The sequence below is a fragment of the Pseudophryne corroboree genome, chromosome 12, assembly GCF_028390025.1.
Source record: "Pseudophryne corroboree isolate aPseCor3 chromosome 12, aPseCor3.hap2, whole genome shotgun sequence".
Lineage (NCBI taxonomy): Eukaryota > Metazoa > Chordata > Amphibia > Anura > Myobatrachidae > Pseudophryne > Pseudophryne corroboree.
This window is the reverse complement of record NC_086455.1, coordinates 41818220-41890308: the sequence shown is the minus strand read 5'-3', so window position 1 is coordinate 41890308 and position 72089 is coordinate 41818220. Positions and strand designations below refer to the sequence as shown.

General features: G+C 48.5%; 2 protein-coding genes across 4 annotated transcripts in view; both read right to left on the bottom strand.

Annotated features, from left to right (window-relative positions):
• Nucleotides 1-3233, bottom strand: part of CDCA4 (cell division cycle associated 4) — a 10907-nt gene extending 7674 nt beyond the window's left edge. Inside the window, exon 1 of one of the 2 annotated variants that reach the window (XM_063947399.1) lies at nt 2971-3233. The gene's annotated coding sequence lies outside the window, so the exon portion shown is untranslated. The remainder of the gene's footprint in view (nt 1-2970) is intronic. The other variant, XM_063947398.1, reaches the window with a different exon arrangement.
• Nucleotides 3234-26601: 23368 nt separating this feature from the next.
• On the bottom strand, nt 26602-57249 carry GPR132 (G protein-coupled receptor 132). 2 transcript variants are annotated; one of them, XM_063946525.1, is made up of 2 exons: nt 56985-57249; nt 26602-27834 (listed from the first exon to the last, which is right to left on the bottom strand). In XM_063946525.1, exon 2 carries the CDS (start codon nt 27823-27825, stop codon nt 26710-26712), a length of 1116 nt encoding a protein of 371 aa, XP_063802595.1. In that variant the 5' UTR covers nt 27826-27834; nt 56985-57249; the 3' UTR covers nt 26602-26709. The 2 variants fall into 2 exon arrangements, with proteins under 2 accessions (XP_063802595.1, XP_063802596.1); XM_063946526.1 differs by lacking the exon at nt 56985-57249 and adding an exon at nt 40868-40929.
• Nucleotides 57250-72089: the final 14840 nt, after the last annotated feature.

Here is a 72089-nt window from a genome sequence, read left to right as displayed (position 1 = left end):
GGGATTCTACACACAATTTCTCATAATAAAAAGTGGACTTGAAAATCTATTGTTTCTATGGTTTTTTCTCCCATATTGAATGAAGCTCAGTGTGTAGGAACGAGATGTAGACCAGCAAAGCATATCATTTTAAAAAACATAGAATACAGAAGAGTAACCATTTTCATTCCACACCACATGGGGTAGATCCAGGCATTAGAATCCCCCAACCCCTCAGCTCTGGAAAACATAATGGGGCAGATGTATTAAGCCTGGAGAAGATATAAGGAAGTGATAAACCAGTGATAAGTGCAAGGTGATAAAGGCAGCAGCCAGTCAGCTCCTGTTAATTTACATATTGGAGCTGATTGGCTGGTGCCTATATCACCTTGCACTTATCACTGGTTTATCACTTCCTTATGCCTTCTCCAGGTTAATACATCTGCCCCAATGTTTTCTGTAGAGTTGGATGTCATTATAGTGTGGCATACAGCCGCACGTAACATGGGTACACTAAGTAATATAGCGCCCATTCCAGCATACCGCTGATATATTGCAAGCCTGTCTGTGGTTGTGTACACCTGGCTGTCTCAATTACATAATTCCCAGACATATTGCATCGGCTGTGCAGCACAGCCAATGGCCGATATATCTAAAGCTATTTTGGCACATCTGCCAGTGTGTACGGCCGGTCTGCCAACCTCCGTACACTTGCTGCAGGAGCTGACGTCACAGCTGGGTGTCCTGACCGACACATCGAGCCGTCGACCAGGAAGCGTGTATACTTACCTGAATAGGCCATTCTGTCAGCGTGACGGCAGGCCCGCAAACATGTTTGTCTGGTGTGTACCCAGCCTTACTCGCACTGCGAGCTTACTCGTGGCTCTTTGAGCCCAATAACTACTAAGTGGGCACATAATTTGAAAGAGGGGAACCTGTCAAATGAATTCTCCCAAATTAATATATAAGCCAGGACGGGAGTGAGTTTTCTACAATGTAGAGCAGGCATGTCCAAACTGCTGCCCTCCAGCTGTTGTGAAACTACATATCCCAGCATGCCCTGACACAGTTTTGCTGTCAGAGAATGCGAAAGCTGTGTCAGGGCATGCTGGAATGTGTAGTTTCTGAACAGATGGAGGGCCGCAGTTTGGACACACCTGATGTAGAGAGTTACTATCTGGTGATCATACTGATCAGCAGACAATTACTATTAAGGAGACACAGTTTGGACGAGGGACACCACCTGTTCTGTAGGTGCCACGTTGGGGAATTTTCTATGTCCGCCCAAAATTTTTTTTTAAATAATCAGTGCATTCATACACTATAAGTAAGATAATCTAAGAGCTGTATTCAAGCAATAACCACATGTGGAATTTTCACCTCACATAGCGGTATCTGCCCTCATAGGCAGATGTGCATGCAATTTCATTTAGTGTATGTCAGACATCAATCTGGCACACGTGTGACGACTGCTGACCTGGGCGCATCCAACTGTGCACATAACGGTCTTATCAGACACATGTCACATGTGTATCACGTTAAATGCATCAATATCCACAGGCCACAAATACACTTAATAGAAAATTAATCAAAATGTCACATTCAATACTCTAAACAGTCTGCCTTATACAGAAATGTAAAAAGCAGTCAGTATAATACCCAGCTATATATTCCTAGTACTTCAGACCCAGAGTGCATCCGGGTACCCCCAGTTCAACCCCCAGACTGCCATTACACAAATCTGTTTGGCGTGTGCTGCTGGGTTCAATTCTACTCTCCAGATGTAAACTTCTGAAACGAATAATGAGCACTAGTGTAATATATGGAAAAGTAAAGATAGAAGAAAAAAAACGTAAAACACAAAATACCATTAAAAATCAATACCAGCACACAAGTGTTTATAGGTCTTTAGGAGGGCACTTAGTGGGTAGATCAGTGTTTTTCAACCACTGTGCCGTGGCACACTAGCGTGCCCTGAGCAGTCCCCAGGTGTGCCGCCATAGAAGCACAGCCAGGCCCGTCAGTGTTTTGCCGCTACTGAGGCCCTGGAACGATCAGTACTGGTGGGCTTAGTGGTTGCAGAGCCAGTTCTAATTTTGGGCCCGGCCATTGTTGGGCTCTTCTGTCTCAGATGTGGCTCAGGCGTTACATATGGAGAAGCTGCGACATGACATCCTAGGACACGCAACTGCACCATGCATCACCCTTATATTTGAGTGTGCCTTGGCAATATTTAAATCTTGTTCAGTGTGTCGCGAGTTGTAAAAGGTTGAAAATTTCTGGGGTAGATGGTTATACACAGTCCCAGAGCAAGTGACCCTAAGCTTACCCTCTGTCTTTCCTGGTGGTCGGGGAGGGTCCTCTGGTTATTCCCAGGCAGACGGTTGGTAAGGAACTCCTAGCCCACCAGGAAAGGGACAGGGTAAGCTTAAATACACACAGCACAGACAGCTCATCTTCTATATAATGCAAACTTCTCCTGTCCGCCCATCACAGCAGTGGGAAGTGTGTGTGGCAGTGCAGGGGTCTCATTGTGCATGGTTGTTAATAATAATAATACCCCTGACACTGTATCCTTGCTCTGGAACATATGTGTAGTCTGGAACATATGTGCATGTATGTTTCTCACTGGGCCCTGCTCTGCATGACAATACATAACCCCCACTCCCAATATCAGGCTGCCCCCTAGCACACATGCCATGTGCACTGGCCACAGATCAGATGAATGCAGCAAGCAGCAGCAGGGAGCTGAGTGGGCGGGGCCTCTCCAAGTGACGTCACCACATAGCTGCCCGATGACTAGAGAGAGGGACGGCGCCATTTTGTAGCCTATTGTTACAGTGTCCCGTGCGTCCCGTCAGCCAGCGGGTTACACACGGAATGACTTACACATAACGTCCGGTGTAGCTGCCAGCTACCGGGGCCTCCGCAACCCGACTGGAACGCCTCACGCTCGTCATACAGCCTACCTCCCTGTTCCGGATCACTTACCGAGTTGTGTCAGCCCGGCTCCGGGGAGAGCGGCATACACTCGGAGGGGTCACGGCGAGCTCGTAGAACCGGAATCAGGCGCTAGTTCTCCTCCAAACTAACGAGCAGGGACCCGGCGCCGCCTCTCTCTCCCTCACCTCCTCCCGCTCTCTCTGCTGCCGACACTGGGAAAGCGGCAGCGGCTAGCTCCGCCCTTCCTGTGGCAGGGGCCGGCGGCGTGTTGCCACGGAGACCCCTGTCCCGCCCCGCTCTGTGATTTGTCCTCAGGAGGAGGCACAAGGTTCGAACCTTAGCAGCAGGGACACTGCCATAGGGAGTAGGGACAGTACTGTCATTGTGCTGCTCCCTGTACACTGCTGCTGGGGCTCTGTGACTGACTGCCCCTCACAGTGCCCCCCTCATTCACCTCTGTGTCACACCTCTCACCCGCCACATAGCACAGGGAGGTGTAACTGGGTGACTGCCCCTCACAGTGCCCCCCCTCATTCACCTCTGTGTCACACCTCTCACCCGCCACATAGCACAGGGAGGTGTAACTGGGTGACTGTCACTCACAGTGCCCCCCTCATTCACCTCTGTGTCTGACCTCTCACTTGCCACATAGCACAGGGAGGTGTAACGGGGTGATTGCCCCTCACAGTGCCCCCCTCATTCACCTCTGTGTCACACCTCTCACCCGCCACATAGCACAGGGAGGTGTAACTGGGTGACTGTCACTCACAGTGCCCCCCTCATTCACCTCTGTGTCTGACCTCTCACTTGCCACATAGCACAGGGAGGTGTAACGGGGTGACTGCCCCTCACAGTGCCCCCCTCATTCACCTCTGTGTCACACCTCTCACCCGCCACATAGCACAGGGAGATGTAACTGGGTGACTGCCCCTCACCTCACAGTGCCCCCCTCATTCACCTCTGTGTCACACCTCTCACCCGCCACATAGCACAGGGAGGTGTAACTGGGTGACTGCCCCTCACAGTGCCCCCCCTCATTCACCTCTGTGTCACACCTCTCACCCGCCACATAGCACAGGGAGGTGTAACTGGGTGACTGTCACTCACAGTGCCCCCCTCATTCACCTCTGTGTCTGACCTCTCACTTGCCACATAGCACAGGGAGGTGTAACGGGGTGATTGCCCCTCACAGTGCCCCCCTCATTCACCTCTGTGTCACACCTCTCACCCGCCACATAGCACAGGGAGGTGTAACTGGGTGACTGTCACTCACAGTGCCCCCCTCATTCAGCTCTGTGTCTGACCTCTCACTTGCCACATAGCACAGGGAGGTGTAACGGGGTGACTGCCCCTCACAGTGCCCCCCTCATTCACCTCTGTGTCACACCTCTCACCCGCCACATAGCACAGGGAGATGTAACTGGGTGACTGCCCCTCACCTCACAGTGCCCCCCTCATTCACCTCTGTGTCACACCTCTCACCCGCCACATAGCACAGGGAGGTGTAACTGGGTGACTGCCCCTCACAGTGCCCCCCTCATTCACCTCTGTGTCACACCTCTCACCTGCCACATAGCACAGGGAGGTGTAACTGGGTGACTGCCCCTCACAGTGCCCCCCTCATTCACCTCTGTGTCACACCTCTCACCCGCCACATAACACAGGGAGGTGTAACTGGTGACTGCCCCTCACAGTGCCCCCCTCATTCAGCTGTGTCACACCTCTCACCTGCCACATAGCACGGGTGTCGTACGGTATGGCGGCGCTCGGGCTCCCGGCGCCCAGCATACCGGCGCCGGGAGCCCGACCGCCGGCATACCGACAGCGTAGCGAGCGCAAAGGAGCCCCTTGCGGGCACGGTGACGCGCTACGCGCGCCACACTATTTTATTCTCCCTCCAGGGGGGTCGTGGACCCCCACGAGGGAGAATAGTTGTCGGTATGCCGGGTGTCGGGATTCCGGCGCTGGTATACTGTGCACCGGGATCCCGACATTCGGCATACAGAAGACCACCCCAGAGCACAGGGAGGTGTAACTGGGTGACTGCCTCTCACAGTGCCCCCCTCATTCACCTCTGTGTCTGACCTCTCACTTGCCACATAGCACAGGGAGGTGTAACGGGGTGACTGCCCCTCACAGTGCCCCCCTCATTCACCTCTGTGTCACACCTCTCACCTGCCACATAGCACAGGGAGGTGTAACTGGGTGACTGCCCCTCACAGTGCCCCCCTCATTCACCTCTGTGTCACACCTCTCACCCGCCACATAGCACAGGGAGGTGTAACTGGGTGACTGCCCCTCACAGTGCCCCCCTCATTCACCTCTGTGTCACACCTCTTACCTGCCACATAGCACAGGGAGGTGTAACTGGGTGACTGCCCCTCACAGTGCCCCCCTCATTCACCTCTGTGTCACACCTCTCACCCGCCACATAGCACAGGGAGGTGTAACTGGGTGACTGCTCCTCACAGTGCCCCCCTCATTCACCTCTGTGTCACACCTCTCACCTGCCACATAGCACAGGGAGGTGTAACGGGGTGACTGCCCCTCACAGTGCCCCCCTCATTCAGCTCTGTGTCACACTTCTCACCCGCCACATAGCACAGGGAGGTGTAACTGGGTGACTGCCCCTCACAGTGCCCCCCTCATTCACCTCTGTGTCACACCTCTCACCTGCCACATAGCACAGGGAGGTGTAACTGGGTTACTGCCCCTCACAGTGCCCCCCTCATTCACCTCTGTGTCTGACCTCTCACTTGCCACATAGCACAGGGAGGTGTAACTGGGTGACTGCCCCTCACAGTGCCCCCCTCATTCACCTCTGTGTCCCACCTCTCACCCGCCACATAGCACAGGGAGGTGTAACGGGGTGACTGCCCCTCACAGTGCCCCCCTCATTCACCTCTGTGTCCCACCTCTCACCTGCCACATAGCACAGGGAGGTGTAACTGGGTGACTGCCCCTCACAGTGCCCCCCTCATTCACCTCTGTGTCTGACCTCTCACCCGCCACATAGCACAGGGAGGTGTAACTGGGTGACTGCCCCTCACAGCGCCCCCCTCATTCACCTCTGTGTCTGACCTCTCACTTGCCACATAGCACAGGGAGGTGTAACGGGGTGACTGCCCCTCACAGTGCCCCCCTCATTCAGCTCTGTGTCACACCTCTCATCCGCCACATAGCACAGGGAGGTGTAACTGGGTGACTGCCCCTCACAGTGCCCCCCTCATTCACCTCTGTGTCACACCTCTCACCTGCCACATAGCACAGGGAGGTGTAACTGGGTGACTGCCCCTCACAGTGCCCCCCTCATTCACCTCTGTGTCACACCTCTCACCTGCCACATAGCACAGGGAGGTGTAACTGGGTGACTGCCCCTCACAGTGCCCCCCTCATTCAGCTCTGTGTCACACTTCTCACCCGCCACATAGCACAGGGAGGTGTAACTGGGAGACTGCCCCTCACAGTGCCCCCCTCATTCACCTCTGTGTCCCACCTCTCACCCGCCACATAGCACAGGGAGGTGTAACTGGGTGACTGCCCCTCACAGTGCCCCCCTCATTCACCTCTCTGTCTGACCTCTCACCCGCCACATAGCACAGGGAGGTGTAACTGGGTGACTGCCCCTCACAGTGCCCCCCTCATTCACCTCTGTGTCTGACCTCTCACTTGCCACATAGCACAGGGAGGTGTAATGGGGTGACTGCCCCTCACAGTGCCCCCCTCATTCAGCTCTGTGTCACACCTCTCACCCGCCACATAGCACAGGGAGGTGTAACTGGGTGACTGCCCCTCACAGTGCCCCCCTCATTCACCTCTATGTCCCACCTCTCACCCGCCACATAGCACAGGGAGGTGTAACGGGGTGATTGCCCCTCACAGTGCCCCCCTCATTCACCTCTGTGTCTGACCTCTCACCCGCCACATAGCACAGGGAGGTGTAACTGGGTGACTGCCCCTCACAGTGCCCCCCTCATTCACCTCTGTGTCTGACCTCTCACTTGCCACATAGCACAGGGAGGTGTAACTGGGTGACTGCCCCTCACAGTGCCCCCCCCTAATTCACCTCTGTGTCTGACCTCTCACTTGCCACATAGCACAGGGAGGTATAACTGGGTGACTGCCCCTCACAGTGCCCCCCTCATTCACCTCTGTGTCCCACCTCTCACCTGCCACATAGCACAGGGAGGTGTAACTGGGAGACTGCCCCTCACAGTGCCCCCCTCATTCACCTCTGTGTCCCACCTCTCACCCGCCACATAGCACAGGGAGGTGTAACTGGGTGACTGCCCCTCACAGTGCCCCCCTCATTCACCTGTCTGTCTGACCTCTCACCCGCCACATAGCACAGGGAGGTGTAACTGGGTGACTGCCCCTCACAGTGCCCCCCTCATTCACCTCTGTGTCTGACCTCTCACTTGCCACATAGCACAGGGAGGTGTAATGGGGTGACTGCCCCTCACAGTGCCCCCCTCATTCAGCTCTGTGTCACACCTCTCACCCGCCACATAGCACAGGGAGGTGTAACTGGGTGTCTGCCCCTCACAGTGCCCCCCTCATTCACCTCTATGTCCCACCTCTCACCCGCCACATAGCACAGGGAGGTGTAACGGGGTGATTGCCCCTCACAGTGCCCCCCTCATTCACCTCTGTGTCTGACCTCTCACCCGCCACATAGCACAGGGAGGTGTAACTGGGTGACTGCCCCTCACAGTGCCCCCCTCATTCACCTCTGTGTCTGACCTCTCACTTGCCACATAGCACAGGGAGGTGTAACTGGGTGACTGCCCCTCACAGTGCCCCCCCTAATTCACCTCTGTGTCTGACCTCTCACTTGCCACATAGCACAGGGAGGTGTAACTGGGTGACTGCCCCTCACAGTGCCCCCCTCATTCAGCTCTGTGTCTGACCTCTCACTTGCCACATAGCACAGGGAGGTGTAACTGGGTGACTGTCCCTCACAGTGCCCCCCTCATTCAGCTCTGTGTCACACCTCTCACCCGCCACATAGCACAGGGAGGTGTAACTGGGTGACTGTCCCTCACAGTGCCCCCCTCATTCAGCTCTGTGTCTGACCTCTCACTTGCCACATAGCACAGGGAGGTGTAACGGGGTGACTGCCCCTCACAGTGCCCCCCTCATTCAGCTCTGTGTCACACCTCTCACCCGCCACATAGCACAGGGAGGTGTAACTGGGTGACTGTCCCTCACAGTGCCCCCCTCATTCACCTCTGTGTCACACCTCTCACCTGCCACATAGCACAGGGAGGTGTAACTGGGTGACTGCCCCTCACAGTGCCCCCCTCATTCACCTCTGTGTCTGACCTCTCACCCGCCACATAGCACAGGGAGGTGTAACTGGGTGACTGCCCCTCACAGTGCCCCCCTCATTCACCTCTGTGTCTGACCTCTCACTTGCCACATAGCACAGGGAGGTGTAACTGGGTGACTGCCCCTCACAGTGCCCCCCCTAATTCACCTCTGTGTCTGACCTCTCACTTGCCACATAGCACAGGGAGGTGTAACTGGGTGACTGCCCCTCACAGTGCCCCCCTCATTCAGCTCTGTGTCTGACCTCTCACTTGCCACATAGCACAGGGAGGTGTAACGGGGTGACTGCCACTCACAGTGCCCCCCTCATTCAGCTCTGTGTCACACCTCTCACCCGCCACATAGCACAGGGAGGTGTAACTGGGTGACTGCCCCTCACAGTGCCCCCCTCATTCAGCTCTGTGTCACACCTCTCACCCGCCACATAGCACAGGGAGGTGTAACTGGGTGACTGCCCCTCACAGTGTCCCCCTCATTCAGCTCTGTGTCACACGTCTAAGCCCGGACAGCCCGCAGGCTCCGATAACAGGAAGGCTGCTGGGACCAGAACCAGAGGTAAGACTCCGGATGCTGACAATTAACAGAGAGTGCACCTGTATACCTGTCTGTGGCTGACCTTGGCGAGATGCTGAGCTTCCTTTCGGTCTTGTACATTGGTATTGCATTGTCCAGTGCTGCCGACCTTATTTGACTATGATATTGGGGGTCATTCCGAGTTGATCGTAGCTGTGCTAAATTTAGCACAGCTACGATCAGGCACTCGGACATGCGGGGGGACGCCCAGCACAGGGCTAGTCTGCCCCGCATGTCAGTGCCGGCTTCCCCGTCCCCCCCCTTCCCCCGCAGAAATGCAAAAGCATCGCACAGCGGTGATGCTTTTGCATTTCAGGAGTTACTCCCGGCCAGTACAGCTCCTGCGGCTGGCCGGGAGAACCTCTTCGCTGCCCCAGGTCGCAGCGGCTGCGTGTGACATAACACAGCCGCCGCGACGCCCCCCAACGGTCCGGCCATGTCTGCTTTGGCTGGACCACACCCCCTAAACGGTGGCTTAACGCCGCTGTCCAGCCCCCTCCCGCCCAGCGACCGCCTCTGCCTCAGGGACGCTCGCTAGGCAACGACGGCCTTCGGGCGTCTGACATGTGCCGGAGCACTGCGGCGCCGGCGCATGCGCAGTTCCGACCCGATCGATGCGATAAACTGCAGTGAGCGGCGATCAGGTCAGAATGACCCCCTTTGTACACTGGCTTTGTATTCATTTCCTGTCCATTGTTGATTCTCTGCCTCTCACACCCAAAAAAAAACCTACAGTAGGGGCAAGTGCTTACAGCTAAGCCCACGGGGATTATGAAGATGTGGAAGTTAAGCAAAAAGCACCCCCCATTCCCCACCTCCTCCTGCATTTGCATTGCATTGCTAAGGACAGCAAATGCAAAGCTGCTACAAGCAATCCTTAATGAATCAGGCCCTCTGGGTTGTGGATAGCACAGATGGTGTAATGGTTAGCATTACTGCCTCACAGCGCTGAGGTTATGGGTTCGATTCCCACTATGGCCCTACCTGTGTGGAGTTTGTATATTCCTGTGCTTGCGTGGGTTTTCTCAAGATACTCCGGTTTCCTCCCAAAATATACTGGTAGGTTAATTGGCTCCAAACAAAGGGGCTAATTCAGACCTGATCGCTGCTGTGCGTTTTCGCCCAGCAGCGATCAGGTCTGAACTGCGCTGGCACATGCCAAACAGCTGACGTTTAGGGGGTGCGGCTGCAAACCTCACAGCGATGAGTAGCTCCTGCCAGCGCACAGGAGCTGCACTGGCAGGAAGTTACTCTTCCAGTACAAAAGCATCGCCGCTGTGCAATGCTTGTGTGGGAGGGGAAGATAGGGCCTGACATGCGGGGCGGACTAGCCCTGTGCTGGGCGCCCCCCCGCATGTCTGTGTGGCGGCCCCCCGCATGTCTGTGTGACTGATCGTAGATGTGCTAAATTTAGCACATCTACGATCAGGTCTGAATTAGGCCCAAAATTAACCTTAGTGTGAATGTGAGTGTACATGTGGTAGGGAATATAGATATTAAGCTCCACTGGGGCAGAGACCGATGTGAATGGCCAAAATATTCTCTGAACTTCGATTGGGAATCGTAACCTTGCCCAAAGCTTGGCGAGTGAAGTGAGCCTTGCAAGGGGACGTGGTACAGTAATGGGGCTTGTTTGTGGCAGAAAAGTAACAAAAAATTGGGTCGACCTTTTTTGTGTTGACTGTTTCCATGTCGACCTTTTGACTGTCGACTTTTTGACATGTCAACCTTTTCTACTGTCTACCTATTCAATGTCGACCTTTTGACCCTGTCGACCTAATGCATGTCTACCATTAGTGGTCGACCTATTGACTGTAGACCTTTTTAGTGTAGATCTAATAATCGGGAAGCATTCGATATCCCAGCTGTCGGTATACTGAGTGCCGGGATACTGACAACTATTCTCCCTCTTAGGGTATCCACAACACCCCTGGAGTGAGAATAAATAGCGTGGCGCACGTAGAGCGCCAGAGTGGCCACAAGGGGCTCTTTTGCACTCACCTCACTGCCGGCATTTCGGCGCTGGTATGCTGGGCGCCGGTATCCCGACAGCCGGGATAGTGTAGTAGACCCCTAATAATCCACACCCGGCTACACCCCCAGGGCATCACACCAATGAAAGATAGCAGTGGAGTGTTACAGAGTATCGGGTGTGAAAGCAGCTGCTCAGTGATAAGAGTGTTACAAGAGTAAAAAATGTGTGAAAAAATACATGAATGCCAATGGGTAGAGTTATCACTATGTCATACCTCCCAACTGTCCCAATTTTGGGACTGTCCCAATGTCCCAACCGCAGGCAGCAGTGTCCCACGGGCGGGGGGGCAGGGATGGCAGTTGGGAGGCTGCTGTCACTCACTGGCTGCTCTTCTTAGTGCAGAGCAGCGTAAATAGACACTGTGCACATACACACAACATATATTCACGGCAGACAGAGGGACTGGGTGCGTGCCAGCAGCTCGCAGAGCGCTGGTCATGCCCCCACACTTATAAAAATGGGAGGCATGGCTCGCGATCTCTGCATGCCTGTGAAGTCATGCCCCCTTTCTATAGACCACGCCCCTTTTTTGCCGGGCGCAGCATCTTTGTGAGGTCCCAATGTTGGGAGGTACTGTGTGCTACGTAGGTACTCCTCTAATTAGAACACACTATATTGTCACAGTCAATTAGTTTCTTCTTTTTACTCCACATTACACTACGGAGACCAATATCAGATATACAGCATGTCAGAGTTTATTTAAATTATTTTAATTGCATATAATAATTTGTGGCCATGTAAATAGTGCATGCAATAGAATGTAGTCTAACATTCCCCATAGTTTTTTTGTACAAAGGGGGTTTGGGGTTTGGAATCTGCACTGGACTGGATTGTATGTTCTAGAGGAATAGATCAAAGAATTGAAAACATGTCCGTATTTACCAACGTGGGGCTGTTGACTCTACCCAAAGGGTTTTATGCAGTAGCTCTTGGTTGGTGGTGCTCCCAAAAATTAGGTCAGAACAAACTATTTTGTGGGGTTTTGCGAAGAAGCAAGCAGACTGTTTAGTCTTTCCGGGGCACACTTGTGATTAAATAGTACTATAATATGTTTTGTATATGATTTAATTGATAATTGTGATTACACGGAAGGTGTAATTATGGTTTAAAACGTAACTTTTATTCATATATCAAGTATTCAGACGATCACAAACAAATAAAGTATTAAAAGCTTATTAAATATGTTACTCATTTTTGATCAGTTAAATTATTTGGGTTAAGGTGGGCACTTACTGTAGCCTAGGTGAGTATAAATAGTAATCAGACGTTTGTCAGAGCGAAAATTTGTATTTTCCTGTTCTTTCTATCAGTATATAACTTGGTGTATCCACATGAGAAAGAAAAAAACAGAAAACAGGCTTATTGACTCCAAGCACCCTACACGGTAACTCTTAGAATGTAATTGCATACTAAGGTAACATCACAATTGTATTTGTATTGGGGTAATGGAAAATATCAAAGAACCAGTCACTTCTACTTTTGCCCATCTGTTGCCATCGAATGGGCAATGAGAGAGTGTGTGCGCCCAGATATTCTGGTTTTTGAAAAAAGAGGAGTACACTTCTGCTTTCCTGGGTCAGTAAATATAATTCCTTTGTACTACAGTACCGAGGGGGTCATTCCGAGTTGTTCGCTCTGTAAAAATCTTCGCATCGCAGCGATTTTCCGCTTAATGCGCATGCGCAATGTCCGCACTGCGACTGCGCCAAGTAAATTTGCTATGCAGTTAGGATTTTTACTCACGGCTTTTTCATCGTTCTGGCGATCGTAATGTGATTGACAGGAAATGGGTGTTACTGGGCGGAAACAGGCCGTTTTATGGGCGTGTGGGAAAAAACGCTACCGTTTCCGGAAAAACGCAAGAGTGGCCGGAGAAACGGGGGAGTGTCTGGGCGAACGCTGGGTGTGTTTGTGACGTCAAACCAGGAACGACAAGCACTGAACTGATCGCAGATGCCGAGTAAGTCTGAAGCTACTCAGAAACTGCTACGAGGTGTGTAATCGCAATATTGCGAAAACATCGTTCGCAATTTTAAGATGCTAAGATTCACTCCCAGTAGGCGGCGGCTTAGCATGAGCAAATCTGCTAAAATCCGAACAACTCGGAATGACCCCCCGAGTATTCCCAGAAGGTCTCCCTTTCTGGTACTGACCTGGCCCAACACTGCTTGGCTTACAAGATCAGATGAGACCAGTGTGGTATGACTAGATAGTTAATAGGGAATGTTAATTATCATGCTGAAATACCTAATTTGGATGAGAGAGTGTTTTGAAATGAAAAAAGAGTTCTTAGAGAGAGAGAGGTAAGTATAAGAGGTAAAGAGATTAGAAATAAAGGTAAGTATTACACTTCTGCTGTCCACAGGGGGCCTATGTTGCTATTGTACGCATTGCAGAGAGCTGCCCTAAATTGTGGATGAGAGAGTTTCTGAAAAGTTAATCAGCTGCACATGTATATAGATTCTGTACCTTTAAATAACGTGAGCACCAAGGATTGCCAATGCCCCTTGTGGCCACAAAGTTTAGGATACCTAACACAGTTTTTACACATGGATTATTCTCCTAAAATGTATCAATAGACAAGTGTCTACAGGCATAGGGGGTGAATGCAGTTGGATTTAATCCAAATACACATACTTTTTTCAAATAATCTGCATAACAAGTATGGTGCTTGTATGGAAACAATAGTCCAACCGTTTGTCTGCTATTCCATGCTGGTATAGCAGGCTGTTGGTTGCCTTAAATCAGAAGTATCACACTAATGTTTGCATGGACGGTTAAAATAACTGAAGAACTGTTAAGTCGAGTTGTAGAGTGATGCGGCGGCAAGGTTGAAGAACTGTGAAGTCTGGTTGGTGGAGGGAATGAAGACGAGGGTGAAGAACTGTGAAAACTGGATTCTGGATGATACGAAGACGTGGATGAAGGAACTGTGAAAACTGGATGCTGGATGATATGAAGACGTGGATGAAGAACTACGAAAACGGGATGCTGGATGATACGAAGACGTGGATGAAGAACTGTGAAAACTGGATGCTGGATGATACAAAGACATGGATGAAGAACTGTGAAAACTGGAGTCGGCGAACCACTACGGGGTTCCTGTGGAATCCGAAGGCACCGGTGGGTGAACGGGTGACTGTGGCTGCACCCGGGAGAGCTGGCGGGCGTTGTGCAGCGAGAGTCGGCAGAGAGCTCGGAGAGCCTGACGGGACCAATTAACAGGAGAAGCACAGAACAAGCTGCAGGAGCACAGAGCTAAGGCACAGAGGGGGTCATTCCGAGTTGATCGCTAGCTGCATTTGTTCGCAGCGCAGCAATCAGGCTAAAAACGGCAGTTCTGCTTATGCATATGCGGCGCAATGCGCACGCATAACGTACGGGCACAACGAACGATGCAGTTTTGCACAGGGTCTAGCGATGCATTTTAGTCGCACTGGTTGCCGCACAGTGATTGACATGAAGTGGGCGTTTCTGGGTGGCAACTGACCATTTTCGTGGAGTGTACGGAAAAACGCAGGCGTGGCTGGGTGAACGCTAGGTGGGTGTGTGACGTCAAATCTGGAACTGAATAGTCTGAAGTGATCGCAAGCACTGAGTAGGTTTTGAGCTACTCTGAAACTACACAAAAATTTTTTGCAGGCGCTCTGCGATAAAAACGTTTGCACTTCTGCTAAGCTAAAATACACTCCCAGTGGGTGGCGGCATAGCGTTTGCACGGCTGCTAAAAACTGCTAGCGAGCGATCAACTCGGAATGACCCCCAGAGTAACTACAACAAAGCACTGGCACAGAATGCAAAAATCCCAGCCTACTTATAGGCAGCAGGGAATCAGGATTGGCTGTCACTCACCCATCGCTCATTGGTGCTGCACTTTGGTCTCCAACATGGCCGCCCCCGTACTGCAGACACTTCAGGGAAGCTGCGGCCACTAAGTCCTGCCTCCAGGAAGCCGTCTCTCCCTTTGCCGGCCGCGCCGCACTCCCCCGCGGCCCAGAGTACCGCCGACAGCCGCGCCAGCACGGACGGACCCCAGGACCCACCGCCGCAGCGATAAGCGCCTGACAGGGTGATAGTTATGATTTAAATGCCTGTAAAATACATCCTCAAGCACTGCAGAGTTTTATGCTAAGTCACAATCCCATATATTTTCCCTGAGTTTAAGCATAATGTTCATTAAAGAATCACTGGTAGATGAAATAATTTAAACGCTTGATTTGTGTTCATACATTACCAGAGCCCTGATGCAGAGGGAATACTTAGTTCAATACCTCCTGAGTACGAGATATAGAGTGGGGTGGGCGAGTCCCTACTCCCACTGTCTGTAGTAAGTGGGAGCCGCGGGTGGGAGTGCTGAGAGGTCGTCTGCTATTCGTGACTGGGAAGCATTGCTCTGTGCATATCATGCACACTGGATAGGAGTCAGCCTGCCGGAGCTCCGTCACGGTTGGTTCTAAATCAGAGTGGGAGAAGGGACCTTCTGACGTCACTAGGGGAGGAGACAAGTCACCGGGGAGAGGAGCTACGGGCGAATAGGGTACCCGAAAAGTACCCACGTGGGCTCGCTTCGCTCGCCACGCTTCTGGCTCGGTGGCTCGCTCCGCTCGCCACCTGATTACTAAAGGTAATAGTTGGTGGCGTGGATAGTAGAGGAACTATCCCGCCAGCCTAGCTCCTCCCCCTTGTGTCGTGCCTCCGCCCCCTGATGTAAAAGGTCCCTTAGGCCACTTGAATCTAGCATCTACCCTCCGTCATGGGGATTCCGGAAGTGGAGCGCCAAACCGGAAATGATGTACGTTTCGCTCAGGGGAGCTTGTTCACCTGATCGTCTCACCCCCTTTCTATAGACCACGCCCCTTTTTTTGCTGGGCGCAGCATCTTTGTGAGGTCCCAATGTTGGGAGGTACTGTATGTTATGTAGGTACTCCTCTAATTAGAACACACTATATTGTCACAGTCAATTTGTTTCTCCTTTTTACTCCACATTACACTACGGAGACCAATATCAGATATACAGTATGTCAGAGTTTATTTTAATTATTTTAACTGCATACAATAATTTGTGGCCATGTAAATACTAGTGCATGCAATAGAATGTAGCCTAACATTCCCCATCATTTTTTTGTGTACCTGTCCGTTATATAAGTCTGTTTTGTGGCTGATATTTCAAGTAAACTGTAGGCGGAAGCCGGGACACGCATTGGCTTCAAATGGCCGGAAGTAGCATTATGCCGGAGTAACAATAAATACAGAAACAGACTGGGAGATCGATTATCTGCAATCCTGAAGAAGCCTTGCCAGGCAAAATGCGTAGAGCGCAAAATAATTGATCACACAGTGCCATGAAGCAATTAACACGACCTGCGAGGTATACTAGCCCAGGTACAGGTATATTGAGGTATAGAGGTATACTGGCTCTGCACCCTAAGAGGTAAAATACTCTGCAGCAGGCCCGGTGCTACCCGCTCAGCGAAGCTATGCAATGCAGGTAGGTTCCGGACATGAGAGGCACTCTTCTGCGTATACTGCCAGCCTGCTGTTGTCCATTTTACTGCCAGCCACTGCTATGCCTGTCAAACTGTATGACAGGCAGTGGCGCCGGCAGCAGTCTTCCTGAGCAGCAAGCTGCCTGGCTTGCTCATCCCTGCCAACGGCACTACTACTATGGGCATAATGGATATAAGTGGCACTATTACTATGGGCATTACATATATAAGCAACACTACTACGGGCATAATGTATGTAAGCTGCACTACTATGGGCATTATGTATATAAGCTGCACTACTATGGGCATTATGCCTATAAGTGACACTATTACTATTGGCATTATGTATATAAGCAGAGCTACTACTCAGGACATTAGGATATATAAGCGGCACTACTACTGTAGGCATTAGGTATATAAGCAGCACTATTGTGGGCATTAGGTATATAAGTGGCTCTACTACTGTGGGCATTATGTATATAAGTGGCTGTACTACTGTGGGCATTATGTATATAAGCAGTGCTACTACTGTGAGCATTAGGTATATGAGCGGCACTAGTACTGTGGGCATTATGTACTGTATATAAACAGCGCTACTACTCTGGGCATTATGTGTAAGGGCACTACTACTGTAGGCATTATGTGTAAGGGACACTACTATGTGGTATAATGTGAATCGGGCACTATGTGTGGTGTAATGTGAATAAGATTGCACTATACTGTATGGCATAATTTGAATTGAGGGTACTATTGTGTGTCCATGACCCTTCCTTTTGAGACCATGGGGGTAATTCTGAGTTGATCGCAGCAGCAAGTTTGTTAGCAATTGGGCAAAACCATGTGCACTGCAGGGGGGGGGGCAGATATAACATTTGCAGAGAGAGTTAGATTTGGGTGGGTTATTTTGTTTCTGTGCAGGGTAAATACTGGCTGCTTTATTTTTACACTGCAATTTAGATTTCAGTTTGAATACACCCCACCCAAATCTAACTCTCTCTGCACATGTTATATCTGCCCCCTCTGCAGTGCAGCATGGTTTTGCCCAACTGCTAACAAAATTGCTGCTGCGATCAACTCAGAATTAGGCCCCATACCCCTTTTTTGCAGTGCGCGCCTTTGGAGCGCACTGTTCCATTATGAAGTATTGGAGGGAGGGCGCAAATTTATAGTTTGCATGGGGGCGCCGAATACCCTAGCACTGGCCGCTGCACCTACTAAACCTGGACGCACTGCAGTATAAACCTCATAAAGTGTTTTACCATTGGGTTGTATCTCCTATATAAGGAGGCACGGATATACTGCAGTGTAATCGTCTATTCATGAAGCCGTGAAAAGTGTGGAGAAGTGAGCCAGTGGAGAAGTTGCCCATGACAACCAATCAACTGCTACGTATAATTTTAAAGAATGCACTTTATCAATTTTTCCTCAACACTGATTGGTTGCCATGGGCAACTTCTCCACTGGCTCACTCTTTTCACTGCTTCTTGATTAGACCCCATTGTTTCCTGCTATGGACAGTTCTCCTTCACTAAACTGCTGCATATGTTGGTCTTAAGAACAGACAGACTATATTTAAATATCCAACACCAGGAGAACTACATGTTGTGACTCTTTGCTGTGACCTGTAGGGGGTGTATAACGCCTAGGCATATTTCCTTACTATGATAAGCAAGTGCTGCCACCTGATCATAAAGATTCAGTGGAACTGAACTATGGGGGTAATTCAGACCTGATCGTAGCAGCAAATTTGTTAGCAGATGGGCAAAACTATGGGCCTAATTCAGACCTGGTCGTACGCAAGCAGTTTCTTGCACTGCTGCGACCAGGTAATCGCCGCCTACAAGGGAGGGGGTAATCACTGTGCAGGGGTGCGATCGGCTGTGCAGTGAGCTGCACAAACAAACGTTTGTGCAGTTTCTGCACAGCCCAGGACTTACTCATCCACTGCGACGATCCGGGCCAGTGCTGACGTCAGGAATCCTCCCAAACGGCTTGGCACGCCTGCGTTTTTCCGGACACTCCCTGGAAACGGTGAGTTGCCGCCCATGAGCGCCTTCTGCTTGTCAATCTTCTTGCGATCGCCGGTGTGATCACTTTCTTCATTAGTTCTGTCGCTGCCCTGCGATCCCGTGACGCCAGCGGCCAACGCGCCTGCGGATTGCGGTTCATACGCATGCGCAGTTCAGATCCGATCACACGGCTGCGAAAAAAGGCAGCGTGCAAACGGCTCTGAATGACCCCCTATGTGCACTGCAGGTGGGGCAGATATAACATTTGCAGAGAGTTAGATTTGGGTGGGTTATTTTGTTTCTGTGCAGGGTAAATACTGTCTGCTTTATTTTTACTCTGCAATTTAGATTTCAGTTTGAACACACCCCACCCAAATCTAACTCTCAATGCACATGTTATATCTGATCCCCCTGCAGTGCACATGGGGGGTCATTGCGAGTTGATCGCACGTAGCAACTTTTTGCTGCTCGTGCAATCAACTAGACGCCGCCTATGGGGGGGTGTATTTTAGCATAGCAAGGCTGCGATCGCTTGTGCATCCCTGCTATGCTAAAAAAGATTTGTGTAAAACAAGACTAGCCCTAGACATACTTACCTGGTGCTATGAATTCAGCGATGCAGGTCCCGGAATTGACGTCAGACATCCGCCCTCCAAACACCTGGACACGCCAGCGCTCGCCGAACTACTCCCGGAAAACGGTCAGTTGATGCCCCAGAACGCCTTCCTGTCAATCTTCTTGCAGTCGCCGCTGTGACTGCTTTCTTCGTATGCGGCGTCGCTATCTGGCGTCGCCCGTCGCCAGGCAACGACGTGCCTGTGCAATGCGTACGCCGTGTATGAGCAGTTCCGACCCGATCACACGGCTGCGAAGAAGTGCAGAGTGCGATCGGGTTGGAATGACCCTCATGGTTTTGCCCATCTGCTAACAAATTTGCTGCTACGATCATGTCTGAATTAGGCCCTATTATACAATCAGAGTGAACTTGGATCTACATCTATATTATATGTTGTATGTTTATTTGTTGTATTCCGGCACTAGGTCACATTTATTTATTTATCTATCTATCCTTTCACTACTAGGTCTGGAATTTTTTTCTCATGTTTTATTATCTGTATGATTAAATAAATAAATAATTTGAATATTTCAATATTGGATTTTTTTTTTCACTAAAGGGGGGTACACACGGAGAGATCTGTGCTTCATTTCTACGCAATCTGACTAGATTGCTTAGTAATTAAGCACGGAACTTTCCGTGTGTATGCCCCATAGCGATAGCGATGCACGGCTCCGCGCAACGCTATCGCCGTTTCTAGATTGACCTGCATGCAGGTACAATCTAGTAGATCGCTCACTTCACCGCTGGGTGAAGTGAGCGTCCACCCAGCCCCCCCCCCTACCCCCCACCACCTCGCTCAGCATACATCGCGCTGAGTGTACCCCACTTTACTTTATCTGATTGTATGGACAATGTGGGCACAGAGATCTGCTTCCTTTTAACTGTTTATTACCAAGTGGATACTGGTAGTGCATCCACAATCTCAGCAGCAACTTGTGTGCACCGGGGAGGTGGTTGATGATTGACCTTGTAACTGTCTATCGATAGGTTGACACCATCGTTTCAACAGGGTCAAAAGGTCGACATATGATAGACACATGTTTTTTAGGGTTTTTCTATGTTTTTCCAAATTTTGCTGCATCTTCTATCCAGGTCACAAACTATTAGCTCTAGTAACTATGTGGCGAGCCGGAAGCGCGGCGAGCAGAGCAAGCCTGCAAGGGGACGCATTTCAGAAATGTGGGTGAAATAGGTTTAAAAATACAAACTAAAATTAAAAAAATATTTTTTGGTGTCCACCTTTTTCATGTCGATCTTTTGACCCTGTCGGCCTAATGCTGTCGACCTATGTAATGTCTCTCTTCCGTATCACACCCGTGCTCCGTCCCCTTTTGGTTTAGAGCAGTTTCCCCTTAACTTTGGCCACTTGCTGGCAATCGTCTGTTGTTGTTTTTTTAACCATTTTTAATATATGTAAAAATCAACTATTTGACACCTTTTAAGTACATCCAATATTTGAATTAACAACGACACCATCGTGATCCTTGCAAATGGCCATTTACAACTGAATTACAAGAATCACAGGAGTGCACTTCATGAAAATTTGTTGAAATCTGCATGATATTTAAGACACAAATTTGTGCTTCCGAACTCTGACGAAGTTGGATCACCCCATACAATATAAAGGTGACAGCGTTGTCACTAATTAGTTACAATTTTAAGGATCACACAAAGGCCCTCATTCCGAGTTGATCACTCGCTGGCTAGTTTTAGCAGCCGTGCAAACGCTATGCCACCACCCACTGGGGAGTGTATTTTAGCTTCCAGAAGTGCGAACACATGTGCAGCCGAGTTCTGCAAAAACAGTTTGTGCAGTTTCTGAGTAGCTCTGAACCTACTCAGCGCTTGCGATCACTTCAGACTATTTGTGTCCGGATTTGACATCATAAACCCGCCCAACGAACGCCCAGCCACACCTGCGTTTTTCCTGACGCCTGTGTTTTTGCAAACACTCCCTGAAAAAGGTCAGTTGACACCCAGAAACGCCCCCTTCCTGTCAATCTTCTAGCGGCCGCCAGTGCGAATGAAAACTTTGCTAGAACCTGAGCACAACCACAAAGAGCTTTGTACCCGTACGACGCGCGTGCGCATTGCGGGGCATACGCATGTGCAGAAACACCAATTTTTAGCCTGATCGCTGCTCTGCGAACAACGGCAGCTAGCGATCAACTCGGAATGACCCCCAATGGGGGTTATTCAGTGTTGATCGCAGCAGCAAATTTGTTAGCAGTTGGGCAAAACCATGTGCAGTGCAGGGGGGGGGGGCAGATATAACGTGTAGAGAGCGTTACATTTGGGTGGGGTGTGTTCAAACTGAAATCTACATTGCAGTGTGAAAATAAAGCAGACAGTATTTACCCTGCACAGAAACAAAATAACCCACCCAAATCTAACTCTCTCTGCAAATGTTATATCTGCCCCACCTGCAGTGCACATAGGGGGTGATTCCGAGTTGATCACAACCAGCAACTTTTTGCTGCTGGTGCGATCAACTAATCCCCGCCTATGGGGGAGTGTATTTTATCTTAGCAGGGCTGCGTTCGCTTGGGCAGCCCTGCTATGCTAAAAAAGTTTTGTGCTGTTGAAGAGTAAGGCTGGATCTACTTACCCTCTGCGACGGATCCAGCGACGTTCCTCCCGGTTTTGACATCAGACATCCGCCCTCCGTTTGCCTGGACACGCCTGCGTTCGGACAACCACTCCTCGAAAACGGCATCCAACGGTGAGTATCCGCCTCGGAACGCCTTTACGCTGTCAATCTTCTTGCAATCGGCGCTGCGTCTTCTTTCGCTGTGCGCGCCGCTCCGGGCAACGACACGGCGTGCGCACGCAGTTCTGACCCATTCGCACCGCAGCGAAGAACTGCGTGCGAACGGGTCGGAATGACCCCCATGGTTTTGCCCTACTGCTAACAAATTTGCTGCTGCGATTAACTCTGAATTGCCCCCTTTATACAGCATAATTATGTTTTTATCAAATGTGTACTGAATGAGGGGTCTATGTACTAAGCCTTGGATAAAGATAAATTGGACGGAGATAAAGTACCATCCAATCAGCTCCTAACTGTCATTTTTCAAACGCAGCCTGTGACATGGCAGTTAGGAGCTGGTTGGCTGGTATTTTATCTCCATCCAAGGCTTAGTAAATAGACCAATCTTGTTTATTAATGAGTTGTTAGGTCATTAGTGGAGAATTCAATTAACCACAAGACAGCCCGCAGTGCGAGTAAGTGCCACCACATACCACAGTTACGATAGTGCCGAACTCTTAGATTTTTGTTCGTAGCCCCATAGGGCTTATACCAAGATCTGCGATGGGTAGAGCTAAGGTGCCATTACCTTCACTCTGTTGCAACTCTAAATCACTCCACCTGCTCCTAATTGAATTGACTCTATTGTATGGTCCTCCCACAAATGACAAACTCCTGTAGTACCGCACAATACAGTGTTGAATGACTCGTAAGAGGCCGAACAGTAAGAAACGCAAATCGTACACATTGCTAATGTAGCAGTGTCATTCTCATACACTACATCAGGTATGTTAACATAAAACTTGCAAGGAACAATGGCCCTCATTCCGAGTTGATCGCTCGCTAGCTGCTTTTAGCAGCATTGCACACGCTAGGCCGCCGCCCTCTGGGAGTGTATCTTAGCTTAGCATAAGTGCGAACGAAAGGTTAGCAGAATAGTGCTGAAATTTTTTCAAGCAGTTTCTGAGTAGTTGCAGACCTACTCCTTCCTTGCGATCACTTCAGTCTGTTTGGTTCCTGGTTTGACGTCACAAACACGCCCTGCGTTCGGTCAGCAACTCCCCCGTTTCCCTAGGCACGCCTGCGTTTTTGCCTGACATGCCTGCGTTTTTTAGCACACTCCTGGAAAACGGCCAGTTACCACCCAGAAACACCCACTTCCTGTCAATCATTCAACGATCAACAGTGCGACTGAAAAGCATCGCTAGACCTTGTGTGAAACTGCATAGTTTTGTGTGAAAGTACGTTGCGCGTGTGCACTGCGGCCCGTACGCATGCGCAGAAATGCTGAATTTTAGCCTGATAGCTGCGTTGCGAACAACGGCAGCCAGCGATCAACTCGGAATGACCACCAATACTATAGCAACTGTGAGCTATCTTCTCTGAGCGGTCTTCATTGAAAAATATGGCATACGTACACTGCACAGCTTACACCATGCCATGTGTTTGTAGGTAACCATTCATTGCACTAAATCTTGCTGCACCACAAATTCAACTAAACTGTAACTAAATTATATCCCATATTCCAGCTGTACATAAAACTTGCCATGGGCTTGCTTGTTATTCTACTTCGCCCTACAGACTGGCACAAAGGTTCCAAACGCTGGGGTACAGACACATTGGACTCAACACAAATAAAAACTACCAAACACACTGACCCTGAGAGGAAAAAACCCAAACACAATGGCCCTGGCAGGAAAAAACAAACACATTGGCTATGACAGGAAAATCAAACAGACCCATTGGCCGACAGTAAAAAGAAAACATTAAACACAATGGTCCTGAAAGGAAAAAAAAACAAAAACTTTGGCCCAACAGGAAAAAAGAAATAAATACATTGGTCATGATGAGTAAAAAACAACAACACATTGACCCACCCCGATAGGTCCCCAGTCCCCACAATAAAGCAGTGTGAGCACAGATATATGCAGCACACTGAGCACAGATATGGAGTGTTTTTCAGGGTACAGACACATTGTACTCAACACAAATAAAAACTACCAAACACACTGACCCTGAGAGGAAAAAAACCAAACACAATGGCCCTGGCAGGAAAAAACAAACACATTTGCTATGACAGGAAAATCAAACAGACCCATTGGCCGACAGTAAAAAGAAAACATTAAACACAATGGTCCTGAAAGGAAAAAAAAACAAAAACTTTGGCCCAACAGGAAAAAAGAAATAAATACATTGGTCATGATGAGTAAAAAACAACAACACATTGACCCACCCCGATAGGTCCCCAGTCCCCACAATAAAGCAGTGTGAGCACAGATATATGCAGCACACTGAGCACAGATATGGAGTGTTTTTCAGGGTACAGACACATTGTACTCAACACAAATAAAAACTACCAAACACACTGACCCTGAGAGGAAAAAAACCAAACACAATGGCCCTGGCAGGAAAAAACAAACACATTGGCTATGACAGGAAAATCAAACAGACCCATTGGCCGACAGTAAAAAGAAAACATTAAACACAATGGTCCTGAAAGGAAAAAAAAACAAAAACTTTGGCCCGACAGGAAAAAAGAAATAAATACATTGGTCATGATGAGTAAAAAAAAAAAAAAAAGCATTGACCCACCCCGATAGGAAAAAAAAATCAAACACACTGGACCCAATATGAAAAACAAACAAACACAATGGCCCCAATAAAAAAAATGGTGGTGGGTGACAGGATAAGAGAGTCTGCGGGGACAGGCATGGTGGGTGGCATTGTGAGAGAGCCTGTGTGGACACGTGTGGTGGGTGGCATGGTGAGAGAGCCTGTGGGGACAGATGTTGTGGGTGACAGGGTGAAAGTCTGTGGGGACAGATTTGGTGGGTAACATGGTGAGAGAGTCTGCGGGGAGAGGGTGAAAGTCTGTGGGGGCAGATATGGGGACAGGCTTCCAGTCAGTGCAGTCAAGGTACGTGGTATAGCAGTAATTCCAGTAGTAGAGATGGAGGCAGGCAGGCAGGTAGGGAAGTTGTCAATTTTAATAGGAGGTGTGGGGAGGTCAGGGGGGTTGTCAATTTTATTATTGGGGAGCCCCACAACTCAATTGCCTTGGGTCCCCCACAAACCTTAATACGGCCCTACGTGTTGTCATATACTGTGCGCAACACTGCAGGGTGCCAGGTGCACTGGCTGCTTTCTGCTGTTGCTGGAGAAGATGAAGATTTCTTATCTGGTGTTCCTGATGCCTTTGTAGAAAGAAGTGTCAATAGCGCACCTGGTGTGTACAGGAGGGAATGTGGGGCACACTGCAACTGGCGCCCCCACCGTGCTGGCGCCCAGGGCACCTGCCTCGTTTGCCCCACCCTCGTTATGCCTTTGCAAAAAAGGGTGGGTAAAAAGGTAACTAAAGTCAAAAGGTCTTAGTTCCAGGAGTAATGTCATGTATGTATGTATTTCAAAGATTAATTCTAAGTAAAGGTTACTGTTCTAGAGGAGCTCCAGCAATGTCTACATCACACACAAGTACAAAAGTCCACAATCAAAACAGAACATTCCTTGTTATGTGCACTCAGTATCGAAAGGTTGAGAAATAATCATCCCCCTTAAAATATGTTTTATTAGATATGCATTAACATAATTAAAACAATATTTTAATGCATATCTAATAAACTGATATTTTAAGGGGGATCCCTATTTCTCAACCTTTTGCCCATAACAAGTAACTTACTTTTTTGATTTTGGACTTAGGGCCTAATTCAGGCCTAATCGCTAGCAGGCGATTTTTGCACTGCTGCGATCAGATAGTCGCTGCCCACTGGGGGAGTGTATTTTAGCTGTGCAAGTGTGCGAACGCATGTGTAGCAGAGCTGTACAAACAGGTTTTGTGTAGTCTCTGTGCAGCCCAGGACTTACTCAGCCGCTGCGATCCGCTGGACCGGAATTGACGTCAGAAACCCTCCCTGCAAACGCATGGACACGCCTGCGTTTTTCCAGACACTCCCTGAAAATGGTCAGTTGACACCACCCACAAAAGCCCTCTTCCTGTCAATCTCCTTGCGATCACCCGTGCAATTGTATCCGTCGCACAAACCCATCGCTGAGCGGCGATCCGCTTTGTACCGTGCGATACGCCTGCACATGGCGGTGCATACGCATGCGCAGTTTCTGCCTGATCGCCTGCTGTGCGAAAACCGCACAGCAGCGATCAGGTCTGAATTACCCCCTTAACCAAGATGTTGGTTCCTCTTGGAAACTCTCGGCAAACGGAACTGTAATAGTTAAACTCAGCTCTTATAATAGCCTCACTTCAGTGAACTCCAAATAGGAAATAAAGGTGGTCATTCCGACCCGATCGCTCGCTGCAGTTTGTCGCAGCGCAGCGATCGGGTCGGAACTGCTCATGCGCCGGCGCCGCAGTGCACTGGCGCATGCCAGCATTCATTGCCTAGCGACCGCCTCTGAGACAGAGGCGGTCGCTGGGCGGGAGGGAGCTGTTTAGGGGGAGCGGTCCGGCCAACGCAGGCGTGGCTGGACCATTGGGGGGGCGGGCCGTGGCGGCTGCGTGATGTCTCACGCAGCCGCTGCGGCCAGTGGCAGCGACAATTAACTCCCGGCCAGACGCAGGAGCTGCGCTGGCCGGGAGTTACTTCTCAAATACAAAGGCATCGCCGCTGTGCGATGCTTTTGTATTTGTGTGTGTGTGGGGGGGGGGGGGGGCGGACTGACATGTGGGGTGGACTAACCCTGTGCTGGGCGTCCCCCCATGTCAGGCAAGCTGATCGTAGCTGTGCTAAATTTAGCACAGCTACGATCAACATGACCCCCAAAGTCTTTTACAAAATGGAAGTAATAATTTAAGCAGAAATGTAATAATTGTACTACGATGTGTAAGCAGACCTAGTAATAAAATACAACAGTACCAAAATATGTGTATTTCATATAATATATATCGTTTTGTTTCTCTTTTCTTAAATAAACAGGACATAAATATAACACAAAAAGTTGATCACCGAATTGGCTTCTTTTTTTATGGCGAATTAATCCATCGAAGCGCAACCTGTCCTGCATTCCATTATTCCCCTGTGTGTAGAGGACTCTTTGAGCAGATCTCTGGAGTTTTGCGTGTGAGGGAAATTACTTTTACTCCTGGTAATGGAAAGCTGTCTTCTCCAACCCCTCATGCCTCTACAGATGTCCTTCCTTACGTTCTCACTGACTAGTACATAGATAAAAGGATCCGCCACACTGTTTACTGTGACCAGGCAAAGAAACACAGCATACGCAGTATACATTTTCTCTTCAAAATCACAAAAGTTTGTTGACTCTCCCTTTAAGTAGTAAGAAACACCCCTGGCCAGCAGTATAATATGATACGGAGCGAAAAAGATCAGAAATATGGTTATTATGGCTATAGCTAAACATTTGACTTTATTTTTCTGCTTGTCCGTGAAGCTGAGACTTTTTTCGATCCTCTTCTTTATGACATAGTTAGTATAAATTAGAGTTGATAAAGGGATGAAAAATCCAATGAGGAACCTGGCTACATAGAAATGAGCTATGTATAGCGGTATTGGTAAAGTTTCAAAACACGTTTGTTGGTTGTCCGTTTGGTTACCGTCGCTGATGATGAAGACTGGACAGTGGATAAGTGCCACCAGGGTCCATACAACAACAGTGACAATGATGGCCGTTTTCTGTGTCCGCACCGCTCTGGACTCCAGTGCATATTCCACGGCCAAATATCGATCCACAGAAATGCAGCACAGGAGGAGGATGCTAATGTAGATGTTGTTGAAAAAGATATATCCTGTAATCTTGCATGCCATAGGTCCCCACTGCCACTTGTGTCCATTTTTCACGTAGAGGATCCATAGAGGAAGGGTCCCGAGGTACATGAGTTCGCTTAGTGATAGACTAAACAGATACACGGCCAATACATTCTTTCTACATATTTGTAGAAGTGTCAACCATACAGTCAAGAAATTAGCTGGCAGTCCAATTACCAGGACTAAGCTATACAATATAACGACAAAATCTTTACTGTCCTCATATGGTGGATTGCACTGTGACTCATTCACTGAGTTGTTATTTAAATTCACCATTGTAGTATTTAGATGCCAGAGAATGGTGCCTCTTGTAATGTGTTGCTTCATTTGTAGCTCCTGAAATAATAATAAAAAATATTACATGTACAAGAAGTCAGATTTTTGCTTCCATAACACAGGCTCATTTATTAATACGTGGCACGCAGAACATATGTTTGGTAACTAGTATTAGCTTTAATTGGTCTATTGCCATTTAGACTAGTGAAATTAAAAGTTTGACTGTTTGCTACTGGTTACAGCACTTGTTGCATCCCTACCCCTTTCACTTTTGAATGGGAAATCAATTTATGCTAGACCAGACCCAAGTCTAAGGCTTAGTACATACCTGACCGACCCAATGACTGGCTGATGGACCCTGCGACCAAGTGACTGACTTTGGTAAGCATCCACAGTTATTAATTGGCTGCATGGTATGTCTTGCTAGACATCACTGCTGAGTGGGCAATTAAATTTGTCCACCAAGTTGTAATGTCATTGTTGGCTGTTACTACGGTCAGCATAATGGTGGCAGTTCACCTTTTCACGCTGGCAGATGTACTGTTATAGCTGAAAGATATAGAGAGAGCCATGGGCACAACTGGCTTGATTATAGAACAACACGTGTACTCTATTATATATCATATCAACTGTCAGCAAAAGACATGTGGACGGCACTGCAGGCAGCATACCAAGATGGGGTCTTATGAGAAGGATTAATCTAAGATATGTATTATACAAAACAAAGTTATGTGAATGCAGCAGTATAAGTGACTACATTGACAGAATGATGTCCATTTCTCAGTAACTACTGTCTGTAGGATTGCAAGTAGAAGATGAAGAGATTGCTACAGTCATGCTACAGAACTTAACTTCTGAGTTTGACTTTTTATTTGTGGTGTTAGTAGCAAACACAGCCAAGGAAAGCTACTGCAGCGCCAGTAACTTGTGCCATGTGAGTCAAGCACTGCACTATACACAAAGAGTGACAAAATCAGAAATTCAAGTGCTATATAGGGAACAAACATTTGACTGCAAGCAAATAAATGTTAATACTGTACAAGAGAAGAGATGCAACAGAAAAGATGCACCAGCCCTGAGTATCACAGATGACCACATAAGAGATTGTTGGTATATAGATTCAGGTGCAATATGGCTTTTTAGCTTTACTAAAGAGTGGTTCTCCAAGTTAACAGCATGTAATCTTATCACAATTAAAGGAATTGGCAATGATGATTTGGAATAATTAAAGCCTGCTTAAGATCTGGGACAAGAATAAAAGGTACAGAAATCTGAGACATGCTTTATGTTACAAGAAATGGGAACAAATGTTATTTCCATCAGTCTCCAAGAGCAAAGAGGTCACATAGTTCACCTTGCTAAAGGAAAGTACAAGTGTGCACAATAGAAATGGGACAATAATAACAACTTGCACCAGATGTTGCCAATTATACGTTGTTACTACACAGCACTGCTTTGCGATGATGACAACTGAGTCATGAATCACTAGCACCCTGACACAGAAGCTTTTGTCACCTTCGATACGACAGATGAACGAGATGTTTCCATGAATATCAGTGACTGATACAGAAAAACCCATATGTGAGAGCTGTATAACAGGAAAAGAAAGTCATCACCCATTCCAAAATCAACAGGCAGAGCCAAAGTTCCCCTTCAGTTAGTACATTCAGATGTGTGTGGTCCAATGCAAGTCAAGTTTATAGTTAGATACAAATACTTCATTATATGTATTGATAACTTCACAGGAATGACACACTTAAACTTCATCAGAGAGAAGACTGAAGTAGCAAAGAAAATTGCAGACTATAAGAGACTTGAAGAAAATCAAACCGGTCGCAGACTAAAAACTTTGAGGTCTGATAATGCTGGAAAATATTTAAAAAGAGAGGTAGAATTCCTCTTGAGAAAATATGGAAAACAGCATCAATTGACAATTGCCTATACTTCTGGGCAGAACAATGTAAGTGAAAGAGAAAACAATACACTAGTGGAGAATAAGCAAGATGTATACTAAAGGACGCAGACCTAGCCAAAAATTTTTGGGAAGAAGCTATGTCTACAGCAAGTTATTTAAGAAAGTGTTCTCCTACAACAGCCTTATAAGACAATGCACCGACTGAAGTGTGGTTAAAAAGAAAACCAAGTGTAAAACATCTCAAAACTTTTGGAAGTACGGCATGCATGCATATACCAAAAGAGAGAAGACACAAGCTGGAGTCAAAGTCTATAAAGTACATCATGCTTGGCTATTGTCATAAAAGTAAACACTACAGATTATGGAATCTGAATAACAGAAAGCTTGTCAAGTCATGAGATGTCATATTCAATGAAACAGTAGAAGTTACAGAAAAGCTATAATTATGATCGCAGAGCAAATATGTGTCACTGGATTTGCTAGCAGCTGGAGATATATCTGAACCCAAAGCTACCAGCATTGATATTCGACCACAGAAAAGGTATTCTGTAAGGTAAAATATTATGAAACCATCAAAGAGATATGATGAGGAACTTGCCAATATTGTATTCAGTGAACCTCTAGACATCGAGAAACAAAAGCCAAGAGCCAGTTGGTATGAGTGGATGTCTTTACAAGACCCAAATTTTGTAAGATAAATAGAGGGAGTGGGTGGGAGATGGGCTGCACAGGAGCTTTGATGTGGGAACGATAATTAAGTTATATATTAGCTAGTGCTCTCATCTATATGATCATAGCTAGTGCTGTTAAAGAATAAATCTACTGTCTTTGCATAATAGTCATTGTCAGTGGTGGCTGCTGTCCCCACAGCATGGGGGCAGGGCCGTCTTAACAGCAGTGTAGGCCCCTGGGCACAGCAATGCACTGGGCCCCCTACCCATCCTCCAGACGTAGGGGTGGGGGGTGCTATCAGCGGCAGCTTTGATGTCCCGTAGGCGGTGTTCTATCTTAAGCTCAGCATGTAGGGCCTGGAGCAGTAATTTCAGCTAATTACTCGTTCATTGCTCAGATGGGGCTAAACTGTAGAAGGGGGCATTGGGCTGAATGAAGAAGCCCTGGTACATGACTTCCAGGGTGGTAGGGGGTGTTTTTATACGTAAGGGAGGGGTGGATAGTGGAGTGGGCTTAATATTTATCATTTTCTGGTGGGAGGGCAGCTTGCTTGACTGCAGATATCTGAAGTTCCTGAAAATATATTTCTTAGCTTTGAATGGGATAAAAAAACTAGAGAGTCGCACCTTTCAGAAGGTTTTGGAGACTTGGGGATCAGAGTTCAGGAGCCAGAGCAAATCACCAACGAAAATCTAACACTGCATATTAGGCGTGTGGAGCTGGAGCAGGAACCAGCTTCTTGAAGGCTGATATCTCTGGTTCTGGGCATAGTAGAGACAAGCTTCCAGTGTCCACAAAAAGGGGAGAGTCACAGCTTTTGGATTATACCCTCAGAAAAATTCTAAGTCAGACAGAACCCAAGATATCTGGCTGGGAAGAGCAATTAACAGGCTTCAATGGGAACCACTGCTTTCTAGTCGTCTATCTCCGGTTCCCCAGGGCCGAATTTAAAAAATCTGGTACCCCTGGAAAGAGGGGACCCTCAGCTATCAGCCTAGGGCCCTTATACTCCTGGGGCCCTTGGGCAAGAGCCCATATGAATAGATGGCCCTGAAATACAAAGAGCAAGGCCACAGTCAGACAGCCTTGCTACCCTGTAACTACCTCCGTATAACTTCTGTGATAAAAGTATCTGTCCTTAGCCGACAGTTTCCCTGTATAGCTGTGTGACAGTGACGTCTATCAATTGCGAGTCGAGAGAGAGGAAGTACTGTATCCAGTGCCGTTTCTTGCGGCGGGCGAGCCGTGCAACTGCATGGGGCGCCTGCAGCGGCACTTCTTGTGCTCTTAGAATGCCCCCTCCTCCCGAGTACCCAGCTCGGGGGGTGAGCTTCGCGGAATGGCGCGGGTGCGTCGTGACATCACGACGCAATCACGTCATCCTGCGAAACTCCGTCTTCCGAGCTGGGTACTCGGGAGGCGGGGGAGCCAAGCCGCAGCAAGGCCCGGCGCTGTAAAGACGAGGGAGAGGTGGCCGCAGAGCGGGAAGAACCGCTTCAAACGTATGTCAGAGTCTCTCTCGCTCTCTCTCTCTCCCTCTCTCTCCCCCCCCCCCCCCCACCCACCCTCATCTGCCACCTGCCGGAATTTGTAAAATGGGGACACTTGCCTGCCATCATGTGTAAAATGGGGACACTTGCCTGCTGTTTTGTGTAAAATGGGGACTCTTGCCTGCGTAATATGTAAAATGGGGACTCTTGCCTGCCATATTGTATAAAATGGGGACACTTGCCTGCCGTATTGTGTAAAATGGGGACTCTTGCCTGCGTAATGTGTAAAATGGGGACACTTGCCTGCCGTAATGTGTAAAATGGGGACACCTGCCGTATTGTGTAAAATGGGGACTCTTGCCTGCTGTAATGTGTAAAATGGGGACTCTTGCCTGCCGTAATGTGTAAAATGGGGACTCTTGCCTGCCGTAATGTGGAAAATGGAGACACTTGCCTGCCGTATTGTGTAAAATGGAGACTCTTGCCTGCCGTATTGTGGAAAATGGGGACTCTTGCCTGTCGTAATGTGGAAAATGGGGACTCTTGCCTGCCGTAATGTGCAAAATGGAGACACTTGCCTGCCGTATTGTGGAAAATGAGGACACTTGCCTGCCGTATTGTGTAAAATGGGGACTCTTGCCTGCCGTAATGTGGAAAATGAGGACACTTGCCTGCCGTAATGTGGAAAATGAGGACACTTGCCTGCCGTAATGTGGAAAATGAGGACACTTGCCTGCCGTATTGTGGAAAATGGGGACTCTTGCCTGCCGTAATGTGCAAAATGGAGACACTTGCCTGCCGTATTGTGGAAAATGAGGACACTTGCCTGCCGTAATGTGCAAAAAGGAGACTCTTGCCTGCCGTAATGTGGAAAATGGGGACTCTTGCCTGCCGTAATGTGGAAAAATAAGAATTTACTTACCGATAATTCTATTTCTCGTAGTCCGTAGTGGATGCTGGGGACTCCGTCAGGACCATGGGGAATAGCGGCTCCGCAGGAGACAGGGCACAAAAGTAAAAGCTTTAGGATCAGGTGGTGTGTACTGGCTCCTCCCCCTATGACCCTCCTCCAAGCCTCAGTTAGGATACTGTGCCCGGACGAGCGTACACAATAAGGAAGGATCTTGAATCCCGGGTAAGACTCATACCAGCCACACCAATCACACTGTACAACCTGTGATCGGAACCCAGTTAACAGTATGATAAAACGTAGAAGCCTCTGAACAGACGGCTCACAACAATAACAACCCGATTTTTTTGTAACAATAACTATGTACAAGTATTGCAGACAATCCGCACTTGGGATGGGCGCCCAGCATCCACTACGGACTACGAGAAATAGAATTATCGGTAAGTAAATTCTTATTTTCTCTAACGTCCTAAGTGGATGCTGGGGACTCCGTCAGGACCATGGGGATTATACCAAAGCTCCCAAACGGGCGGGAGAGTGCGGATGACTCTGCAGCACCAAATGAGAGAACTCCAGGTCCTCCTCAGCCAGGATATCAATTTTGTAGAATTTTACAAACGTATTTGCTCCTGACCAAGTAGCTGCTCGGCAAAGTTGTAAAGCCGAGACCCCTCGGGCAGCCGCCCAAGATGAGCCCACCTTCCTTGTGGAGTGGGCATTTACAGATTTTTGGCTGTGGCAGGCCTGCCACAGAATGTGCAAACTGAATTGTACTACAAATTCAGCGAGCAATCGTCTGCTTAGAAGCAGGAACACCCATCTTGTTGGGTGCATACAGGCTAAACAGCGAGTCAGATTTTCTGACTCCAGTCGTCCTGGAAACATATATTTTCAGGGCCCTGACAACGTCAAGTAACTTGGAGTCCTCCAAGTCCCTAGTAGCCGCAGGTACCACAATAGGTTGATTCATGTGAAAAACAGAAAACACCTTAAGGAGAAAATTGAGGACGAGTCCTCAATTCTGCCCTGTCAGAATGAAAAATTAAGTAAGGGCTTTTATATGATAAAGCCGCCCATTCTGACACACGCCTGGCTGAAGCCAGGGCTAATAGCATCATCACCTTCCATGTGAAATATTTTAAGTCCACAGTGGTGAATGGATCAAACCAATGTGACTTTAGGAAACTCAAAACAACATTGAGATCCCAAGGTGCCACTGGGGCACAAAAGGAGGCTGTATATGCAGTACCCCTTTTACAAACGTCTGAACTTCAGGCACTGAAGCCAGTTCTTTCTGGAAGAAATTCGACAGGGTCGAAATTTGAACCTTAATGGACCCTAATTTTAGGCCCATAGACAGTCCTGTTTTCAGGAAATGTAGGAAACGACCCAGTTGGAATTCCTCTGTAGGGACCTTCTTGGCCTCACACCACGCAACATATTTTCGCCAAATGCGGTGAAAATGTTTTGCGGTTACATCCTTCCTGGCTTCGACCAGGGTAGGGATGACTTCATCTGGAATGCCCTTTCAGGATCCGGCGTTCAACTGCCATGCCGTCAAACGCAGCCGCGGTAAGTCTTGGAACAGACAAGGCCCCTGCTGGAGCAGGTCCTTTCTTAAAGGTAGAGGCCACGGTTCTTCCGTGAGCATCTCTTGAAGTTCCGGGTACCAAGTCCTTCTTGACCCATCCGGAACCACGAGTATCGTTCTTACTCATCTCCTTCTTATGATTCTCAGTACTTTGGTATGAGATGCATATGAGGGAACACATACCCTGACTGGTACACCCACAGTGTTACCAGAGCGTCCACCGCTATTGCCTGAGGGTCCCTTGACCTGGCGCAATATCTGTCTAGTTTTTTGTTCAGGCGGGACGCCATCATGTCCACCTTTGGTTTTTCCCAACGGTTTACAATCATGTGGAAGACTTCCCGCTGAAGTCCCCACTCTCCCGGGTGGAGGTTATGCCTGCTGAGGAAGTCTGCTTCCCAGTTTTCCACTCCCGGAATTAACACTGCTGAGAGTGTTATCACATGATTTTTCGCCCAGCGAAGAATCCTTGCAGTTTCTGCCATTTCCCTCCTGCTTCTTGTGCCGCCCTGTCTGTTTTCGTGGGCGACTGCCGTGATGTTGTCCCACTGGATCAATACCGGCTGACCTTGAAGCAGAGGTCTTGCTAAGCTTAGAGCCTTGTAAATTGCCCTTAGCTCCAGTATATTTATGTGGAGAGAAATCTCCAGACTTGATCACACTCCCTGGAAATTTTTTCCTTGTGTGACTGCTCTCCAGCCACTCAGGCTGGCATCCGTGGTCACCAGGACCCAGTCCTGAATGCCGAATCTGCGGCCCTTTCATAGATGAGCACTCTGCAGCCACCGCAGAAGAAAACACCCTTGTCCTTGGAGACAGGGTTATCCGCTGATGCATCTGAAGATGCGATCCGGACCATTTTCCCAGCAGATCCCACTGAAAGGTTCTTGCGTGAAATCTACCGAATGGGATCGCTTTGTAAGAAACCACCATTTTTCACAGGACCCTTGTGCAATGATGCACTGATACTTTTCCTGGTTTTAGGAGGTTCCTGACTAGCTCGGATAACTCCCTGGCTTTCTTCTCCGGGAGAAAACATCCTTTTCTGGACTGTGTCCAGAATCATCCCTAGGAACATTAGACGTGTCGTCGGAAAAAGCTGCGATTTTGGAATATTTAGAATCCACTCGTGCTGTCGTAGAACTACTTGAGATAGTGCTACTCCGACCGCCAACTGTTCTCTGGACCTTGCCCTTATCAGGAAAGCGTCCATATTTCTTTTAGGAAGAATCATCATTTCGGCCATTACCTTGGTAAAGACCCGGGGTGCCGTGGACAATCCAAACGGCAGCGTCTGAACTGATAGTGACAGTTCTGTACCACGAACCTGAGATACCCTTGGTGAGAAGGGCAAAATTTGGACATGTAGGTAAGCGTCCCTGATATCCAGTGACACCATATCGTCCTGGTTCGCTATCACTGCTCTGAGTGACTCCATCTTGATTTGAACCCTTGTATGTAATTGTTCAAATCTTTCAGATCTCACCGAGCCGTCTGGCTTCAGTACCACAATATAGTGTGGAATAATACCCCTTCCCTTGTTGTAGGAGGGGTACTTTGATTATCACCTGCTGGGAATACAGCCTGTGAATTTTTTTCCAATACTGCCTCCCTGTCGGAGGGAGACGTTGGTAAAGCAGACTTCAGGAACTTGTGAGGGGGAGACGTCTCGAATTTCCAATGTACACCTGGGATACTACGTGTAAGATCCAGGAGTCCACTTGCGAGTGAGCCCACTGCGTGCTGAAACTCTTGAGATGACCCCCCACCGCACCTGAGTCCGCTTGTATGGCCCCAGCGTCATGCTGCGGACTTAGCAGAAGCTGTGGAGGACTTCTGTTCCTGGGAATGGGCTGCCTGCTGCAGTCTTCTTCCCTTTCCTCTAACCCTGGGCAGATATGACTGGCCTTTTGCCCGCCTGCCTTTATGGGTACGAAAGGACTGAGACTGAAAAGACAGTGACTTGGGGTAACAAAAGTGGATTTTCCAGCTGTTGCCATGGCCACCAGGTCCTATGGACCGCCCCTTTATACGGCAATACTTCCATGTGCCGTCTGGAATCTGCATCACCTGACCACTGTCGTGTCTATAAACATCGTCTGGCAGATATGGACATCACATTTACTCTTGATGCCAGAATGCAAATATCCCTCTGTGCATCTCGCATATATAGAAATGCATCCTTAAAATGCTCTATATTCAATAAAATATTGTCCCTGTCAAGGGTATCAATATTTTCAGTCAGGAAATCCGACCAAGCCCCCCCAGCGCTGCACATCCAGGCTGAGGCGATTGCTGGTCGTAGTATAACACCAGTATGTGTGTATATACTTTTTAGGATATTTTTCAGCTTCCTATCAGCTGGCTCCTTGAGGGCGGCCGTATCTGGAGACGGTAACGCCACTTGTTTTTATAAGCGTGTGAGCGCCTTATCCACCCTAAGGTGTGTTTCCCAACTCGCCCTCACTTCTGGCGGGAAAGGGTATACCTCCAATAATTTTCTATCGGAGGAAACCCACGTATCATCACACACTTTAATTTATCTGATTCAGGAAAAACTACAAGTAGATTATTCCCACCCTACATAATACCCTTATTTGTGGTACTTGTAGTATCAGAAATATGTAACACCTCCTTCATTGCCCTTAACATGTAACGTGTGGCCCTAAAGGAAAATACGTTTGTTTCTTCACCGTCGACACTGAAGTCAGTGTCCGTGTCTGTGTCTGTGTCGACCAACTGAGGTAAATGGGCGTTTTTACAAGCCCCTGACGGTGTCTGAGACGCCTGGACAGGTACTAATTTGTTTGCCGGCCGTCTCATGTCGTCAACCGACCTTGCATCGTGTTGACATTATCACGTAATTCCTAAATAAGCCATCCATTCCGGTGTCGACTCCCTAGAGAGTGACATCACCAATACAGGCAATTTGCTCCGCCTCCTCACCAACATCGTCCTCCTACATGTCGACACACACGTACCGACACACAGCACACACACAGGGAATGCTCTGATAGAGGACAGGACCCCACTAGCCCTTTGGGGAGACAGAGGGAGAGTTTGCCAGCACACACCAAAAACGCTATAATTATACAGGGACAACCCCTTATACAAGTGTTTTCCCTTATAGCATTTTCACATATGTAATCATATCGCCAAATAAGTGCCCCCCCTCTCTGTTGTAACCCTGTTTCTGTAGTGCAGGGGAGAGCCTGGGAGCCTTCCTCACAGCAGAGCTGAGCAGGAAAATGGCGCCGTGTGCTGAGGAGAATAGGCCCCGCCCCCTTTTCGGCGGGCTTCTTCTCCCGTTTTTCTGAGACCTGGCAGGGGTTAAATACATCCATATAGCCTCCAGGGGCTATATGTGATGTATTTTTAGCCATAAAAGGTATTATACATTGCTGCCCAGGGCGCCCCCAGCAACGCCCTGCACCCTCCGTGACCGTTGGTGTGAAGTGTGTGACAACAATGGCGCACAGCTGCAGTGCTGTGCGCTACCTTCATGAAGACTGAAAAGCCTTCTGCCGCCTGTTTCTGGACCTTCAATCTTCAGCATCTGCAAGGGGGGTCGGCGGCGCGGCTCCGGGACGAACCCCAGGGTGAGACCTGTGTTCCGACTCCCTCTGGAGCTAATGGTGTCCAGTAGCCTAAGAAGCCAATCCATCCTGCACGCAGGTGAGTTGAACTTCTCTCCCCTAAGTCCCTCGATGCAGTGAGCCTGTTGCCAGCAGGACTCACTGAAAATAAGAAACCTAAAAACTTTTTCTAAGCAGCTCCTTAAGAGAGCCACCTAGATTGCACCCTGCTCGGACGGGCACAAAAACCTAACTGAGGCTTGGAGGAGGGTCATAGGGGGAGGAGCCAGTACACACCACCTGATCCTAAAGCTTTTACTTTTGTGCCCTGTCTCCTGCGGAGCCGCTATTCCCCATGGTCCTGACGGAGTCCCCAGCATCCACTTAGGACGTTAGAGAAATGGGGACTCTTGCCTGCCGTAATGTGCAAAATGGAGACACTTGCCTGCCGTATTGTGGAAAATGAGGACACTTGCCTGCCGTAATGTGTAAAATGGTGACTCTTGCCTGCCGTAATGTGGAAAATGAGAACACTTGCCTGCCGTAATGTGCAAAATGGAGACTCTTGCCTGCCGTATTGTGGAAAATGGGGACTCTTGCCTGCCGTAATGGGTGAAATGGGGATTTAGGGGGTCATTCCGAGTTGTTCGCTCGTTGCCGAGTTTCACTATATTGCGATTGGTCGCTTACTGCGCATGCGCAAGGTTCGCAGAGCGCATGCGCTCAGTTATTTTACTCAAAAGTTAGGTATTTTACTCACGGCATAACGAGGATTTTTCATCGTTCTGGTGATCAGAGTGTGATTGACAGGAAGTGGGTGTTTCTGGGCGGAAACTGGCCGTTTTATGGGTGTGTGCGGAAAAACGCTGCAGTTTCTGGGAAAAACGCGGGAGTGGCTGGAGAAACGGAGTAGTATCTGGGTGAACGCTGGGTGTGTTTGTGACGTCAAACCAGGAACAAAACTGACTGAACTGATCGCAGTGGCAGAGTAAGTCCCGAGCTAATCAGAAACTGCTAAGAAATTTCTATTCGCAATTATGCGAATCTTTCGTTCGCAATTCTGCTAAGCTAAGATACACTCCCAGTAGGCGGCGGCTTAGCGTGTGCAATGCTGCTAAAAGCAGTTAGCGAGCGAACAACTCGGAATGAGGGCCTTAATGTATCAAGGGCATTGTGGTGTATGGCATAATATATATTTTTTATTTTTTTCCTGTGCTCGCCGTGATCTGTCGGTGCAAGGTCAAAAACTGGGGTCTAAGGTAGTCTTTTCAGACGAGGCCACGCCCATTTACCGAGGCCATGCCCATTTTATCGAGGTCACGACCCCTTTACCGGGAGCGCCGTCGGCGCGCGCATACCTTTTACTTTTTATATCTATGGGGGGGGTGGCGCATTTTTTTGTTATGTCAAGGGGGTGGGGGTGGGGCGCATTTTTAAATCTCGCACTAGGAGCCAAATTGGCTAGAAACAACCCTGACTGTATCACTATGCTCCCTGCAATGCTGATGCTCCTTTAACTGCAGATTAACAACTGTAGTCAATTAATGGTGTCCCTGGATAGAACTAGCTGCTGATTGGAATTGCATTTATAAAGTACTTATGCAGCTTTATGTTCCAAAATTCTGCTTGCCTGTAGCATTTGAGCTAAGATACAATGGCCCTCATTCCGAGTTGTTCGCTCGCTAGCTACTTTTAGCAGAAATGCAAACACAAAGCCGCCGCCCTCTGGGAGTGTATTTTAGCATAGCAGAATTGCTAACGAAAGATTAGCAATTGCTAACCAAAGATTAGCAATTCTGCTAATATTAGCAGAATTGCTAACGAAAGCCATTTCCTTGCAGTTTCTGAGTAGCTCCAGACCTACTCCTAGATTGCGATCACCTCAGTCCGTTTAGCTCCTGGTTTGACGTCACAAACACGCCCAGCGTCCGAACAGCCACTCCTCCGTTTCTCCAGACACTCCTGCGTTTTTACCTGGCACGCCTGCGTTTTTTAGCACACTCCCTGAAAACGGCAAGTTTCCGCCCAGAAACTCCCACTTTCTGTCAATCAGCAGAGCGATTGAAAAGCTTCGTTCGCCTGTGAGTAAAATAGCATAGTTTTGTGTAAATTTGCTTAGCGCGTGCGCTCTGAGATGCATACGCATGCGCAGAACTGACGGATTTTAGCCTATTAGCAATTCTGCTAAAATTAGCAGCTAGCGAACAACTCGGAATGAGGGCTAATGTAAGCAGCTGAACTGTCTTTTGTCCATGAGGAGACATGGATGTGTGATGTGTGGCTAGTGCAGCAGTATTACCGACCTGTGTTACAAGGGTTAGGTTGGCCTCAATTAACCATCATAAGCTGACCTCTGCCTGCAGCTGCAGCAAGACACTGTCTCTGCTCCTCCCACCGTTTTTTACTCCAAAGCAGGGCTACCTCCAGGGCTGGCCTTCAAAAGGGGTTTAGTATGAGTGGCCAGGATCCTGGGGGCCAACATACCGGTGCTGGGATCCCGACCGGCAGCATACCGACAGCTGGGCGAGCGCTAACGAGCCCCTTGCGGGCTCGCTGCGGGCTCGGTGGCGTGCTACAGGCGCCATGCTATTTATCCTCCCTCCAGGGGGGTCGTGGACCCCCAAGAGGGAGAATATGTGTCGGCATGCCGGCGGTCAGAATCCTGGCGCCGGTATGCTGGTCGCCGGGATCCCGGCCGGCGGCATACTGAAGACCACCCCTTCAAAAGGGAGGGTAGGCTGCATGGCCTAGTTTCCAGCTACACAGTCAGTAGAGCCCATCACTGTTCTGCTCTGTCAGATGCCTGTCAGCCAGCACCATTGGAAGCAGTGGGATCACCACAGGAGGCTGGTATTACTGATTGGCTGCTACAATGATGATCTCGAGTCACGGGAATCAAAACTGGCTTTACATAAGCTGTACAGCACTCCTGTCACACACCAGCAGCTGCCTCTGCTCCAAGTTGCTGCTCTGAGTCCAAGATGGCTGCTGCCCGACTGCCAACTGTCTCTGAAGATGGCTGCAACTACCACTGCCAAAGCTCTTACCCTCTCTCTCTCTGGGATCAATATACCTATTGCTTATTGGTCAATGTCCCTATGCCAGACACAGCACTCAAGGCACAGGTAGCCCTATCCCTGCTGCAAGTTTAATAGTGTCCAGTCTGGGATGCACTCAGCAGGGGAAGGGGCACAAAAGTCACACTACAGCTCGTGGCAGCTATGATGGGGTGCCACATTCTCAACACATGCTGGCTTCACTGGGTGCTTAGGGGCAGATGTATTAACCTGGAGAAGGCATAAGGAAGTGATAAACCAGTGATATGTGCAAGGTGATAAAGGCACCAGCCAATCAGATCCTAACTGTTAATTTACATATTGGAGCTGATTGGCTGGTGCCTTTATCACCTTGCGCTTATCACTGGTTTATCATTTCCTTATGCCTTCTCCAGGTTAATACAATGCATGTTGTGGCCACAGGATGGCTGACGTCATACCCCACTGTCACCAATGTATAAGAGGCATAACATACAGGGCATTTTATGCATTTATATCTATATATACTATTACAGTAGATCAGTTGCATATATATATATATATATATATATATACACACAGTATAAATATAAATAAGGCACTCCACAGTAAATGTACAAGGGGAGAAGGTTTTTTTGGTGGGGTGCCATATAGTTACCTATGGAGAGGTGATGTTGTCCAAGGGGAAAATACAGGTGAATAATTTAGCGGATTAAAGTAAACATAAATGCCTAAAAAGCACCATTGAACATCAACATATACAATTTCTATGCAGATGTAGTCATCTGTATACAGCCCTGTGCCACACAAGCTCCGCTTCATGCCCAGTACATATAACTGCAAGTGCAGCTGTATTACAAACTGCTCTCAATCAGGGCCAGATTAACAATGGGGCGGATGGAGCTCCAGCTCCAGGCCACCACATAAAAATAGGCCCATCATCATAGCAACATGATCACTAGCCATCTGCTGGTCACATGGTCAGTCATAAATCATAACAATTAAGATTGCATTTTGTTTTTCTCAAAAAATTATGCTTTTTTTATATTTTTACATATTTAGGGAGACATTGGAGATGATAGTGTAGGGTTGTACACGCCCACATGGCTCTGGCCACACCCATATAGCACTAATCACACCTCCCCCATTTCTCACAATAGGCCCTTGAATATTTTCAGCTCCAGGCCCATGTGGCCCTTAATCCGGCCCTGCTCTCAATAAACCACCTCACTGGTTTAGCAATTAGCAACTATGTTGCTATGGGCAACAGCTCCACTCTTTACAATGTTTGACAGAACTCCCTCCAAAAGTGTCATCATTTAAATATCCAAGTTTAATTTTGTATATAAATATTATATACTGTACTTGAAAATACTGGAAGAGGTTTATCTATCAATAAGAAGAATATGGCTCCATCTACCAGTTGAATCCCGATCAAAGTTTCTGACCTACGGGAATAATAGCAGGACTGCAATGGGAAAATTGTCTGAAAGCAAATAGCTGATTTTTATAGGGTTCGGGTGCTACTTTCAGAAAACATACTAAAACAGTTTCATTGCGTTCCATTTTTCTGCAAACTCAAATTATTTGTTTTCAGTATGTTCAGTTTTCAGTATTTCCATAATCACTGTATTAAGCTTTAAAACAAAAGTGTCATTACGGTGCTTTGACAAAACAAAATGTATACTGGGGGTCATTCCGAGTTGATCGCATGTAGCAACTTTTTGCTGCTTGTGCGATCAACTAGACGCCGCCTATGGGGGAGTGTATTTTAGCATAGCAGGGCTGCGATCGCTTGTGCAGCCCTGCTATGCTAAAAAAGATTTGTGCAGAACAAGACCAGCCCTGCAGCTACTTACCCTGTGCGACGGATCCAGCGATGAAGGTCCCGGCTGTGACGTCAGACATCCGCCCTCCAAAAGCCTGGACACGCCTGCGTTCACCGTACCACGCCCGGGAAACAGTGAGTAGACGCCACGATCCTCCTTCCCGCTGTCAATCTTCTTGCGATCGCGCCTGCGCTCGCTTTTTTCGGCCGCTTTCTTCGGTCTTGGCGTCGTTGCCCAGCGACGCAATGATGCGCAGCCGCAGTTCCGACCCGTTCACACCACAGCGAAGAACCACTGCGTGCGAACGGGTCGGAATGACCCCCACTATCATTTGATCAAGTTTTAAAGGAGCATTGTAAGATGAAAGAGGTGTAATAGGGGGAGGGGTGGGGGTGACTATTGGGGTTGTCCGATTAATTTAAAGGTGTACTTCCAGATTTCTCATTTAGACTATTTCCCCAAAAATCTTGATGCTGTAAGTAAAGAGCAGGGGGTAAGATGTCTTCAAGATATCAAGAAGATGGTACGCAGACACCAGGTAGGTGGAACATCAATGATTGCGAGCTACTGTTGGATGCGGCACAGAGAAGAGCCACTAGCTGTCTACAAGAGAAAAAGTACCAAAAGGAGCTTTGATGGGAACACGAAAAGGCACTATAAGGACTTGTAAACATGCATAGAACTATTTTATATCTTTTTTTATAATACTGTACGTTTCAACTAAAATACGGGTTAATATTTCCCATATTTGTGCATTCACTTTGCATGATAGAGAAACGTGTTGGTTATATTTGGAATCTGCATGCCAAAGACCATAAGAATCAGCGTCAAACTGCAGACAATTTCCAATGAACCCAACTTTGCAAGTCTGTGTCATAAACAGGTGCCCGAGTGGATTTTGAGTTTTCTTTTCCCTGTCACATTTTTGCTCTTTGTCACAGTATGTGTAACAGACCTGTCTGAAACAGAAAACTGAGGCTAAATTTCTGCCATTGTCTTATTTGTCAGAACGGAAGAGAGTTGGGTTTGGCAACATTCCAACCTTTCAAATTCATACAGTCTCAGTAATCCGCTATTTTAAATGCTATTTATTTTTCACAAGCTTCACCCAATCATTGCTTTTTTCTTTTGTTTCAGTCCACATAAAATACACTAGAGTCGACTTAACATACACCCATCTTCTACTCATTACAAAGTCAACTATTTTGTGACATGCACTAATTATTATTATTATTATTATTATTATTATTATTATCCTTTATTTATATGGCGCCACAAGGGATCCGCAGCGCCCATTACAGAGTATATAAACAAATAAGCAAAACAACACTTACAGTTGAAGACAATATAATACAAGTACAGAAAACCAGGGGTTAGGTGCCATCAAAGGGAGTATGGCGTGTAAGAGTGCTTAAGTAAGAGAAGGAAAGGCACATGAAAGAAGAAGGCCCTGCTCTTGAGAGCTTACAATCTATATTTGTGATAATGCATCTTATTAAATTACTAGAAAGTAGTTTGTCTAAGTACGCAGCGGTGGACACATAAAAATGGATACAAAATACTTGATGAAAATTGGTTTAAAATAGAAGTTAAAATGGATATTCGGCAAACTATTTGGAACGCTCATAAAATTATTCTTCAAAGAAATAAACATTTTGAACCCATCAATTTAGCCGAAAAGTCGGAAAAAACGTCTTTTTCTGACTTTTTAGGTCGAATCTGGATTCGACCTATTCAAGTAATTTACTGTTTTTCCGACTTGTCGGAATACACATGGATCGGCGGATTAGCCGCGGATCCACGTATTCTGTTCGATTTGCTGGCTTTTTCAACAGGATTTTGGCCTGTTTTCGACAATGTCGATCTAATTTTAAAAAAGTCAGATCGTCATTGTCGAAAATGGACCAAACCTGTCGGAAATGCCCATAAATTCAATACTAAAGTGTCAGATCCTCTCCGTCGGAGAGGATCCGACACTAAATGAATTCACCCCTATACTTTCTTAAGTGACTCTTAAGTTCAGAGTTCTGTCTTAATATTTCTACTTTGTGCACTGTTTAACCAAGGTTTTAGCAATGTATGATCAGTTAGTGTAAGGCGTAAGCTCTCTACTGGAATCACTGAACATCTGACGAAGGGGCCACGACCCCAAAATAATGGGGCAGATGTATTAACCTGGAGAAGACATAAGGAAGTGATAAACCAGTGATATGTGCAAGGTGATAAATGCACCAGCCAATCAGCTCCTAACTGTTAATTTACATATTGGAGGTGATTGGCTGATTCATTTATCACCTTGCACACAGAGGCGGATTGGCCATAGGGTTTACAGGGAAGATTCCCGGTGGGCCGATGCACCTGTGGGGCCTGTTTTGTTTGAGGACATGTGGTCCTTTTTATAGACATAATGAATAAGATGCAAAATAATTTGCATATATGAAAATGACTTTGCCACTTAGCCTGTGATTGCAGATGATCTAGTGTATGCTCTGTCTGCCTGCTTGGCTGACATATAAGATTGAGTGAATAGTGATTGGGATACGGTTGGTGTAATAAGCAATAAAATATCTTTCTAAAGAATTATATAGTTTCCTAAATTCTGAAGGTGTATCATATAATGTGCTCATAATATTTAATTTTCTTCTTAACTTCCCCCTTGATGCTGGACAAGCCCACTATCTGGAAAGTCTTGGGGGGAGGGTGCTGCTGCCATGGCCCATGGCTAGACCTTACACCTCTGGTGCTGCCCATGTGGGGCCACTAGTACAAATTTTTCCAGGGCCGCTTTTTGTTCCCAATCCGCCCCTGCTTGCACATATCACTGGTTTATCACTTTCTTATGCCTTCTCCAGGTAATACATCTGCCCCAATGTTTGAAACCTCACTATCCTCAAATAAATGCCCCATAGGGAGATCTACCCACTCATTTGAATATATCTTGTAATATCTTCAATGACAGACCACTGTTGTTTCTCCCTGCTACAACCATAAAGTGCATCTGCAGTGACACATTATTCCTGTACAAAACTTTGTTGGATGCGATGGGAGTAAAAAGTAGCCTTAGCCAAGCATTGCGGCACTGCACTTGCTGCAGTCTATCTACCAATGTGATGTGAAAAGCTTGACCATCCTCCATTCCCCAAAATAGCATATTGAGGTGGTTTTGCAATATGTGGCAACGCACTGAAGCTGCCACAAATTGTAGTGGGACCTTTGTGCCCCTTCCTCTGCTAACTGCATCCCTGGCTGGACACTATTAAACTTGCAGCAGGGAAAGGGTTAGCTGTGCCCTGAGTGCTACACCTGGCATGGGGACACTGATCAGTCACAAAGAGGCGAGTGGGTCCCAGATAGAGAGAGCCAGCGTGTGCTGGGGCAGTTACAGTTGGGTTCTGGGACCAGCGGCCATCTTAGGAGGATGGAGAGCAAGAGGTGAAGCAGTGCTATTATCTGCAGTGTGTGGCGGTGTTCCCGGTGACTGGAAGTGAGGGAGATTAACAGCAGCAGCCAGGGGGAACCGGTGAGCAGTGTGGTTCCCTGTGTGAAGCAGTACAGCAGCATGAAGCAGCCAGCTGACAAAAGAAGTCAGGAGGGAAACTGACTAATGCTGCTGCCAGAGTGGAGCTTACCAAAGCAGACTCAATGGCTTGCTGGTGAATGAGCAGTCTGAGGTGGCAGCCAGGGTGTATGAAGGACAGTGGCGCACCCAGGGGGGGTTTCCGAGCACCCAGAAACCCCCCCTCCACTAAAAAAAAAAAAAATTTTTTTTTTTTTTTTTTTAGCTGCATGAGTATTATTAATGGCTGTCTAGCGTCCTCTGCAGCCTGCTGTCTTCCTGGTGGCACTTGTAAGAGTAATACAGGTTGAGTATCCCTTATCCAAAATGCTTGGGACCATAGGTATTTTGGATATGGGATTTTTCCGTATTTTGGAATAATTGCATACCATAATGAGATATCATGGTGTTGGGACCTAAATCTAAGCACAGAATGCATTTATGTTACATACACACCTTATACACACAGCCTGAAGGTCATTTTAGCCAATATTTTTTGTAACTTTGTGCATTAAACAAAGTGTGTCTACATTCACACAATTCATTTATGTTTCACTAGGTGCTTCATCGCGCCCTACGGGCGCTCTTCACACCGTCGCAAGGGGCTACGCCCCCTTAACCCTTGCATGCCTTTCTGGGGTTCAATATTTGTATTATATGGAGTATTACCTGCATTCCTTTGTTAGTGGTTAAATATTGCACAATGAAAGGGCGTGCGATGGTGAAGGAGGCGCAGCCCCTTGCGACGGCGTGAACAGCACCTGCAGGGCACGATGTACAGAATGTAGCGGGTGCGGGGGGGGGACTGCGGATGGTGTCTGTAGATGCTGCGGGTGGAGGGGAGGCAGAAGTGGGGGTGGGGCCCGGATGGGGAAGGTTCGGGAGGTGCTGCGCGTGGGGGAGGGGCAGAGGAGTGGGGGATGCAGATGGGGGAGGGGTCCGGAGGTACTGAAGGTGGGGGAGGGGCAGGGGTGCCACGGGTGGGAGAGGGGCAGGTGTGGGGATGTTGTGGATGGATGAAGGGTTCCGAAGGTGCTGTGGGATGGGACGGGACGGGAGTGCCGGGGGTGGGGTAGGGGACCGCAGGCACCATGGGTAGGGTAGGGGCAGGTACGGGTGTTGCGGCGGATGGGAAAGGAGGTCCGGAGGTGCTGCAGGTGGTGGAGGGGCAGGTGCGGGGGTGCCATTGGTGGGGGAGGGGTGGGTGAGGGGGGGACCGCTGATGGAGGAGGGTGTCTGCAGATGCTGCGGGTGGAGGGGGGCAGGTGTGGGGGGAGACATATAAGGGGGGTGAATGGTGGAAGGGGCCTGGAGGTGCTGTGGGTGGTGAAGGGGTGGAGGAGTGGGAGCCACGGGTGGTGTAGGGGGTCTGGAGGCACAGCATGTGGGGGAGGGGTGGAGTGCCGCATGTGGTGGAGGGGAAGGTGTGGAGGTGTGGTGCATTGGGGAGAGGTCTGGAGGCGCTGCGGGTACTGTATATGCCATAAAAGGTAGTTGGAGGGTATGCAGTAACAGGGCCAGGACAGGGGTGACAGGGTCAGAACAGGGTTGACGGGGCCAGGACAGTGGTGACAGGGTCAGAACAGGGGTGATGGTGCCAGGACAGGGGTGACGGGGCCAGGACAGAAATGATAGGGACAGGATAAGGGTGACAGGGCCAGGATAAGGGTGAAAGGGCCAGGATAAGGGTGGCAGGGCAAGGCCAGGGGTGACAGGGACATGACAGAACACAGGGCATGGGAGAGATTGGTATTAGGGACAAAACAGTGGTGACAGACAGATGTGTCTTACCGGAGTCACTGCTGCTGGCTGCTGCTGTTCCACTCCAACCTGTTGGGATCTGCTGCTGCTGGAGACTTGGCATGGCTGACTCTCTCAGGCTGGATTCCTGCTTCCTCTGCCCGTCCGCATCCCTCCCCCACTCCTCAGTCACACACCGCAGACCTCGCGCAGCTGCCGGGCACTGTGGTAAGGTGAGACTGGAAATGAGCCCCCAGGAGATGCTGCGGCTGGAGGGAGGAGGGGGTCATAGCATGCACGTGGCACGGACCTCACGGCTTCCGGGCACTGTGGTAAGGGAAGACTGGGAGTGACTGGTTAGCTCCCAGGAGACGCTGTGGCTGGAGGGAAGAGTGGGCCAGAGCCTGCAAGCAGCTCGGATTTCTGCAGCGCTACCCGCCAGCTAAAGTGTGTGAAGGAGCTGGGCGCACCTCACTGCGGGTGGCAGTGCTGCAGCTAGCGGTGGGGTTGCTGGGGCTGGAGATAACAGAGGCAGTACGGAACCTGCACAGCGGCAGGTGCTTCACTAAACTGCAGCTAAGAAGCGTGGAGTGTGCCAGAAAGTGACGCTCCTCCGCACCAAAGAGACCATGCTGAGTATGCCGATGTGGGGGGTCAAGCACACAGTGAGCCGGTGCCCGTCTGTCTGTATGACATACCCCTCACACACCCCCATACCTCCCAAATGTCCCGATTTTCGCGGGACAGTCCCATTTTTTGGGGTCTGTCCCGCTGTCCCACCCGCGGGTCGCAGTGTCCCGCGGTGGTGGTGGGGATGGGGGGGGGTCAGTTGGAAAGCTCCTGTACTCGCTGTTCTGCTTAGCAGTGCAGCGGTGAATAGTGGAGACAGAGGGAGAGGGGGCATCAGGGGGTACGGATTAAGGGGGGGTCCCAGCAGCAGAGCCGGATTAAGGGGGGGGGGTACGTACCGTTGGCCCCACAGTTTTAGGGGGCCCCCTGGCTCGAGTAGCTCTGTTCCAGCTCAGAAGCCCCCCCGTCCTGCCAGCAACAGCAGCATTGTGCTACAGTCAGCACACGCTGCTGTGTATTGGCAGGTCTGTGGTGTTGCAGGGAGGCAGCAGTCTCCCTGCTTTCTTCTCCCTGTGCGGGTGTGTAGGGGGGAGCGACCACCTCCTCTGGATTTAGCCCTAGCTGAGGGGCCAAAATCCCATCAAAAAATTAAAAATAGAAATTTGCATAAGGGGGCGTGGCCGCCCGGGCGCGATTAGGCCACGCCCCCAACCCACAGCAGGCACAGCAATGAGATAGGGCTCCCCTGTCACAAGTGCCCTGTGCCCCCCGGACTCATAATCAGCCCCTGGGAGGGGTGGTCTTCTGTTTGCCGGCGGTCGGGCTCCCGGCGCTCAGTATACCGGCGCCGGGAGCCCGACAGCCGGCATACCGACAATTATTTTCCCTCGTGGGGGTCCACGACCCCCATAGAGGGAGAATAAAATAGTGTGGCGCGCGTAGCGCGCCACCGTGCCCGTAGCGTGGCGAGCGCAGCGAGCCCGCAAGGGGCTCATTTGCGCTCGCCAAGCTGTCGGTAAGCCGGCGGTCGGGCTCCCGGCGCCGGGATGCTGGTCGCCGGGAGCCCGACCGCCGGCCAGCCGTAGTGAACCCCCTGGGAGCATGCCAGCAGCTCACAGAGCGCTGGGCATGCTCCCTCACTGACGAAAACGGGGCCCTCCCGTGAAGCCAGTGACGCCACGCCCCCTTTTCGCCGAGTGTATTTCCCTCCTTCTGCCTGGAGAAAGCTCCTGCGTTAAGCTGGGAGGTATGCACCCCTGCCTGTGCCATGCCCAATGCCCATGCTATCTGCTTCTGCTCCTAGTCTCCTGTAGATTTGGCCAGATCTCTGTGACTCATTTGACTAACTCCGCCCAGTGTTGTAACTCCGCCCAGCGTTAGCAAATGAATCACAAGGTCACAGAATAGGGCTATTATATAGGAGATATACACCTTGGCCCTCATTCCGAGTTGATCGCTCGCAAGGCGATTTTAGCAGAGTTACACACGCTAAGCCGCCGCCTACTGGGAGTGAATCTTAGCTTCTTAAAATTGCGACCGATGTATTCGCAATATTGCGATTACTAACTACTTAGCAGTTTCAGAGTAGCTTCAGACTTACTCTGCCTGTGCGATCAGTTCAGTGCTTGTCGTTCCTGTTTTGACGTCACAAACACACCCAGCGTTCGCCCAGACACTCCCCCGTTTCCCCGGCCACTCCTGCGTTTTTTCCGGAAACGGTAGCGTTTTTTCCCGCACGCCCATAAAACGGCCTGTTTCCGCCCAGTAACACCCATTTCCTGTCAATCACATTACGATCGCCGGAGCGATGAAAAAGCCGTGAGTAAAAATACTATCTCCATTGTAAAATTACTTGGCGCAGTCGCAGTGCGAATATTGCGCATGCGTACTAAGCGGAATTTCACTGCGATGCGATGAAAAATACCGAGCGATCAACTCGGAATGAGGGCCCTTATACACACAGCCTGAAGGTCATTTAATACAATATTTTTTATAACTTTGTGTATTAAACAAAGTTTGTGTACATTGAGCCATCAAAAAACAAAGATTTCACTATCTCACTCTCACTAAAAAAAAGTCCGTATTTCGGAATATTTGGATATGGGATACTCAACCTGTAAAAGTTTATTTTAATTATAGTACATATATATATATTTCCCTCATGTGCTTATCCATTCTTACTTTAATAATCTTCAACTGCATCAACTCCAGCAGTCTTCGGCCACCTGATACTTATTCCAGTGTCATCTGCTGATGTAACTATGTGTATTTACCCTGTACTTGTCCTATACGGTCATCAACTGTAAGTTGCTGTTTTCCTGTTTGATTATTCATGTACTCTGTAATTGGGCGCTGCGGAACCCTTGTGGCGCCATATAAATAAAGGATAATAATAATAATAATAATAATAATAATAATAATAATAATATATCCATGTGCATACATATATACACATGTATATACATACATACATATAAACACACACACACATGATATATATATATATATATATATATATACGTGTGTGTGTATGTATATATATATATATATATATATACTGTATGTGTGTACACACACATATATATATATATGCATGTTTAATATGCTGTGTGTATGTATATATATATATATGTGTAGATATGTGTGTGTGTGTGTGTGTGTGTGTGTGTGTGTATATATGTACACCAGTTTTACAGACCCAGCATATGCTGGGTCACCTCAGTCCCCACCCCCGTGATTGGCTCCGCCCAGTTCTGGAAACCCCCCCCATGCAAATCCTGCGTTTGCCACTGAAGGAGGAGACCGGTAGCTGCGCAGGGTAGCAGCAGGGACTTGGGGATGGCGGCTCCTGTACAGGACCGGTTCTTGCCCTTGCGGCGCCCCGGGCAAAAGTTAGGGGCGTGGCTTAACATGGGGGCGTGGTCAGTCACGCCCCCCATTTGTAGCGCCACTGGGGGAAAAAAGAAAGAAAAAAAAAGTATACTTACTGTACCCCGCTCCTGTTTCCAGACCCTGCAGACCGGCGCCGCTCTTCTCCTCGGATCTATGGGAGAGACGTCAGTCATGACGTCTCTCCCATAGCACAGCATAAGCGCTAGAGGTCAATTATGACCCCTAGCGTCTATGCCACAATGCTGTGCGGTGCGCGATGACGTCATCGCGCACCGCACACCAAAGGTCCTCTCCATGAAGGGAAACTAGACGCTTAGCGTCTGATTCCCTTCAGAGCGGGGGAGGACCAGCGCCACGAAGGGAAACCAGACGCATAGCGTCTGGTTCCCTTCTCACAGCGGGAGGGGGGGCACAGCGGGGGGACACTGCTGGGGCGCACACTGACAGTGGAGGATCTTGCCATGGTGCGGCGCCCTCCGGATGGCGCCGGCGCCCTCCGGAAGGCGGCGCCCCGGGCAAAAGTCCTGCTTGCCCGTGGCAAGATCCGCCACTGCTACTGTATAGTGAAGACCGGAGTAGTCCAGAGCGGCTTCTACTGAAGGAAGATTGCTGTTATCAGCCCTGCTTGTCACTGGTGTCCATCCTGCCTACTGAGCTGTGAAGCAGCACAAGAATGCAGACTGTAGGAGCAGCACCAGTGGCTGAGAGGAGTCAGGACTCCTGCTGATTTATCACCCTAAGGTAACACTTTCTCTCAGCCTCTACACCAGGGTCCAGCTGAAGAGCTGCCACACTAAAGGTGAACAGTTATAATAATAATTTTATTTATATAGCGCTCTTCTCCAACAGGACTCAAGGCGCTTTAGTTATATTAACCCCTAATACACCAGAGCAGCCAGGGACGGCTAGTCATTACAGTTTTTGGTTAGAGATATTTATGTACTGATCTCTCAACTTACAGATCTATTCTGCCCACTTAAGTCCCCCAACCGGACAAACCCTTAATAGGGTCACAGGGAACCTTGTTTTTGTTATTTTGACCCCACTTTGTGAGCACCTCACAGAATACTGTACTTTTTTTCAAATATAATTAGAGTTAGAAGCAAGCCTGTCAGTTCATAAGGGTGTAGTATGCTATGCCGGCTGTCGGGGTCCCGGCGCACAGCATACCGGCGCCGGAATCCTGACCGCCGGCATACCGACAGCGGAGCAAGCGCCAATGAGCACCTTGCGGGCACGGTGGCGCGCTGCGTGCGCCACACTATTCTCACTCCAGGGGGAACGTGGACCCCCAAGAGGGAGAAACAGTGTCAGCATGCCGGCTGTCGGGATTCCGGCGCCGGTATACTGTGCACCGGGACCCCGACAGTCGGCAAACTGAAGACCACCTGTTTGTAATACTGAAACGGAAGCATATACGTCAGATCCAATAGCCAAGAATACTTGCAGCAATGGTCTAAAGTCTGCTTACTGCTGATATTGGGAAGCAGTCAATTGACCGCCGGTTGGGATCAGGGCCGTCAGAATACTGACGCTGGAATCGCGACAGGCGGTCCACACCACCACCCGAGGGGGAATAGAACCCTGTGTCAACCGAAGGTCACCACCAGGCCTGAAGCGTGGCGAGCGCAGTGAGCTGGGGGGGGGTTGACATGCTGCGCTCCCGGCTGTCGGGATCCCATGTCGATCTTCTGACTGCCGGGATCTCATATTGATCCCCCGAGGTTAATCCTAAGGGCGCAAAGTGGAAGAAACCTTCTAAAAAGAGAACTAGGCAGTGGCTGCTTAGAAGCTAGGCTGATTAAACTTGCAGAACTTAAAGCCACTAAAGGATTAATTGGTGCCAATATTGGAGTATACTCTGGGAACTTTACATAGAGAAATCATTCCATTAAAATTACCAAGACTATACACTGAACTCAGGTTGTCATGCCAGGAATTGATGGACAGCATGTGCACCACCGGCAGAATGGCCATGGGGGGGGGAGTAATATTTATGGGCTCTCTTATAAGCAGTTCATATGTGACTTTAAAGGAGTATATTTGAAGTGTATTGAGGAATTACCATTCCATAGCTGATAATTCAAGAAGTGTAGAGCGCTGTGGTCATTAGTCTGACAATAAGTCTGCAGAATAATATTAGAACGTTGAAGCATAGTAAGTTCATTGGGTTGAAAATACCACTTCCTCTATGATAACAGAATGTTCATTACTTTAATCATAAATATAAGTCTTTTGCCTATTTTCCAAAGAGGACATGCTGTGAGCAGGGTCGCTTTAAGAGAGGCGGAGGTCCGTGTCCAGCCTCCTCCGTTTGGGCTCCCTCCTCTCTGCCTCTGTGTCATTTTCACGGGGTTGTAACAGCGCCGGTGACATCGCCGCGGGACTCCGGAGGGGTGAGTATTAAAAAAATGGGTGCAGCGTGTGCGGTGGACTCGGGGGCTCGTGCGCACCACACACACTGCACCCGTTATAGATACGCCAGCGGGTGTGAGTGACATCTACATTTTGCTAAAGGAAGGGTGATACATATTTCATACCATACAGTTATTGTGTTACCAAATACTTATTTAAGTTCTGTATCACTTGGAATGTATGTTCTAATGTTTCATTGCACATGTACAGAACGGGTCCTGCGATCAGCCCTCTCACACCGGCGCATACACAGGGCAGAGTGTGGCTAGCAGACTTACCTTCCCATACTGGCCCCTAACCCTCCCTTTCTGTAGCCTTTACCTAACCCTCCTTCCCTGCAGCCTAACCCTAACCCTCCCCGGTGGCGCCTAAACCTAACTCCCCCTTCCCGCAGCCTAAACCTAACCCCCCACCCTTACCTGTCTGGTGCAGACTTCTCATTCGGACTGTCGGGATTTCGGCGCCGGACTGGAGATCCTATTCGGGATGCCGATGTCGGCATTCTATATTGTGTTGGGATTTCGGGGTTGGGATTCTGACTGCCGAGATCCCGACTGTCGGGATCCTGACTGGATCCTGTTTTAACAGAGGATGGGGCCCGAGTCCATTTTGCCGTTGATTTTTTTACGGTGGCTGTAGCACAGATTCGGGACTCCGGAAAGGTAAGTCATAAAACATGGGTATAATGTGTGCAGTGTGGGCCCCCTTGCAACCATTATAGAAACGCCAATGGTGGCTAGAGTCTATTACACATGTGTAGACCTTCAGGAAAATAGTCCCCACGAATGTCTGCCTTATGGTTTTGACAGTAATATCAGCATGCAACAGTGATGGACTGGGCCTCCATTTCAACTTTGGCGCTTTCGTCACGGGGGGGGGGGGGGGCGTCGTCACGTTGTACTGGGGCGTGCCGTGAGTCATGGGAGCGTGGACACGTGGCACGCCCCCGTTACCATGGCAATGCTTGCTGGGGGCGGGTGGCTTGCTGCGAGTCCAGGGGCTTGGACACACGGCACCCCCCCATTTCTATGGAGACCGTGGGGGCGGCTCTTGGCTGCACGCGGCCTTCCCGGCTCTCTGAGGGACCAGACCAGCCCACCTGGCCATCGACCCTTCTGGCATATGCCAGAAGGGCTAGATGGCCAGTCCGGCCCTGGCATGCAATCTGTTATGTCCCACCTCTGCTGTGAAATACCCATGTGCATATGTGTTTCTTTTTACCCTGCAACCCATTTAATATATGTACAATCTGGGATATATACACATGGGATGCAATCAATTTGCCGGCTGTCGGGATCCTGGCGATCAGGATACAGACGCCAGAATCCCTACAGCCGACGTCCTGGTGCACAGGGACTATGGGGGGGATTCAGATCTGATCGCTGCTGTGCATTTTCACACAGCAGGCAATCAGGTCCTAACTGCGCATGCGTATGCACCGCAATGCGCATGCGTGTCGGACAACAACAACGGGCATCGCCGGTCAGCAACGGGATGGTGCGAAAAATCCATTTGCACGGGCGTTTGCAAATTGATTGACAGGAGGAGGCCGTTTGTGGGAGGCAACTGACCGTTTACAGGGAGCGTCGGAAAAAAGCATCCTGTTTTCATTGCACTGGAGGAGTAAGTCCTGGGCTGCGCACAGACTGCACACAGTGGATTTTCGCAGCTCGGCGTACACATGGGATCGCACACTTGCACGGCGAATATACACTCCCCCTGGAGGCGGCGACTATCTGATCGCAGGACAGCAAAATTAGCAGCCCAGCGATCAGATCTGAATTACCCCCTGTTACCAGAGTGAGACTAGAACCTGTGCACTTTGCATTAGCCCCGCTGCTGGCATTCTAGTGGGTGGGATGCCGCTGTCGGTATCTTGATAGCCGGCATCCCGCCCGCCGGTAAATAGTATGTAATCCATACACATCTATACTCGCAGATTTCTTTTATAAACTGCCACAAACTGCAAGGTAGGTGGTTGATAGACGTTTCAAAGGTCGACAGGGTCAAAAGGTCAACTGTCAAAAGGTCAACAGGGTCAAAGGTCGACAGTTAAAAGGTTGACAGGGTAAAAGATCGACAGTTAAAAGGTCAACAGGGTTGACACATTTTTTTTTAGGGGGTTTTCATGCTTTTACAGCTTTTGACTCGTTTACTATCCATGTCACAAACTATTACTTTTAGTAACCTAAGAACCTTGTGGCGAGCGAAGCGGAGTGGATCAAGCCATTGAGCACGTGGCGAGTGACGCGAGCCCTCAAAGGGAACGCAGTTCAACAAATTTGGGTAAAAACTGTTTAAAAACACAAAATAACACAAAAAAACCTGTCTAACTTTTTGACCCTGTTGACCTTTTGGACCTGTCGACCTTTTGCCTGTCGACATTTTGACCCTGTTGACCTTATAGCTGTCGACCCTGTGGTGTAAACCTAATGACTGTCTATCTTTATAATGTCTAACTTCTGTACCACACCCAAACTGCAATGCTCTAGTCAATATTGCTGAAGAAAAAAATATAAAACAGTAACAAATCCTCTAAAACCTAATTGCATATAAACAATAAATAACTAAATAAATAAATAAGCAAATATAAAAAAATACAAATACACTGTAAAATAGCAAATAATAATAATAATAACAAAATGTAATCCTAATATATTTATGTATTGCACCAAAACATTATGCTAGATTTTGGATTGGAGAATAACATAAAATAAAATTTCAGATTCTAATCTTTTTATGCCATAGCATTTATCTTTCAACTTTATATCTGTAACAGTACCACAATAATCATATAGCTGCTGTAAGTGTACTGTTTGCATGTACAGTAGGTATACTTTATACTATACATATAGTATACCAGCTGTCTATTTTGAATAGCCCTCCTCAACTCAAGTGGTTAGTATATATTGATCAAAGAGTGTCAGGTGCAGTGTGCCCCCAAATAATCTCACCAGCAGGAACATTATAAGACAAGCACTATATAAAATATAAAATATATATATATATATATACTGTACCTTTTGGCGCAAACCATTTCCAGTCTTCTTTTGGCTCTATTCTCTCTGCAGATTTAAAGCATAGTTCTTCAGTTCTGAAAGACGTTAACATAACAGGAAGTCCCTCAGCAAGAGAAGACGTATTGAGTGGTTGGTAGAATCACAATTGAGGGTGAATAGTTTTTTCCAGTCTGTCATTTAGGGAACTCTGAAGGCGTATTTTCATCTCTAGGCTCTGTCGCTTGACTTTTCTTTTGTATTGTTAGCAGTACTGCCAACAATAATGTTATCTAAGTGAAAAGAATGAAAACTATTAACGTTTTTTTATGTGTTGCTAGAAGGAACATTCTCACACTAAATATAGTTTTTGTTTTTTTTTCATGACAACGCTGGTGGCCGCTGATTGCTGTATTCTCACTTGAGAGTCATAACAGTGATACATTATCTCATATAAAGTAAATGTGACTGTTTAGCCACCTTCCAAGCAAACAGAGCTATAGCCACTCCCACTGCTCTTGAACCAAGGGGGCAGGGGCGTTTTAAGAGAGGAGGAGGCCCGTGTTCAGCCTCCTCCGTTGGGCCCCTTCCTCTCTGCCCGGAGCGCCGTAGAATCTGAGCACTAGAGGGCTCAGACTCTACTGCGCATGCGCAGATCTCCGGGAAAATGGCGCGGCGGCCATTTTCCCTGAGATCTCTCTACTGCGCATGCGCAGAACGCCGTGAAAATGGCCGCTGAGCCATTTTCACTGTGTTCTAGCGGCGCTACGGATGCCGGCGCTGGACTTCGGAGGGGTGAGTATTTTACAATGGAAGGCAGTGTGTGCGGTGGGGGCCCCCTCTGGACTCAGGGGCCCGTGTGCACCGCACACATTGCACCCATTATAGAAACACCAGTGCAAGGGGGTAATTCTGAGTTGATCACAGCAGGAATTTTGTTAGCAGTTGGGCAAAACCATGTGCACTGCAGGTGGGGCAGATATAACATTTGCAGAGAGAGTTAGATTTGGGTGGGTTATTTTGTTTCTGTGCAGGGTAAATATTGGCTGCTTTATTTTTACACTGCAATTTAGATTTCAGTTTGAACACACCCCACCCAAATCTAACTCTCTCTGCACATGTTACATCTGCCCCCCCCCCCCCCCCTCCCCTGCACTGCACATGGTTTTGCCCAACTGCTAACAAATTTGCTGCTGCGATCAACTCAGAATTAGGCTCCATGTCTAAAGTGGTTGTGATATAGAAAACAATCTAAACTGGTAACAACCAAACATCAGTTACAAACCACAAAAAAGCAAACTCTTTTTGTGCACATTTACACAGTTGTGTGCGCAGCTCATTTCAAGGTTCATGCCCACTTTTAGCACTTTCTAAAACCGCAACTGAAAGGGAAATGCACCACTGTGTAAACAGTAAAAGTGTCACATCAACCTCTAACCTAATTCCTCTTTAGAACAAACCAGTTCCGTACTCTACATTTATACCGCTTTCAGACAGGTATTGCCTAGTTGCACCCGGGATTTGTACACAGACTTTACGACAGGCAGCCCAACACGGCAATATGTGGGGTTGGTAACACCACTGCTGAGGTATGCGGAGGCTGCACTTGGAGATGATATGATGCCCAAGCACCTCCTCTTCCTATGGTAAGAACTGGTCTCGGGTCGCATTGACCTGGCTTACCTGTTCACACCGCGCCGTAAGCCGGGTTGAACACGTTTACAACCCTACTCGCTACCTAAGTTGAAATACCGGCTCGACCCAGGTTATTTCAACTGGCCCCATGCAATAACCCGGTTTGTTGCTGGCGGTCTGAAAGGGGTATAACTGTATATTTCTGCAGCGGGGTACACTGTGTTCCACTGGGAATACATTGGGTGTAGAGTTGGATCTTGATCCTGAGGCACCAACAGGCTAAAGCTTTGACTGTTCCCAGGATGCATTGCATGGCCTCCTCTATAACCCCGCCTCCGGACACTGGAGCTCAGTTTGTAAGTTGGTACCTGCAGAGCAGGTCACTTAACAGGGGGGGTTGCTCTAGGTAGCCCTGAAAAGAGCAGATACAATAATTAAATTAATATTTGGTGAGACAAAAGTCTACCCCATGTCCCTCTGGGGTCATCTAAGCGGACCACTTGCTCCTCACAATCCACTAATATTTCAGATAATTCTTCTGATGAGGATGGGGAATATACTGATCCGTCAGACACTGAATCAGATGCTTCTGACGAGAAACCTACAACTCAGGTTGATGTTCATGACCTAGTGGAGGCTAATAACCTGATTCTACAAATTGATGATGAGGTAGATCCCACTACTGCGTCTAAGAAACCTGATAAGTTCAAATGTCAGAAGGTTACTAAAGTAGTCTTACTACATTCTGACCATTTAATCAACATACGTTAGGAGAAGACCAGGAAAGAAATTCTCCATGTCTAAAAAGATGCTAGCTCGCTATCCTATCCCTGCAGAGTTGAGTAACAAGTGGGAAAATCCACCGCCGGGGGACTCTCATGTTGCCCGTCTTGAGGTGTCATCTACTCTGCCTGTCACCACTGTCACCTCACTGAAGGAACCAACGGATAAGCGTGTGGAGGGATGCCTGAAGTCTATTTACTCCCTTACCAGTGCTGTACATAGGCCCACTATAGCAGCCTCCTGGGCTGCAAAAGGAATTGAAGCATGGGTTCAGGCATTAGAGGAAGAGCTACCTCAGGATATTTCTGACACTGGCAGACAATATCTGTCTCATATTACCACCGCCACCCACTACATTTAGGAGGCGTCCTCTGAGGCAGGTATGAATGGCGCCAAGGCATCTACTACGTCTATACTGGCTCGCCGAATTATGTGATTGAGGTCCTGGAAGGTAGACCTGGACTCCAAAAAGACCTTGGAGGTGCTCCCTTTTAAGGGAGACATCCTATTTGGGGCGGATCTGAACAAGATTGTGACTGACTTGGCGACTGCTAAGACTGCGTTTCTCCCAAGTACTAATCCTTCTGCATCGAACGATAGGAATACCACTTTTCGTTCCTTTCAACATCCAGGGAAAGCAAAGGGTCAGGCGTACCCGAGACAGGCTCATGCTTCCAAAACCACTAAGCCCAAACCTAAACAATCTTGGGTTGCCCATCAGCCTGCTTTTGAACAAGACAAGCCTGCTGCATGACGGGCCGGGCCTCCCCCTGGGAGATCCCAGGGTGGGAGGCCGACTTCTGCAATTCGCCCAGGTCTGGTTAAGGACCACTTCAGATGCCTGGATGCGGGAAATTGTCTCTCAGGGGTGCACTGTCTCTTTCGAGAGATGTCCCCCTCGCCAGTTCTGCACGACGGTTATTCCTTCAGATCCGTTGAAAGCGCAAGCTCTACACCTGGTTGTGCGATCCCTCCTGGACACAGGAGTGGTAGTGCCGGTTCCTCTGTCCCAGAGTGGCTGGGGATATTATTCAACCCTGTTTCTAGTCCTGAAACCCAAAGGGTCCTTCCGGCCTATACTCAACCTCAAATCATTAAACAAATTTCTGAGAGTGTCCAAATTCCGTATGGAAACTCTGCGCTCTATTGTACTGGCCATGGAACCCTGGACATACAGGATGCTTACCTGCATATACCTATTGCCATATTGCATCAGCAATATCTGTGGTTTGCTATTGGCAACCTACATTATCAATTCCAGGCTCTGCCATTTGGACTGGCCACGGTCCCTCTGATCTTCACCAACCATGATGACTGCCCTTCTTCACCATCAGGGAATCAGGATCCTGCCATATCTGGACGACTTGCTGATCCTGGCGAACTCCCAAGATGTTCTCCTCAGTCATCTGGAACTGACGACCCAATTCCTACAAGCCCACTGGTGGTTCATCAACTGGAAAAAGTCCTCGCTGGTCCCTGCTCGAAGCATGGTGCACTTGGGAGCACTGCTGGACACACACAGCCAAAGACCGTTTCTATCTCCAGAGAAAGTAATAAAACTTCAGGACAGGACCAGATACTTCCTTTCTCGCCCAAGAGTGTAGATACACTAGGCGTTGCAAGTACTAGGCCTCATGGTGTTGGCTTTCGACATGGTACAGTATGCTCAATTTCATTCCCGCCCTCTGCAGCGGTTAATCCTTGCCAAGTGGGATGGCCTGCCCCATCGGATCAGGTCTCAAATGATCTCCTTGACTCCGGAGGTGCGTCTGTCACTGAGCTGGTGGCTTCAGGACCAACGGTTGAGCAGGGGCCGTCCCATCTGGATCTCCAACTGGGTCCCACTCACAATGGACGCCAGTCTGCGGGGTTGAGGTGCGGTGTTAGAGCAACACTCTCTCCAGGGTCGGTGGACCGAGGAGGAATCTCTCCTCCCGATAAACATTCTAGAATTGCGGGCAGTGTTCAATACATTGACGCTTGCCCTGCCTCTGATACAGAACAGGCCTGTTCAAGTACAAGCAGACAACGCCACCACGGTGGCATACATAAATCATCAAGGCGCCACTTGAAGCCGCATGGCAAAGACGGAAGTATCAAAAATCCTTCATTGGGCGGAACGCCATCTGCCAGCAATATCAGCGGTATTTATTACTGGAGTGCTCAACTGGGAAGCGGATTTCCTCAGTCGTCAGGACGTTCACGCCGGAGAGTTTAGTCTTCATCCGGAAGTCTTTCAACTTCTATTTGACAAGTGGGGCCTACCAGATGTAGACCTGATGGCGTCTCGACACAATCACAAGGTTCCAGACTTCGGATCAAGAACAAGGGATCCTCAAGCAGCATTCGTGGACGCCCTAGCAATTCCATGGAACTTTAGGCTGCCATACGTGTTCCCTCCAGTGTCAATCCTGCCCAGGGTACTACGGAAGTTCATAAAAGAAGGAGGAATACTGCATCTAGTCGCTCCAGTGTGGCCCAGACGACATTGGATCTCAGACGTGCAAGGTCTATCGATAGAGCATCCTCTTTTACTTACTCAACGCCCAGACCTCCTCGTTCAGGGCCTTGTGTCTACCCGGACCTGGCCAGACTGGCTTTGACGGCGTGGCTCTTGAAGCTTCACTTCTGAGGGCCAAAGGATTCTCCGAAGCGGTTATCCAAACTATGTTGAAGGCCCGCAAACCGGCTTCTGCATGGATTTATTACAGGGTCTGGAATTCTTACTTCACCTGGTGTGCTGCTAAGAATTACAATGCATACAGTTTCAGAACTTCCAGACTTTTGGCTTTTCTGCAACAAGGCCTAGACTTAGGCCTTCATCTGGCCTCCCTCAAGGTTCATATTTCTGCTTTGTTGGTGTAGTTTCAGAGGAAGATTGCATCTATTCCTGACGTTCATACTTTCACTCAAGACGTTTTACGGATTCAGCCTCCCTATGTCCCTCCTGTGGCTCCATGGGACCTGTCTGTTGTCTTGAATGCCCTCCAAGAGTCTCCATTTAAACCTCTTGAGTCTGTGGTCCTTAAATATCTTATGCTTAAGGTCGTGTTTCTGCTGGCTATTGCCTCTGCTAGGAGGGTGTCGGACTTAGGAGCTTTGTCTTGTCGTCTGCCCTTTCTGATCTTTCACGGTGACCGGGCAGTTCTTCGAACTCGCCCTGGTTATTTGCCTAAGGTGGTGTCATCTTTTCACCTTAACCAAGAGATTGTGGTTCCGGCTTTTATCTCTTCTGGTTTGTCCTCCAAAGAGTGGTCTTTGGATGTGGTACGGGCTCTCCGTATTTACGTGGAGAGGACTGCCTCTCTCAGGAGGTCCAAAACCCTTTTTGTACTTTTTGGTTTTCACAAACGTGGCTGGCCTGCGAATAAGCAAACCTTGGTCAGATAGATTAGAATGGTGATTGAACAAGCTTATGCACAGGCTGGTCTTCCAGCTCCTGCTGCTATCAAAGCCCATTCTACTCGGTCTGTTGGACCTTCTTGGGCTGCCCGCCAAAGCGCGTCCGCTGAACAATTGTGCAAGGCGGCTACATGGTCCTCAGTGAACACATTCATTAGGTTTTATGCCTTTGATACTTCCACCTCCCTAGATGCTTCCTTTAAACGCCGGGTTCTTGTACCCACTATGGTGCATCCCCTCCCTGTTAGGGTCTCCTGCCCTGTGCTGCCACGTCGTCATGGCAACCGGGAGACAAGTGCTAGCGGAGTAACCTGAGCGCAGCTGATACTCCGGTTCGGGTCTTGTGCTGTGCAGTGGTTACAGGCTCTGTGCACGGCAGGGGATCCGGTGCTGGTTTTTGTGCTCACAGTCTGTGAGGTCTGAGTGGGGCGTGGACAGCACCTGCTTTATAAGGCCTCTTCTCAGGTTAAGCAGATGCTGCTGAATCTTTGTTGGTTAGTCAGTTCCTGAAAGTTAGCCAGTACTGTGTAGCTTTGTATTTGTTGTTGCTTACTGCAAATAGGCCTGGGGATTTGGTACTACACTCTGCCAATCCAGACCTAGCAGTAAGACTGGAGTCAGTCGTTTAGCTTGCTGGGGTTCTTTTACTACTCTGTGAACTTAGCAAGTTTGCGGCTGTATTCTAAGACTTGCCTGCCTAAATCCTGTCTCACTGTGCAAGGTGTCAGGTGTCAGTTTAGTGGCAGTAAGCTGAACCTGTGCACTGCAAGTGAGAATTAGGATTGTGGAGACTCTCCTTGTGTCTATCATTCCATCTCTGACCAAGGAGTTTACTGCCACATCCGTTGGTAACCCTTTAGGGTTTTGCTGTTGCCCTTAGCAACAGCATTTCGGGTTCTCTACGTATTAAAACACAACATCTTGCTTTTCCCATCTGAGCATTACTAATACTAGGGAGACACCCAGTTCCTTAGCCTCTGGGCTTCTCTGTTCACTTTGTGTGTATTTTGTTACCCTATCACCTTCTGTGTACGTAATGTCATATTCCCCAGTCTGTCTGTGAGTTCATTTGTTTTGCATACCTATCCGTTCAGACACCAGTACATTCCTGCAGGCACTGGTGTGCATAACAGTTCAAACACCAGTGCATTCCTGCAGGCACTGGAGTGCATAACAGTTCTGACACCAGTAGATTCCTGCAGGCACTGGTGTGCATAACATATTCAGCAGCCTAATACTCCTGTTGAAATTTTGTGGGAATATGGAGCATACCCCTCAAAATACGTTGCAACAGGTGGTCGATCAGGTGCAGGTCCTGACTCGACAATTTAATGATTTGTCCATTAAAATGCACACCTCCCAGGCCGCTGGTGGAGCTCCCGCAGCAGCAGCACCTTCAGGGGTTAAGGAGCCGAAAGTAAATCTCCCGGATCGTTTTTCTGGAGATCGCTCGCAGTTCTTTTGTTTCAAGGAGAGCTGCAAGCTATACCTCCGGCTTAGGCCTCAGTCTTCTGGGTCGGAGATTCAGCGGGTGGGCAAAGTGATTTCCTTGCTACAAGGAGACCCACAGGTCTGGGCATATGGGTTGCAGCCTGACTGTCCGTCGCTTAAAAGTGTTAATGCTTTTTTTACGGCACTGGGCATGTTGTATGATGACCCTGACAAGACGGCCTCAGCCGAGGCTCAGATTTCGATCCTTAAGCAAGGGCGAAGGCCAGTTGAGGTTTACTGTACGGAGTTTCGGAGGTTGGCCCATGATACCCAGTGGAATGACCCAGCCCTGAGACACCAGTACCGAAGAGGTCTTTCTAACCAGATAAAGGACCAACTGGCACAATATCCCTTGCCTGATAGCTTGGATCAGCACATGCAGTTATCCATCCGGGTGGATAGATGGCTGAGAAAGCGTAGGCTTGAAAGGGAGACCGAGGTTTCCTTCTTTCCCAAGGGAACCTCAGACTCTGAGGAATTTTCCGAGGAGCCTATGCAGATTGGGGCTACCCGCCTCTCCTCGCATGAGAAGATGCGGAGGAGACAGCAGGGGTTGTGTTTGTACTGTGGGAATAAAGGTCATGTGGTAGTATCATGCCCAGAAAAGCCGGAAAACTTCAGGGCCTGAGGGTGATGGGAAATATCCTGTCAGGCCAGAAGTCAGAATTTCCCAAGAAGACTTTTATCATTCCGGTGACCTTGAAGATCCTCGGTCAAACTGTCAAGACTGAGGCCTTTGTGGACAGTGGGGCCGACGGGGTTTTTATGGACCGCCAATTCGCCCTGAAACACTCTGTTCCCTTAGTACCCTTGGCATCGGAAATTGAGATTTGTGGGTTAAACGGGGAACCATTATCCCAAGGTAAAATTACCTCTTGCACTAGCCAGATTTCTTTGTTTATTGGAGCCACACACTCTGAAAAATTGTCCTTTTATGTGACTGTCTGTACTTTTGCCCCATTGGTGTTGGGGTTACCCTGGTTAAGGGCCCACAATCCTCAATTTGACTGGGTCTCTGGGGAGATTCTTAGTTGGGGTACTGATTGTTTCAGGAGTTGCTTGAGCCTTCCAGTCAGGCTCTCGCAGCTAAGTTTGCCAGGATTGCCAGGGTGTTATGTAGATTTTGCGGACGTGTTCTCCAAAAAAGTTGCAGAGGTACTACCTCCCCATCGCCCCTATGACTGTGCCATTGATTTGTTGCCAAATACTAAGCTTCCCAAGAGCAGGTTGTACTCCCTGTCACGTCCTGAGACTCAGGCTATGGCAGAGTACATTCAGGAGAACTTGGCTAAGGGATTTATCAGACCTTCACAGTCTCCAGTTGGGTCGGGGTTCTTCTTCGTGGGTAAAAAGGACGGTTCGTTGCGACCCTGCATCGACTTCAGGGAATTGAACCGTATCACGATTAAAAACTCATACCCACTGCCTCTCATTTCGGTCTTGTTTGACCAGCTTCGTACTGCCACCATTTTTTCTAAGATTGACCTACGCGGTGCGTACAATCTAATCCGAATAAGAGAGGGGGATGAATGGAAGACTGCCTTTAATACCCACTCAGGGCATTATGAATATTTGGTGATGCCTTTTGGGCTCTGTAATGCCCCGGCAGTCTTCCAGGATTTCATGAATGATGTGCTCAGGGAATATTTGGATAGATTCTTAGTTGTATACTTAGATGACATCCTAATCTTCTCCCATTCCCTGGAGGAACATCGGAAGCATGTACGCTTAGTCCTCCAGAAACTCAGAGACCACCGGCTTGGGGCGAAGCTGGAGAAGTGCGAATTTCAAGTTCAGCAAATCGCATTTCTAGGATATATTATCTCCCCAGAAGGTTTCCAAATGGAGGGTTCCATGGTACAGGCAGTCCTGGATTGGGTGCAGCCCACTAGTTTGAAGGCGCTTCAGCATTTCCTGGGCTTTGCGAATTTTTATAGACGATTTATCGCTGGATTTTCGTCTATCATGGCGCCCTTGGTGGCACTCACTAAGAAAGGGGCGGATGTTGCTCACTGGTCTTGTGAGGCTAAAGCAGCTTTTGCCCGTCTCAAAAGGGCATTTGTATCGGCCAAGGTGCTGCGACACCCAGATCCAGAGCGTCCTTTTGTGGTGGAGGTGGATGCCTCTGAGATGGGTATTGGGGCAGTGCTTTCTCAGATGGGAGTGTCTGATAATCGCCTTCATCCCTGTGCTTACTTATCCCGTAAATTTTCGCCTGCCGAGATGAATTATGACGTGGGTAACCGGGAATTGTTGGCTATTAAGGATGCACTCGAGGAGTGGAGACACTGGCTTGAGGGGGCTAAGTTTGTGGTCTCAATTCTCACCGACCATAAGAATCTGGCATATTTAGAGTCAGCGAAGTGTCTCAATGCCAGGCAGGCACGATGGGCTTTGTTTTTTGCTCGCTTTAATTTTTTGATAACATATCGCCCTGGGTCAAAAAACATCAAGGCTGATGCGCTCTCGCGGAGTTTTGCTCCAATCCAGGAGACCACCGAGGAGCCGTTGCCCATTGTGTCCCCATCATGTATTAAAGTGGGCATTACCCAGGACCTCTTATCATTAGTCCTTAGAGCACAGGAGCAGGCTCCTCCAGACCTTCCGGTAGGTCTTTTGTTTGTGCCTCCTAGGTTAAGACAGCGAGTGTTCCTGGAATTCCATGCCAAGAAGTCGGCAGGTCACCCGGGTATTGCCAGAACTCGGGAGTTGCTATCTAGGGCGGTGTGGTGGCCCTCGGTGGCTAAGGATGTGGATCAGTGGGTTTGGGCATGTGACATCTGTGCCCGAAATAAGACTCCTAGAGGGGTTCCTGTTGGCCCATTACATCCACTCTCTATCCCATCTAAGCCATGGACCCACATTTCAATGGATTTTGTGGTGGACTTGCCCAAATCCTCGGGGATGACAGCCATCTGGGTTGTCGTTGACAGGTTTTCGAAGATGGCGCACTTCGTTCCACTGGTTGGGCTGCCATCGGCCAGACGCCTGTCTGAATTATTTATGCTGCATGTTGTGCGTCTCCACGGGTTGCCACTTGATGTGGTCTCTGACCGCGGATCCCAGTTTGTGGCCAAATTCTGGAGGGCATTTTGTTCCGATCTCCAGATTTCTGTCAGCTTGTCGTCAGGCTACCATCCGCAGTCTAATGGGCAGACTGAAAGGGTGAACCAGTCCTTGGAGCAGTTCCTCAGGTGTTATGTCTCCAAGTGTCAGACTGACTGGGTTGCTCATCTGTCCATGGCGGAGTTTGCCTATAACAACGCGGCTCACTCTGCTACAGGAATCTCTCCCTTCCTTTGTGTGTATGGGCATCATCCTAAGGCCAATTCTTTTGACCCCCTGGACTCCACGCCTGGTGGTTCCTCTGTGGTTTCGGTCCTTAGAGGTATTTGGCGGAAAGTGAAGAAAGCCCTTGTGTCTGTGTCATTAGTGACCAAAAGGGTTTTTGATAAGCGGAAAAGACCCTGCAGCTTCAAATTAGGAGACTTCGTCTGGTTGTCTACCAAGAATTTGAAGTTGAGACAGCCATCTCATAAGTTAGGCCCCCGGTTCATCGGCCCTTATAAGATCACCAGGGTTATCAATCCGGTGGCATTTCAGTTAGATCTGCCCTGTTCTTTGGGTATCAATAAAACATTTCATTGTTCCCTTTTAAAACGGGCGATTAGTAATCCTTCTTCCAGTGGAAGACCTTCCCCTCTTCTGATACGTGGCCAGAGGGAGTTTGTTGTTGAAAGGATTCTTGACTCCAAGATGGTTCGGGGTCGGCTGTCATTTTTGGTGCACTGGAAGGGGTATGGCCCGGAGGAGCGGTCGTGGGTGCGCAGTTGTGATCTTCATGCCCCCAGACTGATACGCTCTTTCTTCTCGCAGTTCCCCGATAAACCCGGTGGTAGGGGTTCTTTGACCCCTCGTCAGAGGAGGGGTACTGTTAGGGTCTCCTGCCCTGTGCTGCCACGTCGTCATGGCAACCGGGAGACAAGTGCTAGCGGAGTAACCTGAGCGCAGCTGATACTCCGGTTCGGGTCTTGTGCTGTGCAGTGGTTACAGGCTCTGTGCACGGCAGGGGATCCGGTGCTGGTTTTTGTGCTCACAGTCTGTGAGGTCGGAGTGGGGCGTGGACAGCACCTGCTTTATAAGGCCTCTTCTCAGGTTAAGCAGATGCTGCTGAATCTTTGTTGGTTAGTCAGTTCCTGAAAGTTAGCCAGTACTGTGTAGCTTTGTATTTGTTGTTGCTTACTGCAAATAGGCCTGGGGATTTGGTACTACACTCTGCCAATCCAGACCTAGCAGTAAGACTGGAGTCAGTCGTTTAGCTTGCTGGGGTTCTTTTACTACTCTGTGAACTTAGCAAGTTTGCGGCTGTATTCTAAGACTTGCCTGCCTAAATCCTGTATCACTGTGCAAGGTGTCAGGTGTCAGTTTAGTGGCAGTAAGCTGAACCTGTGCACTGCAAGTGAGAATTAGGATTGTGGAGACTCTCCTTGTGTCTATCATTCCATCTCTGACCAAGGAGTTTACTGCCACACCCGTTGGTATCCCTTTAGGGTTTTGCTGTTGCCCTTAGCAACAGCATTTCGGGTTCTCTACGTATTAAAACACAACATCTTGCTTTTCCCATCTGAGCATTACTAATACTAGGGAGACACCCAGTTCCTTAGCCTCTGGGCTTCTCTGTTCACTTTGTGTGTATTTTGTTACCCTATCACCTTCTGTGTACGTAATGTCATATTCCCCAGTCTGTCTGTGAGTTCATTAGTTTTGCATACCTATCCGTTCAGACACCAGTACATTCCTGCAGGCACTGGTGTGCATAACAGTTCAAACACCAGTGCATTCCTGCAGGCACTGGAGTGCATAACAGTTCTGACACCAGTACATTCCTGCAGGCACTGGTGTGCATAACACTCCCATGAGGAACTGGTTTAGGACATCCCCGATGTATTCCCTGTGGAACACAGTGTACCCCGCTGCAGAAAAGGAGATTTATGGTGGACTTACTATAGTTAAATCTCTTTCTGCGAAGTACATTGGGTTCCACAGGGCGCCCACCCTGATGCACTTAGCTTCTTTGGGTTTGTATGGCATTAGCCGCTGGTCTCTTCTCCTGTCGTGAGAATGTGGTTCTATGTGACTAACATCTGCCTTCTCTTTTACTTGCTACTGCATTGGACTGGTTACCGAAACTGAGCTCCAGTGTCCGGAGGCGGGGTTATAGAGGAGGCCGGTGCCTCTGGATCAAGATCCAACTCTACACCTGATGTATTCCCTGTGGAACTCAGTGTACCTCGCAGAAAGACATTTAACTATGGTAAGTCTTACCATAAATCTCCTTATTTTTTATGATGATCTAATGCTAGCTGATATGACATCTAGAAATGTATCACTGTTGTCAGTTATCTATAGAGGAAACTAGGCTCTAACCTGCTCTGACATTTACAAGCTTTTTGGAAGTCTTGGTGATGTCAAAATGACATCACTGGATTTCTGTGGTTACCCCAATGCGGACATGACATTTCTGCAATAGCTTACATAGGATTTATATTGAATCCGAATAGCCCCATTCTTAGACACTGTTGCAGATGAGGCCTCATTGAACCTCATATTTATAAGTCTTATGGTAACCTCAAAAAGGTAAAATTGCACGAGCTGGTAGATAATAATAATTTGAAGGTGGAACCAATTTTAATACGTGTTTAATCAATCACCAAACTGTAAAACACTCAATTTATGGCACTAAGACTATAACCATTCTATAGACATATTATATACTAGTTACTAGCCCATAAAAATGACAGAACTACATAACAGTAATGTCAGCGTTTGCGGCTGTGTGCGCCATAAGTGAAATATATCATGCTTTAAAATGTACAGAAATAAAGGCTGCAGTTAGTGAACCAGAAATTGCCATATGCAGGGAAGTATCAAAGTGTATGCGGTAAATACTCTGGAAATTATAGTTTTCAGAGGTTTACAGTAAGACATATGGATCCTCATATTTATAAATATGGGGGTATATTCAATAAGAGTCGGGTCCATTCCGACATGCAGTTGTCGGAATGGACCTGACAACCCCTATTCAAAGAGCGGCCAAATCCGACTGCGGATTTGGCCGTTCCTGTGTCTTGTCCTGCCGCTGCTGCCGGGTGCGCTGACAGCAGCGGCGGGGGGAACAGTGTGGCGGCCGGCGGGGGAGCTGTGATCGGCGGCCGGAGCTGACAGCGGGGGTGATGTCTGCGGCGGGGGAGGCACTGCAGGGAGAGAGGTGCCTGGCCGGTGGACGTCCGTCAAGGTACCTCTCATCCCCGATCCCCGTAGCCTGCCGCACCGCTCCCCATCTCCTCACCTCAATCCGACTTGTTTTAAAGTCGGATTGAGTTTGTCGGAAAGGGGGCCAAAACCTGTCGGATTTTGCCCCGTTTCCGACAGCAGCAGGCGGATCGGCTGGTATTCCACCGATCCACCTGCTTTCCGACAGCATTCCGACAAGTCGGGTTTCCCGACTTGTCTGAAAAAATTTGCCTGTATTGAATAGGTCGGAACCCTTTCCGACCTATACCAGTTGGAAACTGCCATCTTTCCAACAAGACGGCAGTTTCTGACTCTTATTGAATACACCCCATGGTCTGCAAGCGATATAGGAGATTTCCTACAGAGCAGTCTGCAGACGATATTTATTATTTATTAACAGTTTCTTATATAGCGCAGCAAAATCCGTTGCGCTTTACAATTGGAAATAACAATGATATAATAAAACTGGGTAATAACAAACAGTCATAGAGGTAGGAAGGCTGTTCTGTACGATATAGAAGATATCCTACAGAACAGGCTGCAGGTGATATTGAAGATATTTTAGTATCATGCACCAGACTTCAAATTAAATTTTTGATAATTTAAATTCTTAAAGAACCAGCCACTAAAAATTAATCCTCTATAATAGGTTTATAGTTTATGGTGCTGGAGGTGCTCCAAACAATCGATATTATATAGATATTAACATGATATAGGAGATATCCCATAGAATGGTCTGCAGATGATATAGGAGATATCCTATAGAACGGTCTGCAGACTATATAGGAGATCTCCTACAGAACGGTCTGCAGACTATATAGGAGATCTCCTACAGAACGGTCTGCAGACTATATAGGAGATCTCCTATAGAATGGCCTGCAGACGATATAGGAGATATCCGATAGAATGGCCTGCAGACGATATAGGAGATATCCTATAGAATGGCCTGCAAACGATATAGGAGATATCCTATAGAACGGTCTGCAGAGGCAACAGGAGATATTTTCCAGTGTTTAGAATTTTATGGGTCTGTATTGTGCTTGCATACATCAAGATTCAGAAAGGGAAACTTTCCAGAGCTTGTGACCACTAGCCAATGCCATCAATAGGTGGCCTTCCCTATAGAAGCCTATGATATCCTTTTCACAAAAATCCACTGAGAGGCATTCAAAGGACCCTCTCCATCACAGGACCCTTGTGTAGTCAATGGCTGCACATGCATATTCTAACCCCTGGGTCAGCAATCCGGAAGTCAAGTCATCATCGGGACAGCTCTGTGTTGCAGAGCTGTCCTAGCAAGAAGAGGATAATAACTGCTGGTGGACAATCCTGGAGGTAAGTATGCAAAGGAGTTCATTAATGATCGCATTATAAATGTTATCAATCATTAATACATTTCACCCCGAGACAATAAGTAACAATACTCGTTCATTAAATAAATTTATTCAGATTCTTTTTTGTTCACATAAACATTTCAATTAATTTTGCTGAATTTTACTATTTAACCTTGCAAAAATAAAAATT

Bases quoted from the DNA above. Each gene is read 5' to 3' on its own strand.
- GPR132 (XM_063946525.1), bottom strand. From the start codon at position 27,825: ATGAAGCAACACATTACAAGAGGCACCATTCTCTGGCATCTAAATACT.